Source organism: Panthera pardus, unplaced genomic scaffold (assembly GCF_024362965.1).
Source record: "Panthera pardus isolate Hobbes unplaced genomic scaffold, ASM2436296v1 HiC_scaffold_25, whole genome shotgun sequence".
Taxonomy (NCBI): Eukaryota; Metazoa; Chordata; class Mammalia; order Carnivora; family Felidae; genus Panthera; species Panthera pardus.
The window spans coordinates 10,040,068-10,112,156 of record NW_026526821.1 but is presented as its reverse complement, the minus strand read 5'-3'; the positions used below and the strand labels follow the sequence as shown (position 1 = coordinate 10,112,156).

At 47.1% G+C, this 72,089-nt stretch overlaps 1 protein-coding gene across 1 annotated transcript; it reads right to left on the bottom strand.

Moving 5' to 3' along the window:
* Positions 1–30,484: 30,484 nt before the first annotated feature.
* ZFP64 (ZFP64 zinc finger protein) lies at positions 30,485–62,706 on the bottom strand. Its single transcript, XM_019458126.2, is given in 7 exon segments — positions 30,485–31,398; positions 31,400–32,286; positions 37,953–38,204; positions 41,853–41,915; positions 42,978–43,139; positions 58,375–58,608; positions 62,123–62,706. Coding segments are annotated over 7 exon segments (2,040 nt in total). The 5' UTR covers positions 62,169–62,706; the 3' UTR covers positions 30,485–31,002.
* Between the last annotated feature and the right edge of the window lie 9,383 nt (positions 62,707–72,089).

Below are 72,089 nucleotides of genomic sequence, written 5' to 3'. Positions count from 1 at the left end.
ATCGGCTCAGGTCATGATCTCGTGGTTCGTGAGATTGACCCCATGTTGGACTCTGCACTGACAATGTGAAGCCTGCTTGGGATTCTCTCTGCCCCTCCCACGCTTGGTCTCTCTGTCTCTCAAAATAACCATTTAAAAAAAATGTTCAGAACCACTACTCGCAACCTCACATCTCTCCTTTCTGCTCCCACACCCCAGCCCCTCCCCTTCATGGATTAGAATCTGTAATGAAATGACGTACTGGAGGAGGATGCCGTGTAGGTGCCACAGTGTATCAGGGCCTTTATTTATAGGGAACACGGCCTCCAGGTCACCTGCTGATTCCTACAGGTTTGGTGGTTCCTGAACTATAAAGGAATGTTGTCTAAGAGTAAGACGTCTAAGCTTCTAGGGGCGCCTGTGTGGCTCAGTCGGTTAAGCGTCCGACTTCGGCTCGGGTCATGATCTCGCGGTCCGTGAGTTTGAGCCCCGCGTCGGGCTCTGTGCTGACAGCTCGGAGCCTGGCGCCTGCTTCGGATTCTGTGTCTCCCTCTCTCTGCCCCTTCCCCGCTCATGCTCTGTGTCTCTCTGTCTCTCAAAAATGAATAAACGTTTAAAAAAAAAATTAAAAAGAAAAGACTTCTAAGCTTCTAGATCTCGGGCAGGGTGTGGCAACATGGGTTGTCGGTTGTCTTAGCCAGTCCTGAGAAAAGTGAGTTTCCGATCCCTTTCCAGCAACATCGAAATCACCCAGACCGATCGTCACCTGCAGATTCTTTTCGTGTTTCCATGTCTTAGGCCACAGTCTCCCTGACTCTTGACGTTGTCCATTAGGGCTTGCCCCAGAGCCATTCGCTTGTTGGCCAAACATTTATGGGGTTCTCTCCGGTTTTGAGGCACTGTGCTAACCTCTAGGAATGCACCAGCAGGCCTTTGAGAAAGTCACAGATGAACGAGGATGGAAAATAAGGAAATAGGCAGTTACGAGACAGTGTGATAAAGGTTCACACAGTGGTCAGGGAACGCTTCCTGCCACAGGCCGATTCGTAACAGGGTGAGTCTGTCTTGGGCAGGTACAGAAGTGGGGTGAAGAGGGTCACAGGCACAGCAATAGCCTGTGCAAAGACCAGGAGGTAAGAGATAGACGTTTTGAGAAGCCTCAGTCTGGCCGGGACGCTGGTGATGAGGCAAAGGAGGCCAGTGGGAGGTCGACTCCATGGCCTTGTAAGGCAGACAGGATACATTCAACCGTTTCCTGCTCCCTCTTTCCCTTCTCTTCCTGTTCAGCTTTGGACACATCCAGAGGCCAATTCCAGGCTTGGTTTGACAAGGTGAAGTTACTTCACCTCTCCTCGCCCGAGAAGCAGCCATGCTGACAGTGGTAATGACTCTGACCACGAAGACCGTGAACGCTCACTGATGCTAAGGCCTAGTCTCACCAGCGCTTCGCAGATGTGTGCTTTGTACAAGCCTCTTAACCTCTTGAGCCTCAGTCTCATCTGTAAAATGGGGATAATAATTCAACCTACCTCAAAGGGGTTTCCTGAGTATTCAAAGGGAGTGTATGGAAAGGGATCGACAAGCAGTACGTCATGAAGAATGTTACTTGTCATTGTTGTCGGCAGTCACCCGCCTACTCCCCTTACACGATGCTAACTTTGAAAACTATTGCACAAGATAACCTCACACCTGTCAGAACGGCTAACGGTAACAACACAGGAAACACCAGATGTTGGCGAGGGTGCGGAGAAAGGGGAACCCTCTTGTACCGCTGGTGGGAATGCAAACTGGTGGGGCCGCTCTGGAAAACGGTATGGAGCTTCCTCAGAAAGTTACAAATAGATCTGCCCTATGACCCAGCAATTGCACTGCTAGGTAGCAATTTAGCCAAAAGATACAAAAATACAGATCCGAAGGGCAACGTGCACTCCGATGTTTACAGCAGCATTACCAACGTAGCCAAACTATGGAGAGAGCCCAAAAGTCCATCGACTGACAAATGGATAAAGATGTGGTATATATACATATACAATGGAATATTACTCAGCCATCAAAAAGAATGGAATCTTGCTGTTTGCAACGATGTGGATGGAGCTAGTGGGTATTATGATAAGTGAAATAAGTCAGCCAGAGAAAGACAAATACAATATGATCTCGCTCATATGTGAAATTTAAGAAACAAAACAGATGAACACATGGGAAGGGAAGACAAAGAAGGGGGAAGCAAACCATAAGAGACTCTTAACTATAGAAGACAAACTGAGGGTTGATACAGGGAGGGGGGATGAGGATAGGCTAGATGGGTGATGGGCACTAAGGAGGGCACTTGCTGGGCTGAGAACTGGGTGTTATATGTGATTCTACTTCTACTAAATTCTACTCCTAAAACCAATATTATACTATATATTAACTAGCTAGAACTTAAAAATTTGAAAAAGAAAAAAAAAACTGTTATAAAATATCATAACAATTATTATAAATGCTGATTTTGCTTAATACGTACATTGTGCTGGGAGTGCTGGGGATACATTGGTGAAAAAGACAGAAGGGGCTGTATCTGGAACACTTAGTGTTCAGCTGTACTATAATGCAGGCCGTGATGTGATCCTGTGTTTAGTTACGCTAGTCCTTTGAGTTTTTTTTTTTTTTTTTTTTAACAGAGACCAAATAAAAGTGATGAATGAAAATAGAAGGTTTATTTCTGGCGGATGATGCCGCAGGAGATCAGCCGGGGACCCGTGTCCTAGCATATTGCTGTACGAGCCCCTGGGGTGTTTCTCTCAAGGTGAAGATCCACACCTGTGATCCAGTCCATGGGAAGGAGCAAAAAGGGAGAGGAAGGCAAGCAGCTGTCTTTTACACAGTAACCCAGAATGTGTATCACTTCCTGGTTGTCTCCCATTGGCCAGCATTTAGTCACATGGTCGCAGGTAGCTGCAAGGGAGTCTGGGAATGTGGATTTTTAAAATTTTTTTTTTAATGTTTATTTATTTTTAAAACTTTTAAATATTTTATTTTATTTTTGAGACACAGAGAGACAGAGCATGGATGGGGGAGGGTCAGAGAGAGAGGGAGACACAGAATCTGAAGCCAGCTCCAGGCTCCAAGCTGTCAGCACACAGCCCGACGTGGGGCTCGAACTCACCGACCGTGAGGTCATGACCTGAGCCGAAGTCGGAAGCTCAACCGACCGAGCCACCCAGACGCCCCAATGTTTATTTATTTTTGAGAGACAGAGCACGAGGAGGAAAGGGAGTCACACAGTCCGAAGCAGGCCCCAGCTCTGAGCCGTCAGCGCAGAGCCCGAGGCGGGGCTTGAGCCAAAGTCAAAGTTTGACTGTGACCTGAGCCAAAGTCAGTGGCCCAACCGACGGAGCCAGCCGGGCGCCCCGGGGAATGTGGATTCTAATAGGGTGGATGTGTGCCCAACTAAAACTTGGGGAAGATTTCTGGGAATTTATCCTACTGATACAGAGGCACACGCACAAAATGACGCCTCTATGAGATCCTTCACTGCAGCGCTCTCTGAAATTGCAAAAGCCAGGAAACAACCCAAGGGTTTGTCCACAGGTGAGATGCTGAATAAACTGTGATAAAGCCCCACACGATGCGATACTCTGCAGCTGCTAAAAAAAAATAAAAAAAGAATGAGGAATCCCTGTTTTACTAATATGGTAAGATTTTCTGAATATATTAAATGAAAAAAGCAAGGGACAGAACTGTCCCTTTTTTTGTTTTGCAAAAGGGAAGGAGGTAATGGAAGAATATTTTCGTATTTGCTTATGGTCGCATACAGAAACACTGGAAGGCTGTAGAGTGTAGCAATTGCTGTTGGTGCCCCACCCACGGGCCCTCAACCTTGTCCCCTCAGTGCTTGATGGACTGACTTCCAGCTGCCGGGACCGCGTTTGTTTCAAAAAAATTAAAAAAAAAATTTTTTTAAATGTATATTTATTTTTGAGACAGAGACAGAGTAAGAGCAGGGAGGGACAGACAGAGAGGGAGACACAGAATCCAAAGCAGACTCCAGGCTCCGAGCTGTCAGCACAGAGCCCGACACGGGGCTCGAACCCATGAACCATGAGATCATGACCTGAGCCGAAGTCGGACGCTTAACCGACTGAGCCACCCAGGTGTCCCTGCACCTGCGCTTCTTTTTCTGGGGTTTTCTCTGTTTGTGAGCATTCACGTTGCCCCCCCAGTGCAGCAGCCTGAAAGGCTTGGGCTGTCAATCTCTTCCTACTACCTCAGGAGCAGCTCTCAATCAGCAAATGCGGGGAGTTGGTGGATGAATACCTCAGCAACCTTGCCCCACAAATGGATAACTCTGGATGCATCGGTTCCTTCCTGCCTCCCAGGGGTTCCAGCAGGAGTAAGTGCCAGATGCCCACAGCAGCAGCTCTGCCCATCACACACTCTGTATCAGCTCTTTCCCTCCTCTGTCTCACTCCTGCACCCACCTGACTCTGGGTGTTTCCTGGGATCACCTCCCAAATAAGCTCCTTGCTCTCTAATCCTTGTCTCAGGGTCTGCTACTGGGGAAACTGCAATAAGACAAAGAAAAGAAGAAGGAAAAGGAGGAGAAGGAGGAGGAGGAAGAAGAGGAAGGGAAGAAAAAGAAGAAAGAGAAAAGGAAAGAAAGAGAGAGAGAAAGGAAGAGAGAGAAAGAGAGAAAAAAAGAAAGAAAAAGGAAGGGAAGAAAGAAAGAAAGAGAGAGAGAGAAAAGAAAGAAAGAAAGAAAAAGGAGGGGAGGGAAGAAAGAAAGAAAGAGAGAGAGAGAGAAAAGAAAGAAAGAAAGAAAGAAAAAGGAAGGGAAGAAAGAAAGAAAGAGAGAGAGAGAGAAAAGAAAGAAAGAAAGAAAAAGGAAGGGAAGAAAGAAAGAAAGAGAGAGAGAAAAGAAAGAAAGAAAGAAAAAGGAAGGGAAGAAAGAAAAAGAGAGAGAGAAAAGAAAGAAAGAAAGAAAAAGGAAGGGAAGAAAGAAAGAGAGAGAGAGAAAAGAAAGAAAGAAAGAAAAAGGAAGGGAAGAAAGAAAGAAAGAGAGAGAGAAAATAAAGAAAGAAAAAGGAAGGGAAGAAAGAAAGAGAGAGAGAGAGAAAAGAAAGAAAGAAAGAAAGAAAAAGGAAGGGAAGAAAGAAAGAGAGAGAGAAAAGAAAGAAAGAAAGAAAAAGGAAGGGAAGAAAGAAAGAAAGAGAGAGAGAAAGAAAAGAAAGAAAAAGGAAGGGAAGAAAGAAAGAGAGAGAGAAAGAAAGAAACAGTTACCCATAAGGAGCAGGAAGGGAACACAGGATGAGAAAGAGACATCTCAACGTATACCCTCTTATGTTCTGTTTTGTGAATGTATGAATTATTCACGACAGACCTCACAAAAACATTAGTGACTGTAGTCTTACAAAGAACACATTGAGGCACCTGGGTGACTCAGTCGGTTAAGCGTCCGACTTCGGCTCAGGTCATGATCTCGCGGTTTGTGAGTTTGAGCCCCGCGTCGGGCTCTGGGCTGACGGCTCGGAGCCTGGAGCCTGCTGCGGCTTCTGTGTCTCCCTCTCTCTCTGCCCCTCCCCTGCTCGCTCTCTCTCTCTGTCAAATACAAATAAACATTAAAAAAAAAAAAAAAAAAAAAAAAAGAACACATCGGCTGATGGGGGAAAATGAACAGTTTTTGCCGGAGTACCCTACGCGTGCTATGCTCATTTCTGTTCGATGCCAAACCACTTGCCATCTTGCAAAGGTGTAAGTCCCCCCAACTCCTCTCCCTCTTGTGTTAGGGGCATGAGTCCTAGGTTACATATGGAAGGGGGAAGTTGCACGAGGGGAAGGCATGGCGAATCGTGCCGTCGCCTGTCCGGCAGCGTGCAGCGTGGGATGGCGGTGAACCCATGAGTTTTGGGTCTCCGTTCCGTCACCTAAGAAGTGGGCACAATAAATACCCACGCTATTTCCCTCTCAACGTTGTAAGGGAAACGCTGGATCTAAAAAAGTTGACCCTCAAGAGGTCTGCGTGCCTGACACGTGGCTTAATATTTCCGGGCCTTGGTTTTCTCATTTGGAAAAAGAGCATTATTGCATTGTCTCCTGTTTAGGGCTGCCATAAGGGTTGATGAAATACTAGTTGTAACACGCTTAGGGCATTACTTAGCACAGAGGGAGCAGTCGATGAACAACGCCTAGAGATACCCAAGGCTTCCTTCGACTCAGTTTCTGTAATGGAGGGTCTATTAGTCGGGATTGTATGCTTGCAAGTAACTAGACACCCTTTCCTTTTTTCTTCCCCCTTAAGAAAGAGAAGAATTTGTGCCAAAGAACTGAAGGCTGAGAGCACATTTGTATTCCAGCTCTGGCGTGATCCAGGGGCTCAAACATCACTCCGTCTTGGTTTCTCTGCTCCTCTCAGCAAAGCTTTGCTGTGTGTTGGGTTTAGTCCCAGGTGGTTCTCTCATGGGGTAGGCAGCTTCTGATGTGGCCCCTAAAGAGCCCGGCTTCCAGAAATGCTTGCTCTTGGCTAATCCCCTCCCCGTGGCCGGACCTAGAGACGCACTTCTAATAAGCTGAATCGGCAAAAGTGATGAAATGTCACTTACAGAGACCGTCTTCCTTCTCGCTCACCCTGTCTTGTTCTCTCTTGCTGGCTTGCCCTGATGGAAGCCAGCTGCCATGTTGTGAGCTGCCTTATAGAGAGGTTCATGAGGCAAGATGTTGATGATAGCATCGGGCCAACAGCCAGTGAGGTAACAAGGTCTTCAACCCAATGGACCATGAATCACTGAATCCTGTCAACAACCATGTGAACGAGCTTGGAAACAGATCTGTCCCCCTCATCTGAGCCTTCGGGGGAGACCCCAGTCCCGGCCAACAACTTGATTACAGCTTTGTGAGGAACCTTGAGACAGAAGTCCCAGTTAAGCTATGTTTGGACTCCTGACCCACAGAAACCCTGAGGTAGTAAATATTCTTTGTGTTAAGCCACTAAGTTTTGGGGTAATTTGTTATATGCAATAGATTAGTAATATATCTCTACTGGAAGATTTGGGGCAGGGCCAGCCTTATATCCTCAGAGCTCCAAGGAAAAGAAAGGTAGAGAGAGTGCCCTTTTCCTGATCATTCAAACAGAAGTCCCAGGATTTAGCCCCGGTTAGGCTTGATTGGCTTGCCTTGGGTCATCTGCCCATTCTTTAGACCAGGAAATGGCAACCTATGGTCGGTGGGCCAAATCTGGCCACTGCCTGTTTCTGTAAATGGGTTTTTTGGGAACACTGCCTCATTCATAGATGTTTATTGTCTATGGCTGCTTTTGTGCTGAAACCACAGAGTTGAGTAGCTGCGACAGGGATTAGATGACCCCCTACATCTAAAGCATTTACTTTTGGGGCATCTGGGTGGCTCAGTCGACGGGTTAAGCGTCCGAATCTTGATTTTGGTTCACATCATGATCTCACGGTTCGTGAAGTCAAGCCCCACATTGGGCTCTGCGCTGACAGAGTAGAGCCTACCTGGGATTCTCTCTCTCTCTCCCTCTCTCTCTCTGCCTTCCCCCTCCCACTCTGTCTCTCAAAATAAATAAATAAACTTAAAAAAAACTAAAAAAAAAATTTGCTATCAATTATTTCTGTTGAAATCAGCAACCATTTCTGTTGCCTTAGCAAGAATTTGCTGGTGCGCCTGGGTGGCTCAGTCGGTCGAGCATCTGACTTCGGCTCAGGTCATGATCTCACAGCTCATGGGTTCGAGCCCCACGTCAGGCCCTGTGCTGACAGCTCAGAGCCTGGAGCCTGCTTCGGATCCTGGGTCTCCCTCTCTCTCTGCTCCTTCCCCACTCATGCTCTCTCTCTGTCTCAAAAAAAAAAAAAAAAAATTAAAAAAAAAAAGAAAAAGAAATAAGTTGCCGACCCTTCCTTTAGACCAGTAACTTTGACCAAGATCACGGGGTACTTTGATTGGCCAAGCATGTGACACACCCCTTCCCCTCATGCAGGGCGTGTGTCAGCCCCACTTAGAGCATATGGACTGAAGGTGGGGGCAGGGCAGATCCCTAAGGAACATCTAGGAAATGCTCAGGGGAAGAGGTAGTTAGCAGAGGGAGCAGAGGCTTAAGGCCTCTGCAGTGAACGTTTATGGTTTTGTACAACCATGCTACCCTATTTCCTCCGGGGAGGTGGTTCTTGTCGGACTGGCAGAGTTAGGGGAGGTCACGGAGAGGATGTGACCACCGGTTGACCCATGAGCTGGACCCCAGCCATCGGAGGCTTCTTCCTCCCTCCTCTCTACTTGAAGTAGGGGTTCTGTTTGCCTTCCCCACTCCCACAAGCCGCCCCAAGGACGCAGCCTTGAGATAGTGATGTGGTGCTTAGACCGTCTGGATGGGATGGTACACGACTGAACCCAGGGCAGGCTTCCACATGAACTTTTGAGATTTGGCAGGAGGGTGTAGAGATCTCTTTGTCTTGCAGCCGCCCGAGACAAGTGTCGTGTGTATGTTCCCTTGCATATTAAAGCTACCACCCTCTAGTATGGAGTGGCTTGACTCTTCAGTCTCTCCTTACCCTCTGGTACAGAGCTGGTTTCAGATTATACCCAGGAAGCTCCCGAGGAGGTTTTGCACAGACAGCTAGTTATGGAAAAGCCACAGATGGCCAGTGGGCAGGATGGGCTCGTCCTAGCTCACTGTATCCTCCAGACCACAGAGCGGCTCTAGGATTGGGCGTGTGCCTCAGCGGAGGGCCATTCCTGGGCTATTTATATACCAAAGCAGAGAGAGAGAGAAGGACTGCCCTCTGGGTTTGCTGAATTGGGATGATGTTAAAGCTGGAGCTGCTGTGACCATATCCTTCTGCCAAGTACCAAAAAAAAAAAAAAAAACACAAAAAAAAAACCAACCCACAAAAAACCCATCTGCCGGAGGAAAGCATAAAGCCAAGCCAAGGTCAGCTGTATGGGCGTGATCATGAAAAAAGATGCCCACAAAGCCACCTCCCTGGTGTAGGTCCTAAGTTCCCTGGGGCTTAGCCCTGTGTTTCTTTCTTAGATTCTGGAAACTACCCACTGTCTGTCCAAAGTGTTCTTACTTCTGCTAGTTTTAGTATGTTTCCTGTTACGTGTAACCAAAAGAATGTTGAAAATATCTGATCAAACTGGAGACAAAGACCGGACAGGGGCTTCTGAAGTCAGGAGAAAGCAAAAACCCAAGGTGGAAGCCACGGGGTATGTGAAAGAGACAGAATAGAGGTGAGGCGCAGCACTGAAAAAAGAAATCCAAACAAACAGATCAATGGGGAATATCTGAGTCTCATCTATGGCAGAGAAAATACCCAAGAATTCCCAGAACTAATAAGCTGTACCTAGAGCCTCTGATCTCCTGAAGTCCAGTGGCCAAGCTTTCACTGTTTTGTATTACACAGACCTTCTCACATTTTTGTTACCACCTGGGTCTTACCAGCTTGTAAATGCTGGATTAAAAGTCCCTTTGGGGCTCCTGGGTGGCTCAGTCAGTTAAGTGTCTGACTTGGGCTCAGGTCGTGATCTCGTGGTTCGTGGGCTTGAGCCCTGCATCAGGCTTCATGTTGGTGGGGCAGAGTCTGCTTGGGATTCTCTCTCTCTCTCTCTCTCTCTCTCTCTCTCTCTCTGCCCTTTCCCCACTTGTGTACTTTCTCTCTCTCTCTCTCTCTCAAAATAGATAAATAAACCTAAAGGAAAAAGGAGGGCCTTTAAGAATGAACCAGTTTACAGGTGCCTGGCTGGCTCGATTGGGACTCTTGATCTCAGGGTTGTGGGTTCCAGCCCCACGTTGGGGTTAGAGATTACTTAAAAATAAAATCTGAAAACAGAATGAACTAGTTTCACATGAGCTGATACGGAATGATTTCTGAATCTTCAGCCCCAGATGGTGGTGTGAAATGATTCCACCCTGTCAGGGTGCCTGCTGGCTAGAAAAAGTGCCTGGCACCTAGTAGGTGCTGAATAAACTTTACAGAATAAATCCTGAAAGATATATTGTTAAATGGAAGAAAAAGAAAAAAAAAAGAGAAGACCCCCTACAGGACAGTATGTCAAGTAAGGGCCCACTGAAAAGAAGCAAGAAGAAAAAGAAACAAAAACTACACATACAAGCATGCGTTAGCACATGGTTGCTTTGGGGGAAGGGAGGCGAGAATCCGGTGAGGTAAGGAGAATAATTTTTCATGAGATACCACATTGAAATGTTTGAATTTTTCCAGGCTGCATGTATTACCTTTTCAATGAATAATGTACTGTAATGGAAAGATACTCCATAGAGCAAATACAGGGGCGCGTGGGTGGCTCAGTCGGTTGAGCGTCCAACTGGCTCAGGTCACGATCTTGTTATTTGTGGGTTCGAGCCCCATGTCTGGCTCCGCACTGACAGCTCAGAGCCTGGAGCCTGCTTCAGATTCTGCATCTCCCTCTCTCCCTGCTCCTTCCCCACTCGCGCTCTGTCTCTGTCTCTCTGTCTCAAAAATAAATAAACGTTAAAAAGCAAATATAGTAACATGGTGATAGAATCTTCATGCAAAGCCTATGGGTATTCACCAGAAAATTCTTTCAGTTTGCTGTACGTTTGAAACTTTTTACAAAAAAAAATTGGGGGACGGAATTACTTTAAGAAGTTCCCCTTCTGTGATGAAATCAAAGGCCGGCCGTGAAGCTGGTACCACCCAGCTCTCGGAGGGGAGGCGAGATCCCATGACAATGGTGGGGGGCAGCCTTCTGCCTCAAGGTGCCAAGGTTCACGCCTGAGCTGGCTCAGTGCCGGCAACAGAAACCATTGGCCAGTTGAACCAGAACAGGAACTTACTGGCAGCTAAGTGCCTCGATGGGCGTGGAGAGCCTGGCCGGGGTGATGAGCAGCGGGGGAGGTGGGCCAGACAGGTGTCCCCATGACATGCTCCGTGGGGACCATCTGCTTTGGATAACGCAGGGACACTTCTCTGCTACTGACGCCGAAACCCCGAAGCTGGACCCCACGCGGCCCCCATCCCGCCATCGCACCCAGTTTACATGTCCGCTGCCACTGTGAGTGAATTCCGATCCCTCCCGTCTGGGGCAGGAGCATCCGGCGGGCCAAGCCCAGGTCATGTGCTCGTCCTCCAGCTCCAAGGAAGGGGTGGGAGTGGCCGATGTGCACCGGCTGGTGCCGTGGCAGGTAGGGCACTGCCCTCCACCCAGGTGAGCGCAGGGACCGCACAGGGCGGAGGTGGCTTGCGAGCAGCCCTGACAATGACGGGTGCGAGGTCTGGGTGGCTTCACCAAGGACGCATGTGCGCTGAGCGAGGGGCTCATTAGCGCTGCTCTTGTATTCGGCTACATCAATTGACCGCCTACTGTGTGCCAGCTACTCCACGTGCATTAGTTTATTTAACCCTACTTTACGAGGCTCTAAGGTAGGTACTGTTATTATTCCCGCCATGCAGGAAAAGACACTGAGGTTCGGAGAGGTTAGGTCGCTTGCTGGGTCAAATATTTGGGAAGATGCCGAACCGGGATTTGAGCCCAATTCTTTCGGACTCCAGGGCCCCTGTTCTTTTATTTTTTTAGTTTCTAATTTTTAAGTTCTCATTGCGCCTTCGACATACCCATCTTTTATTTTTTTGATGTTTATCATTTATTTTTGAGACAGAGACAGAGTGCGAGTAGGGGGCTGAAAGAGAGGGAAGACACAGAATCGGAAGCAGGCTCCAAGCCCTGAGCTGTCAGCACAGAGCCCGACGCGGGGCTCGAACTCACGGACCGCGAGATCGTGACCTGAGCCGAAGTCAGATGCTTAACTGACTGGGCCACCCAGGAGCCCCAACATACCCATCTTTTAAACTGTTTGTCTTTCTGAAGACCCTGGTAAGTGAGAGGTAGCTTGAAACGAACAGAATCCTCTGTGGGAAGGTGTGAAGTCTCATAAAAGTGAGGCATCTCCAGCACTACGTTCCTTCTGTGCGTCTGCTCCTGGGGGGTGCTGGGTCTCAGAGCCAACCGGCAAAATGCTGCCTTGAACAAAAGATGCCCTATGGAGGCCAACAGGTCCTACGTAGACTGGGTGGGGAGTCCTATGGGCAGGTGTCCTTGCCCATGAAAGGAAAATGAAATTAAAATTAAAAAAAAGAAAAAAAAGGAAAGAAAAGGAGGCAAAACAAGATGGGAGGAGAGACCCGATATATTTATATCCAAATGGTACTTTTTCATCACACTTGTGTTGAAAGTGATTTTATTTTATTTTTTAAAAAACATTCTTGAGAGAGAGAGAGAGAGAGAGAGAGAGAGCGAGAGAGAGAGAGCAAGTGTGAGCAGGGAGGGGAAGACAGAGGGAGACAGAGGATCCCAAGCAGGCTCCATGCGGACAGCACAGAGCCTGATGTGGGGCTCGAACTCATGAACCACGAGACCATGACTTCAGCTGAAGTCTGACGCTTAACCTACTGAGCCACCCAGGTGTCCCAAAAGCTATTTTAGTCAAAGGCGAAAGATTTATTTGATCTGAAGAGAAACCAGAGTATGAAAGCTATTTTAAAGTAGTATTGTAGGGAAAACATTATTTCACTCATTCAAATAAATGCTGAATACTGGATATGGTAATTCTTATTCTATCATACATTGACGTTTTCACTCATCGTCTCCTGTATTAGTCAGTCTTTGCTGGTGTAACAAACAAAAATCTCAGTGGCTTTCCACAACAAAGATTTATTTTCTTTTTTCTAGGTCTGTGAGTTCATTGTGGCTCTGCTGGCTTTGGCTCTAGGCTGAGGGTTGGGTTGAGGTCAGTTCCATTTGTCTGCCCGTTTCTGCTTGGGCCGTCAGCCACACAGGGCACGTTCTTCTCAGGACAGGTCACTTGAGAATAAGAGGATAAGCCGAATCGTACAGGCACATTAATGAATGTGAGATTTTCCCCATCAGGTCCACCAGTACTCCATTAGCCACAGGAAATCACATGGCTTTGCCCCAGATCAGTGGGGGTGGGGAAGCACATTTCACCCACCATGATGCCGATGGGCGAGGGTGGATGCATAGAATTCTGTCCCAGGGAGGGAGTGTCGAGTTGGAACAATAACCTGATCTACCGCAGCTGTTAACATTGAAAACTGGAATACAATCACACAGCGAAGCATAAACAGACTGGTAAAGGCTGACAGAGACGTTTATACTCCTAATCAATTCATGTCTAAAGCATCAGGTCAGAGACCCCACCTTTGATCAGCTTTGGGGCATGGGACTTGTTCTTTTCTTCGGAAAACTGACCCGTGGGATGCGACACTCTAATATCTGCTTTGTGTTACATTGCTGCATCGTACTGCTAGGGCTAAGCTCTAGTCATTAGCCGACAGCTTCTGGCCGTGGCCTTCCATCAGTCGCAACGGCACGTTGGAAGCTGATTCACATCTGCTCTCCCAACATCATTCTCAACGGTGCCTCTTCACTCCCATAGGTGTCCCAGTTTGGACGGTGAACTGTACGATCGTCTTTTATTTATGGTATACGTGTGGCATTGTTTTCTCCTGCGATAAACAACCTTCCCAGGCGCCAAATGCACCACGAAGAACACCGATCTGTGTGTTCTTCCTTTTTCCCCCTTTCCCTTCTGGAAAAATGCTCCAATCGCAAAGGACCCCTCTCCCTCCAGACCTTCGTAGGTTCCCGCCCCCCCTTAGAATGCTCACTCCCCATTTCTTAGTTCCTGCTTTTCACCTGTGGCTATTACTGGGCATTTTGACCTTCCGTAGGCAGCCTCCCCTGGGCGGTCCAAACCTGGGTCACCTGGCTTCCTCGTCATGCTTTCGTGTCCCCCACGAGAGCACTTATGTGCTGTCTGCCTGATGAGACCGTGAGCTCCCAGAGGGCAAGGGTCCTGCCTGCCTCGCAGCACCAACAGCATATTTGCAGAGTGAATGCAATTGCTATTCTTGTTTTAATTTTTATCATGATATATGTCAGGCACGCGCAAGGCATAGAGAAAAATTCTCGCATCATCCTCATTGTCTACCTGCCGTTGTTCGTTTTCTCCCTTTTCCAGCCACATTTACACCGAAAAGCACTCTCATGTTTCGCTTAGGGTTTTTCCACTGGCTTTTCCCTCTGGAATTCTCCTCCCCTTGGTAACCACATGGCTTCCTCCCTCATTCCAGTCTTTGTTCTGATCTTAACTTCTCAGGGAGGACTTCCCCGACCACCCTATTTAAAACATCAACCCCTCTCCCCCTACCGAACTCCCCTCCTCCCCAGCACTCATCACCTCCTGAGACTGTTATAACACACTTTCGTATTCTGTTTGCTGTGTGTTGTCTGTTTCCCCGCCCTGGAAGGTGGACTCCATGAAGGCAAAGATCACTCTCTGCTCATTGATAACCCTCAAGTTTCCAGAACTGGATCTGGCGCATGGTAGGTGGCCAAAAAACACTTATTGTATGAATGAATGAATGAATGAATGAATGAGTTCCATGAACATTTACTGAGCGCTTTTTCCGGGGGTGCAGAGTGGTCAGGATCAGTCTCAGCCCTCCAGACCCACAGTTTTGGTAGAGGAAACAATGGTGCCCTGGACAATAAACAGCTTCAAGGCAGGGGCTCAATCATTCAACCCGGTGTCTTCGCCCCCCTGACCTGTCCCTCGTTCTGTACACGCAGCCGGAACGATTCTACCAATGAACTGCCAGTATCATAAGAGTGGATGGGATCCAGAACATTCGCTCTATAGTCTCCCTTGTTCTAAGAACTAAATAACATCTAGTTCCACCTTCAGAATCCCGTGTAGCAACTCTCAGGGCAAGGATAATACTGGAAAAACGTAGTCCAAGGTAAATGACCATCACCATTGCTCAAAACCACACCAGCATTAAAAAAGTAACTTCCTAATTCTTCTCAAATGTCATAGTTAATTTTCGAAGAAAAAAAAAAAAAAGTAAATACGATATGAGTATGGAGGGATGTTATTTCCTGGGGGCTCAGGGATGCCATTGTTGTTGCCAGAAGAAACTTCAGAGCTTTCTTCTGGTCCATTCTTGATTTCGGGGGAGTTGGTGGTAGGAGGCGGCAGTTAAATGCTTAGTAAGTACCTGGCCTGCAATGAGTGCTCAATGGACGTTAGCTTAGTAGGAGAACGGAGCACCTCCTTGGCCCGCCACCTCCACCTGTCCTACTCACCTGAGCGAGAAATGTCCCATCCCCCTGCCATGCCCTCCCATTTTCATGTTGGCCCCTGGGCTCGTATCTACTGCTCTGTCTTTGTGTTCAAGCAAGGCGGACGGATGTGCCCTGCTGTTTACTGGATTTCCGACGCGGGATTCTGGCTCCAGAAGAAGATCTGAATCACTGTGTGATTCAAATCAAATCAAATCAACTAGCCGTGGGACCCGGGGTCAGCTGCTTACCCTTTCTATCGCTCAATCTCATCAGCTCTAAGATGGGGAGGGTAATAACAGCTCCTTAAGGGGCTGCTGGGGACGTTCACTGAATTAGCGTGACTGACCCAGAGTAGTTGCACAAGACGCAGTGGGTATCATGATCAAAGTTCACAAATAATTCTAAAAATCTGAATATATGAATATCTTACAAACAAGGGCTAATAGGAAAGCAACCTAAATTTCCACCAACTGGTGAACAGATAAACAAAACGTGGCCTGTCCAGACAGTGGAATACTATTCAGCACTGATACATCCTACAACACGAACGTTGACAACGTTACGCTGAATAAGAGCCATCAGTCGCAAAAGATCCCGTATGGTATGATTCCAGGGATGTGAAATGCTCAGCAAAGGCAAAAACGTAGAGCCAGAAAGCAGATTTGTGGTTGCCAGAGGCTGGGAAGAGGGAGGAACGGAGAGTGATTCCTACGGAGCCGGGGTTTCTTCTTGGGGTATCGAAAATGTTCCGCAATTACATACTGGTAATGGTTGCACAATGTTAGTGAATATACTAAAAATTGTTAAATTATACAGTTTCAAGGGTGGGGGCACCTGGGTGGCTCGGTCGATTAAGCATCTGACTTCAGCTCAGGTCATGATCTCACGGTTTGTGAGTTCAAGCGTGTCGGGCTCTGCTTCGGATTCTGTGTCTCCCTCTCTCTCTGCTCCTCCCTGGCTCACGCTCTTCCTCTCTCTCAAAAATAAATGAACGTTAAACAAAATTTAAAATTATACAGTTTCAAGGGTGAACTGTCTGGTATATGAATATTGTCTTAATAACGCTTTTGTAAAAAAAAAAAAAATAAACTAGGGCAAAACAAATACAAGTGAGTATCTTTCCGCCCAACCCACGTCTTCTCCCTGTAGAACGAAACTTCTCTTGCATTTCTCATGTTGGTTATAATCTCCCAGCCCCGGGGCTGACTTTTCCATTAAGCTCAGTGGGCATGATGCTCAGAGTCCATGAAAGTGCTTCAGAAATCAAAAGAAAATATATTTAATATGATCCAGCCTGGCTCATCCATCTTTATACCCACACAGTTGTAAAATATAATTTTAAAAATGTGTGCGTGTGTCTGTGTGTGTGTGTGTGTGTGTGTGGGAAGGGGGCTTATGTAGGGGAAAAGTACCCACAACCCAGGACAATAGCAATGTGGCCTTGCTGGTTCTTAATAAATCAATGTTAGACTGTTACCTTTCTGGGAGCCTGTGTTCTCTGTTTTGGGGACTTTTGGGGGGGCCCTGATTTGCTCTCATAACAGGATGAAGTCAGAGGCACCAAGCGAAATTAGAAAGCTAAACCAAACAGAGTGAAAAAGGTAATCTTGGCTCTGAGCGTTAGCCACTAGCCGGGTACTCAGGGCTGGGGAAGGAAGTGATGATGTATGAAGCGGGCTGGGCTCAGGGGCCATCAGGCCAGTCACCAGCAGAGGGACCTTGGGCGAGTCACGTGACCTCTGTCTCACTCTGTTTTCCCATCTTACTGGAAGCACAGAAATAAGTAGTGAGAGACCATTTCCAAGAGTGAAGGGTCGGGGCGCCTGGGTGGCTCAGTCGGTTAAACGTCTGACTTCAGCCAGGTCATGATCTCACGGTTCGTGAGTTCGAGCCCCGTGTCGGGCTCTGTGCTGACAGCTCAGAGCCTGGAGCTTGCTTCCGATGCTGGGTCTCCCTCTCTCTCTGCCCCTCACCCCCTCACTCTCTCTCTCTCAAAAAATGAATAAACATTAAAAAAGATCAGAAAAAAAAAAGTGAAGGGTTGGCTTAAACGAGAGTTCACCCTTTGCAGCCTGTGTTGTTGAACCTGTCGTTCGTGGGCTAAGAGTGGGAGTCCCGTGGTGGGAAAGCCCTACGGGGTTGAATCTGGTTCCTCAGACCACCTCAGACAATTTCTTTTCTTTTTTTAATGTGTTCTTTATTTACTTTGAGAGAGAGACTTAGAGTATAAGCAGGGGAGGGGCAGAGAGAAAGGGAGAGACAGAGAGAGAGAGAATCCCAAACAGGCTCCATGCTGTCAGTGCAGAGCCTGACGTGGGGCTCGAACTCACGAACTGTGACATCGTGACCTGAGCCGAGACCAAGAGTCCGACGCTTAGCCAGCTGAGCCACCCAGGCGCCCCGACCTCAGATAATTTCTGACCTCCAGAAAGGACAGCAGCACAGCACTGAAGGAACCAGGAGGGGTGGAGGAGAAAACCACTGGCGCTTTTAGTCTCTACTGAAATCGTTCCCAAAGATCCAAATCTGGCTAATGGATTGAAGAGAAATTTCAGTTGCAAGCATTTCGTTTTTACTTCTCCGAGGAGAATTCTTCCGAAGCCCAAACCGGAAAGGATGAGTTACTGAAAAGAAAAAGCGTTCAGTCGCTAGGATGCACGCAGTCGCCGTGTTCCAGGACACAGCCCTCGGGTTCTTGATCTCCTCGAGAGAACTTGTGTCACAGTACAGGTGTGCATTCACCAGCTCTGCTCGGCCGGGGGGAATAAGTGCAAATCCGACACGGAGGCATTTGGGTGTGCCCAGGTTCACCGCAAAGAGGCGAACTCTGAGTTCCCCGATTCATACGGTAAACTAAGGCGCAACACAATTAGATCCGTCATTCACATCTGGGGGTGGGCTCGGCGGGCACGCCAGGAAAGCCTGCCCAGTCTCACTCAGTATCCCACGAAGGTCCCTCTGCCCATGGATTCCTGCAAACAAGCCCTGATTTGGCAAGCGGGCTGAAGGTCCTGACCAGCAAAAACACACTGATTAGAACGAGGGCAGGTCACTTGAGTGTTGGCTCTAGGTTGAAACTTCTTAGGGCTAACGGCTGTGTGACCTGGGGAAGGTCTCTTACCTTCTCTGAATCTCTGGTTCTATACCTTGATGTTTCACAACTGCCTGGATCAGAAATATCCCCAGAGGGGCTAGATTTTCTTTTTTTTATGTTTATTTACTCATTTTAACAGAGAGAGAGAAAGAGTGCAAGCACAAGCAGGGGAGGGGGAGAGAGAGAAGGAAAGAGAGAATCCCCAGGAGGCTCCGCACTGTCAGCGCAGAGCCTGATGTGGGGCTCGAACCCACAAACCACGAGCTAGATCATGACCTGAGCCGAAATCAAGAGCCAGACACTTAACCGACTGAGCCACCCAGGCGCCTCCCAGAGGTGCTAGATTTAAAATACAGATTATCAGGACCTGTCCAGAGGCACCGTATTGGAGTTTCTGCAGCTGGGCTGTGTCCGTGGGCACTTAAAGCACATTTTTTCAGCTGATTCTTACACCAGGCCCGTTGAGAAACACATCCTTCCCAGCACAATGCGAGGGATAACACTACCACCTTCATGGGTGGAGGGGAGCATTAAATGAGATTATTGGGTACAGCATTCAGCCTGGTGGTGGCACATCGTGGGTCAAGAAATCTCAGCTTTTACCACTGAAAATCATTACTGCCATTTATTTAATAAATATTTATTATGCACCTACTATGTGCAGGGTCCAGATCAAGGGTCGGCAACCTATGGCCCAGCACCTGTTTTTTGTGGGACCTGTAAGCTAAGCATGGTTTTCACAGTTTTTTTGAATGGCTGAAAAAAAAAATACAAAAGGAAAAGGGTATTTCCTGACATGTGAAAATTTTATGAGATTCAGATTTCGATGCCCATAAGTAAAGTTTTACTGGAACACAGCCACACCTACTCCTTTATGTACTGTCTACGGCTCCCAGGATACGTGGCGGAGTTGAATAGTCGTAACAAAGACCGTGTGGTCCACAGAGCTGAAAATATTTGCTGTCTGGCTCTTTACACGGAAAGTTAGAGCTGAACCACCGCTCTAGGGACAGAGACTTCAGGTAAGGTTCTTGTGTTTCAGGAGTAAACAAAGGTTTTTCAAGAGGTTTATGGGATTGATGGAGGAAATCAATTCTCAGATCCTTGATTCCTGTGTGTACTTTTTCCTAACCTTGATCATTTGAGAACTCATCATGAATAATCTGTACTGAATCAACGCACAGGGCTGTAAAATCTCTGGGATGCCAGAAAAATAAAAAGCACAAAATGTGGGCACTTACGGTGTCAGTGTTGAGAAGGTAAGTGCTCCATGCCTGGGAGAGAAATCCCAGGTGGTTTTCACCTCTTTGCTTTTACCCAAATGGACCCAATTAGTTAGGATCAATCATTATGTGGTTTTCTGGCATGTAATTCAGAAGGCATTAAAATAATTTGAGAAGCATCACTATAACAATACAATTTCTGTTTCCATATCCTTATATGAAAGAGACTTCTCAGGGTTTACACCAATTAAAAAGAGAATAACTGAAAATTACATGTATCTTATTCCAGCAGTTGGTAAAATTTTTTTTTTTTTTTTTTTTTGAGAAAGGTAACATTCATCAAGGATATATAAGCTGATTTAAAAAGTAGGCCTATCTGGGGAGTCTGGGTGGCTCAGTCGGTTGAGTGTCCGACCTTGGCTCAGGTCATGATCTCACAGTTTGTGAGTTCAAGTGTGTCGGGCTCTGTGCTGACAGCTCAGAGCCTGGAGCCTGCTCTGGATTCTGGGTCTCCCTCTCTCTCTGCGCCTCCCCCGCTCATGCTCTGTCTCTCTCAAAAATAAATAAAACATTAAAAAAAAATTAAAAAAAAAAGTAGGCCTATCTAGCTCATCAAGATATATATTACCAGTAAGATTTTGCTTATCTTTAATAGTTACTTATCAAAATGTATAATATATTTCTGTAGTTTACCACATCCCAATAGAAAAAAATTTTTTTTTAAGGTTTATTTATTTAAGTAATCTCCACACCCAATGTGGGACTCGAACTCATGACCCCGAGATCAAGAGTCACATGCTCCTCCGACTGAGCCGGCCAGGCGCCCCCCGCCTCCCCCCCCCCCCCAAGTTATTTCTAGTGATGATCTGATGTAGAAAAAAAAATGTTTAAAGCTTGGAGCTCTAGCCAAATGGGTGCGGCCACCATGGCAAACACTGTGGAGTTTCCTTAAGAAAACTGAAAATTGAGCCACCATGTGGGTATTGGTCCGAAGAAGATGAAAAAAACACTAGCTCGAAAAGATATCTGTATCCTCACGTTTATCGCAGTGTTACTGACAGCAGCCAAGTCATGGAAGCAGCCTAAGTGTCCATCAATAGATGAATGGATAAATTCATATGTGAATATTACTCAGCCATAAAAAAACGAGTGCTTCGGGGGCGCCTGGGTGGTGCAGTCGGTTAAGCGTCCGACTTCAGCCAGGTCACGATCTCGCGGTCCGTGAGTTCGAGCCCCGCGTCAGGCTCTGGGCTGATGGCTCGGAGCCTGGAGCCTGTTTCCGATTCTGTGTCTCCCTCTCTCTCTGCCCCTCCCCCGTTCATGCTCTGTCTCTCTCTGTCCCAAAAATAAATTAAAAACGTTGAAAAAAAAAACAAAACAAAAAAAAAACGAGTGTTTGCCCTTTGCGGCAACATGGATGGTTCTAGAGGGTCGTCTGCTAAGGGAGATGAGGTCAGAGAGAGAAAGACAAATACCATATGATCTCACTTACATATGAAATCTGAAAAACAAAGCAAATGAACAAACAAAACACACTCATAAATACAGAGAAGAAACTGATGGTTGCTGGATGGCAGGTGGGTGGGGAGATGGGCAAATTAGGTGAAAGGGATTAAGAGGCACATCCTTCTGGTTAGAAAATAAATAAGCAGGGGGATGTAACGTACAGCATAGGCAATACAGTCAGCAATATTGTAAAAACTTTGTCTAGTGGTGGATGGTAACTTACATTGGGGCTCATTTTGTAATATATATGTATATTACATATGTAAGGTATACGTATGTATATGTAATATATATGTAACAAATCATACTTGAAACTACTATAACATTCTGTGTCAATTATACTTCAGTTAGAAAAAAAAAAGCTAGGAGCTGCATGGTCATAGGGAATAAAAAAATGCAAATTTCAAATGAGATAACCCTACTTTTGTTGCTGAGAAGTAGGAGGGCACGTGCGACAAAAAATTTTTCTAGATCGTAACATTTGCCACGTCCAAGCCCTTCGGGTCCCCCTATTCTGGAAGCTTCAGTGACAGACTGGTTCTGTCACTCTGATTGGGCGAGGGGAGTGAGGTGAGTTTCCACGTTTTCCCCTAGCGACACTGACATTTTGTCTCAGCGTGGCTGGTCCCTGGATCTAGGGCATCTGCGAATTGGATGAGATCAGTATCAAACCTTTCATCTCCACTAGAACAGACTTTAAAGATCACTGGAGAGAAAAGAATCCTATGTCCAAAGCTATCTTTCATCTGCCAGGACCAGGGGAATGCCCACTGAGGTGCCCGTTCTGAAAAACATACTCAAGAAAGCACTCTTAACGGAATAAGGATCAGAGTAAAGATGTGAAAGAGGGGAAGAGGAAGAGTAATATAGGAAATGATGACAAACAATGACCATTGTCATCTTTGGCCAAATGTAAGTGGGTGAGAATAATGCGGGAATTGAGACAAACCACAGGACAAATCTTAACAAAAGCTTGGAAATAAACTCATGAACTGTCTCGGCAAAACTCAGGATTTGGGGAGGGGGTTTTTGGAAGACATGACGTCCAAGGGTCCCCTGTCATGGGGGAGGAGGTTTTTTGGGAGAGGATGGGGCATGGTTAATATTTATATTTGAGACAGCAATAGAGAAATGTAAATTTACGTATTTTTTAAGTTAAATATTTATTTATTTAATGGGGGGGGGGGGCGCAGAGAGAGAGAGGCAGAGAGAGGGAGAGAGAGAATCCCAAGCAGGCTCCATGCTGTCAGCACAGAGCCATTCATGGGGCTCAATCCCATGAACCACGAGATCATGACCTGAGCTGAAATTAAGAGTCAGACGCTTAACCGACTGAGCCCCCCAGGCGCCCGGAGAAATGTAAGTTTAAAAATGATCCGTAAAGCTCGGAAAGTAACTGTTAGCAGAACAGAGACGTTTGCAAGAACTTTCAAGAGAAAAGAGAAAAGCTAAAAAGGAAAAGGGAGAAAAATCACAAAGTTTAATAAACAAAATATTCAATAAGACAGTAGTGAATGTACGAATGATAATTCTCCTACCAAAGAAAAAAGGAAGCTGATAAAAGAAAGATATTAAATAACAGAGTAGGCAAAAGTAAGCCAGGCACAGGTAAATAAATATAAAATAGGACTTAGAATATTATTATGATATTATAATATAATATATAATATTATAATTTAAGGTCAAAAGCTACTGAATGGAAAGAACTGGTATAGGAAAGGAAAAAAGGTAAAATTGACAAGGAATATACAACAACCATCAACTTGTACTCTGCAAACGACATAGGGCAATGGGGCACCTGGGGGCTCAGTCGGTTGAACGACCGACTTCGGCTCAGGTCATGATCTCATGGCTCTTGGGTTCGAGCCCCGCGTCGGGCTGTGTGCTGACAGCTCGGAGCCTGGAGCCTGCTTCGGATTCTGGGTCTCCTTCTCTCTCTGCCCCTCCCCCACTCATGCTCTGTCTCTTTCTGTCTCAGAAATAAATAAACATTAAAAAAAAAAAAGTGACACAGGGCAAAGTACAATAAAGCAAAACACCCTAGTAGTTATACGAAAGGCTTGGTTAAGGGGCGCCTGGGTGGCTCTGTCAGTTAAGCCTCCAACTTCAGCTCAGGTCATGATCTCGCGGTTTGTGAGTTCGAGCCCCGAGTCAGGCTCTGTGCTGACAGCTCAGAGCCTGGAGCTTGCTTTGGATGCTGTATCTCCCTCTGTCTCTCCCCTTCCCCTGCTCACACACACTCTCTCTCTCAAAAATAAAGATTCAAAAAAATAAATAAAATTACTTCTTTCAAAATCTATCAAATAGACAAAAACTGAGAGAGGATTAGAGGAACTGAATAGCTCAGTCACCATGCTTACTTCACAGATAACCCGCCAGTCCAAGCAAAACCTGGGCACGTGCATGGCCTTAAAGAAAACTAATAAATTACAAAAAGCACGTATTTCACAGATCACACGCTCACTCTGAACATCAGAAGCTATAATCCAAAACACAGTTTCACAAATTGTAAATACTCGAAAAGTAAGAAACAAATCTCTGTATAAACCCTTGGATTCAGTTCTGACAACCCACGAAACCAAGCAACCCACCCTAAAATTGAAATGACAAAGCATCTAGAAATTTAGGAAAGAAGGATACTTCGTATAAGAATCTATAGGGGGACGCCCGGGTGGCTCAGTCGGTTGAAGCGTCCGACTCTTGGTTTTGGCTCTGGTCACGATTGCATGGTTTGTGAGTCTGAGCCCCGCATCAGGCTCTGCGCTGACAGCCTGGGGCCTGCTTGGGATTCTCCCACCTTCTCTGCCCCTCCCCCACTCGTACTCTCTCTGTCTCTCTCAAAAATAAGTAAATAAACTAAAAAAGAAAAAAAATCTACAGGGATATGGACATCACGGACATTTCTGGAAGACCCCGAAATAGGCAAAAATGATTGCTGGGTATCCTGTCTGTTCCCAGCTCTGGGTTACCGAATTCTCGACAGGTTAGTGCCTTTTGTTGGTTTTGAGATATTTGGCAACTTTGTGAGTCACAGGAACGTATGATAACGCAAATACCTCATCCACGGGAATGCAAAGGCACTTTGTCAGGTGGAATGCAGTGGCTTTTGCCCACGAGACACTGAGCAGTGGTGCCCGTGTCTGTGAATTCACTGTAACATTTCTGATCGGGTATGTGAGTGTACGTGCACCGAATTCTCCTTCGCACCTGCTGTAACCTGTGGAAACCAATGCCCTCGTTAATATTTTCGCTACGTTTCACTCATGAATATTTTATGTTTGTGTCACGTCACATGTGACTGTCATTTGTGACAGTCCTGATTTAAACCCTTTAAAAGATTATCTTTTTAACAGAGGCGAAGTCACTGTGGAAAATACATAGCTTTCGATGCTTTCATTATGAAAGGCTGAAAATAAGTGAATGCGCAGGAAATTAGAGGAACAAACTAAACGGAAAGAAAAGTAGGAAAACGAATGAATAAAGAGAAAAGAGAAAATAATAAAATGGAGGAGGGTAAGCCAAGTAAATAAAAGCAAAAGCTTTTACTCTAATATTTTTACTTTTACTTTAATACAAGTGGACAACAGACAATCCTTTTGGCAAACTGAGGAGCAGACTGAAAATACAAAAAAAAAAAAAAAAAAAAAAATCAAAACAAAAACAGAAACACCCCCTAGAAACCAGTAGCAGTAAGAAAGCTGGTGGGGTGCCTGGGAGGCTCAGTTGGTTAAGCATCCAACTCTGGCTCACGTCATGATCTTGCGGGTCCTGGGTTCAAACCCCGCATTGGGCTCTGTGCTGACAGCTCAGAGCCTGGAGCCTGCTTCGGATTCTGCGTCTCCCTCTCTCTCTGCCCCTAACCCACTCGCATTCTCTCTCTCTCTCTCTCTCTCTCTCTCTCTCTCTCTCTCTCTCTCAAAAATAAATAAACATTAAAAAAATTAAAAAAAAAGAAAGCTGATAGATCTCCCCCAAATGCCGAAGATTTAAAAATAATTTTAAGAGGATGTTGAACAGAATTATAGAGCTGGCGACTTGAAAGCTAGAGCAGAGTGAATGATTTTTCTTTTGCAAAATATAAATGACCAAAATCGAGCCACAAGGGCTATAAAACCCGCACAGACTGGTAACTGTAGAAAAAGTTGGGAAGTTTTGTTAAGGACGTGAAACAAAAAAGGGCTTGCAGCCCACACAGTAAACAGATCATTCCTGAGATAGCAAAATTATTGCTAAGTCCCTGAAAAAGAAGGAAAGAGTGCCAATTTATCTTCAGAGTAGCATCACCTACCAGAACAAGCAAAAATGAGCACAAAAAAAGAAACCCAGAGATCAATGGCGCTTATGGTTAGAGTTCTAGAACTTCCAAGGGAAACACAGTAAATGCAACCGAGCAGTGTGTTACAAGACTCAGCCAATGTGCCCGAGATGGCTCATTCCGGGACCGCAAGGCGATTCAGGACCAGGCTATACGAATTCACTACATCCACGTACTTACGTGCAAACCCCAAAAAGCTATGTCAAGACACTCCAAAGATATTTGACAACATTCAGCAAACTACCCTGATAAAAACTCTAAGTGAAAAGTGCAGAACAAAGTGACCAAAGTGCTGGAAAAACTATCGCTCAAAAGAACAGTGTACATTATATTAAATGGGGAAATTCTGAAGCCATTCACATTCCAATTGGAGACACAGGAAGATGTCAGCTGTATCACCTTTTCTTGGAGGCTCAGGCTAATTGCAGCTGGACCAGAAAACAAAGTAGCAGAAATATTACAAGATGAAAGAACTGGACAAGAAAACAAAGTAGCAGAAATATTACAAGATGAAAGAACTGGACAAGAAAACAAAGTAGCAGAAATATTACAAGATGAAAGAACTGGACAAGAAAACAAAGTAGCAGAAATATTACAAGATGAAAGAACTGGACAAGAAAACAAAGTAGCAGAAATATTACAAGATGAAAGAACCTAGAAATGAGATGACTGTATTATGACCATCATAAATTATATATATGGGAGACCCAGAGTTTCTAATACTGTCAATTAATACGATTTTTTAAAAGATTTTATTTTTACTTATTATTATTATTTTTTTAATGTTGACTTTTGAGAGAGAGACAGCATGAGCGGGAAAGGGGCAGAGAGAGAGAGAGAGGGACAGAGGATCCGAAGCGGGTCCTGTGCTGACAGCAGAGAGCCCGATGTGGGGCTCGAATTCACAAATCCTGAGATCATGACCTGAGCCCAAGTCGACGCTTAACTGGCTGAGCCACCATATGATTTTATTGAATAACGGTTACCACAGGATTTGAATAAAGGTTTTTGGGTGTGAGAGTTAACATGTTTTAAAAAGTCATTCTGTTTTTAGATGCAATATCACATTGACACATTTCTTTTTTTTTTTTTTTAATTTTTTTAACGTTTATTTATTTTTGAGAAGAGAGAGACAGAGCATGAGCAGGGGAGGAGAGAGAAAGAGGGAGACACAGAATCTGAAACAGGCTCCAGGCTCTGAGCTGTCAGCACAGAGCCCGACACGGGGCTCGAACTCACAGACCGTGAGATCAGGACGTGAGCTGAAGTCAGACGCTTAACCGACTGAGCCACCCAGGCGCCCCAACACATTTCTTATAAAAATTCTCAAAAGGTTTCTTTCCTGGGGAGGGGAGCTGAGAAATACTGTATAGTACAAACAAACAACAGCTCATTTGGAAGAAAGAATATCTAAGAATCGCTAAGAAAATCTTGGAACAGAATAGCTGAGGGAGGCTTTGTGATTCTAAAAGACAGTAAGGCTTATCTTAGAGCTAATATAATAAAGTCTGTGCTGCCGGCAAACCAGAAAAGACATTAAAGATCAGTGAGACAAATCAGAGTTTCCAGAAACAGATCCAAGTGTATTCGAGAACTTGGTCTACAGGTGAAATTAGGATTTCTGTTCCGAGGAAAAGAATATCTTATTTAACAAATGGTCCTGCACGTGTGAGCCACCAAATTCCCATGTCCTATGGGCATAGCTAGGAATTTTTGCTGCAGTAAATTGCTAACTAAAAACACACCACAAAAATATTAAAGGAAAAAAACCCTTTTTTCATCTCAGGGGAAGAGAGGACTTGTCCTAGATAAAACAGTAGCCACAAGTGAAGCATAGAAGATTCTGACTATAGAAAAAGATAGGTTTTTTTTTGTATGGTGATGGCATTGCAAGAACAGTCCCCAGACAGAGGACAGGAGGGAAGGAAACTCAGCAATATGTGACAGACATGGGGTTCGTGTCTCCAGTGCCCAACAATCCAAGGAGGAAAGTGAGGGAGGATGCGTTTAAGGTTCACAGACAAGAGAAATGCAAATCACCAACAAGTCTATATAGAGGCGCCACAGAAAGGCAGATGAAAACACCAGCTGGCGAAACGCACACAGACCAGATGGCTCACTTCCCTCGCCAGCTTGACAAAACTTGGAAAGATTGCTAACACCCAGGATTGGTGATGGTGGGGATGCACACCACATGTGAGACTACCGTGTCGAAAAAGTAATCTCAAACTATGCAAGTAGCAGCCACGGCCACTTGCTGAAACTCAGAAGGCACAACTGAACGTGAGCGATCAGTAGGACGTTTACCGCTGCTGTTTGTGACGGCAAACGAAAACGGAGCAACCTGCACGCCCACGAGTAGGGAGATGGTCGAATAATGTGTGGTATGTTCATCCTACTACCTTTGGCTTAAGCAGAAAGTTAGAGATAGCTGTATTCACCTGCAGCACTGTTAACACACAGCATCGCAAGAGCAACTTACAGAGAAATATACATAGTGTGATACAATTACGAGAAAAATAGGAAAAAAAACTTCTCTATGTTAGTTTTTGAGCCTATGTATGTTAGTATGAACGCAGAGAAAACTTAACATTACTAACCTTGGGTAGGATGAGAATAGGAAGGGGGCTGGAGATGATTGGCTTGGTTTTTGTACCTTTCTATAGATAGTTTGTTGCAAGGAACACATTTTGCTGTTGCGGTTTGTTACAAAAAAATCCAAATATGCACGTGTGTGTGTGTGTGTGTGTGTGTGTGTGTGTGGTGCGCGTGCGCGCGTAGGCATGTATATGTGTATATAGAGGGCAGCAGCCAGGCAAGGTGCAAAGATTTAAAAAGAAATAGAGCATATAAACAGAAAACAGCATGTTCAGTTCAAACCCAACTCTATAACTGGAGTGGAAGGCATACCATACATAAACATAGAAACAAAGGAAGTCCATCAAAAAAGAAAATCCATCAAAATGGTCACAATTTTTATGTCTGGGTGCTAAGAACACTAGTAACTTTTATTTTTTAAAAAAATGTTTATTTATTTTGAGAGAGAGAGAGAGAGGGAGAGAGAGAGCACACAAGTGAACGAGCAGGGGAGGGGCAGAGAGGGCGAGAGAGAGAATCCCAAGCATGCGGGGCTTGATCCCATGAACTGGGAGACCATGACCTAAGCCCAAATCAAGAGTCGGACATTTAACCGACTGAGCCACCCAGATGCCCCTGGCAACTTTAATTTTTAAAAATAATATGTGTTTCACATCTTTTCTACCTTGCATGTACACTGCATTTCTAATCAGGGGAAAAAAAAAAAACTCTTTAATAAAAAGTTGAAAAAGAAAAGGGGGCATTCTGGGAAAAAAAAGAAAGAGATAGAAAACAAGTTCGTGGTACTAGAAGTTTCCCGGATAAAACTGAATAGCTACATAGTTATTTATTTTTTTTAAGTTTACTTATTTTGAGAGAGAGAGGGAGAAAAAGGATGAGTGGGGGAGGGGCAGAAAGAGAGGCTCCCAAGCAGGCTCCCTACTGTCAGTGCAGAGCCCGATGCGGGGCTCGAACCCACGAACCGTGAGATCGTGACCTGAGCTGAAGTTAGATGCTCAACCAACTGAGCCACTCAGGTGCCCCTAGCTAAATAGTAGGCTAAAGAGCTGTAAGCAAGAATTCTAAAGCAGTGAAATTATTAAAATATTAACATAGTATGCTGGAAACTTTTTCAATTTCTTACCAAATCATGGTTAGTGGCTCACTATATCCATTGCTAATAGGAAAATAAATTGTGGCAACCCCACCATCCCAGAACCTTCAGAATTATGTTCAAATATTAAGGATCAAAGAAAGCTCAAACTCTATAGCTATTTCCTAAGGGAAGCTGACTTTCCTATTTCCAACAGGCAAACCCTGAAGGTTTCTGCATCACCATTGTGTGTATTTCCTAAGTTTGTTATTGGCAGAGAAAAAGGGGGGGAGGGTAATATCTTTATACAAAAGTGAGCTGATCCGCATGAGAACTTTGTGCGCCGGGAAAGTCAAAGTAATGAGGACTCTGGAAAAAATGTGTTTTGGGGGCACCTGGGTGGCTCAGTCGGTTGAGTATCCGACTCTTGATTTTGGCTCAGGCCGTGGTTTCATGGTTCATGGGTCTGAGCCCCACACAGGACTCCACACTGGGAGTGCAGAGCCTGCTTGGGATTCTCTGTCTCCCTCTCTCTCTGCCCCTCCCCTGCTCTCTCTCTCTCTCTCTCTCTCCCAAAATAAATAAATAAACATTACCTAAAAAAAAAAAAAAAAAAAAAAAAAGTTAGGGCACCTGGGTGGTTCAGTTGGTTAAGCATTCAATTTGGGCTTGGGTCATCATCTCAGTTCGTGAGTTCGAGCCCCATGTGGAGCTAGTTGCTGTAGTCACAGCCTGCTTCGGATCTTCTGTCCCCCTCTCTCTGCCCCTTCCCTGCTTGTACTCTCTTTCTCAAAAATAAATAAGTCTTCAAATAAATAAATATATCTTAAATAAAGTTAAAAAATGTGTTTTCTCTAACATTGTAAATGTGTTTCTCTCACAAGAGAACCCTCCTCTCCTCCCCAATCCTTGCTGACACTCTGTGAGAGCATGTTTCATTCGTTCAGTATATACTAAGAGCCCAACATGAGCTGAAGATCATGCTAAAGGCTGGAAATTAGAGGTAACCACCCTGAAGTTCATGTCTTTGGGTGGAAGCCTGAGTGATTCTAGCTTGCTCTCTGGTGCCACCTACTGATCGAACAGCATTTCAATCCAAAACAATAACCTTTAAATTTCCCTTTCCATCGTAGAGCCTGCGCTTTCGAAAACCCTAGGTACTTTCCCAGTCCCACTCATCTGGTCCCTGGGACTGCACGTATGTTGATATTTAAAACAATCGCATCCAAGAAAACTATCCTACACGTAAGTAGGAACTCACATCACATTTGCATCTAAACAGAAACGTCAGGTTCATCAATCTCAGGTTTCGAAATGCTATACAGTTGGGTCACTTTGGACACCATGCATACTTAAGTTGACTGGTATGTTTGTGTAATATTTATCAGGGGTCTAAAAACATTTGCTTCTTCAAATTCTCTTTAGTCATAGGATAATTCACACCCATCATGCCCCAGTCATACTGTGGCTCTAAAGAATCATTAACATTCAGTATATTTTACTCACATATCAATTTATTAGGAAACCATTCCTTTTTTTTCTGATTAGCACTAAACATTTTTTTTTTTTTTGGTGGAGGGCGGGGGGGGGGGGGGGGGGGTCCAGTATCCATGTAACATTATGTAGAAAATGGTCCTGACGCCAATAGATTGGTATCCACGTACTAAAACACTAATGGCCCAAACTCGAAGGAGAATCTCAGAACCGTAACTTAGGAGAGGTCGGGAAGTCCCATCTCGTACACAAATTTAATGAGATTGGAAAAAACCCTTCTCAGAACTGGGAAATCAAGCTGGACAAAACAAATGTACTCACGACTCACTGCATTTAATTCCAACCCCTAACTGGAATCATCTTGGGAACATTTAAGAATCCTACAACAGCTAAATAACACGGCGATTCAGAGGTGACCTCAAAGTTATTATTACAGCATTAAAAAATTATAGTTAAGCAGTATAAAATTACAATTTATTACGAGGGGGGGGGGTTTCACAACAATCCTTAAAAACATTAAGAGCAAACCTCTCACAGAATTCTATTTACGACTTCCTGTTTTGTCACTCCTCTTTCCTCTTTTCCCCTTTCTTTTGGCTTTTCAGTTCTAATCTGGTATGGAATCCGCCGGACAGAGCAAGGCTGGGTGGGCTCCCCCCTGAATGATGGAGTAAGTCTGCTTGGGTAATTCTTGCTGGGAAGAGGAGGAGAATATAGGCGGGGCCGTGGTGGCCACGGCGATGTTCTGACCTCCGTCGCTTACCACGGTCACTTCGGTTGTCCCCTCCTGAATCAGAGCGTTAAGGCCTTCAAAGTCAGTGCATGTAATCCCCGAACTGGTGATAAAAGTCTGGTTGCCGGAGCCTTCCTGGGGGCTGCCTGGGGTCGCGGGGATGAGAGTCTGGTGCAGCGTGGCTCCGTCGGCCTGGTCGTGAGCGGTGAGCAGCACAGCCGGCTGCGTCATGGCGCCCGCCTCGCTCGGACACCCCGAGGGCTGGGGGGGGGGCGATCAGATTGACCTGGCGCAAAATCTGCAGCCGGCTGTTCCCCGGGAGCTCCTCCGGGTTCTGCGCCACCAGGGTGGGGGGCACGATGTTCACCGCGGCGGCCGCGGCCTGGATGATGGTGTTGGCCTGCGGCACCTGATGACCAACGATGATTTTGACTCGCCCCTCGCTGAACGGGGGCACTTGGCTGGGCTGCAGGGGCACCTGCAGGTGGCCCACGGCGAGGGGCGCGGCCGGCTGCTTGCTGGGGTCGATCTGGAACTGCAGGACGGTCACATCCGAGTTCTTGTTCTCGTGGTACTCGCTGTGCTGCCTCTTGTGGCTGCGGAGCGAGTCCTCGCGCATGAACGAGGCTTCGCACATATCACAGTGGAAAGTCTTCTTGGCGTCCAGCTTGGCCACCTGCCGGCTGCTCTGCCGGCCCGAGTCCTTCCTGTCCAAGGCCTCGGTCTTGACCACGTCCGCGTGGAATTTCTTCACGTGCTTGCTCAGGTTGCTGGGCTGCTTGCTGTCGAAGCTGCAGTACTGACACTTGAAGGGCCGGTCGGTGCAGTGGATGCGCTCGTGGACGCGCAGCGCCGCCTTGCTGGGGCACGAGTAACTGCACTCCGAGCACTTCTCGGGATGCTCAGACTGGTGCACCCGGCCGTGCTTGCGCAGGGTGGCCTTGCTGTCACCCAGGAAGTCGCAATGCGGACACTTGAAGTTATTCCCGCTGTGCTTGATGCGGATGTGCGACTTGAGGTTGCCCTTCATGGTGCAGCGGACATTGCAGAACTCGCACTTGAAAGGCTTCTCCCCCGAGTGCACGCGCATGTGCCTTTTCAAGTCCGAGCTGATTTTGAACTTGGCGCTACAGAGCCAGCACTGGAAGGGGGCGTCCCCTGTCAACACAAGGTGAGTTTCGATAAGAACAGGCAGGCAACAACCACAGCGGATCCCCCCGAAGCACACACCAGAAAATCGCTTATACCAAGGCGGGCGGTGGAGACCTTCTAACCGCAGCTGCTAGTTTCTGACCCTGGGAGAAAAAAAAAAGTGGGGGCGGGGGGGGGGGGGGGAGGGGGACGGGGGCTTCTTTTCTTTCCCCAAACCTGAACCCCCAGGATCGTGACCAACCCCACGGGAAACACGGGAGATGGAAAAGAGCTATTCAACTGCCCCAAATAAGAGGGTATTTGTGAATATAACTTCTGTTCTTTAAAGCAATCAAGCTAGCGTTCATTTTGCTCAGGTGCCCACTCTGCTAGTTAATGGTTCGCACTTGCGGAAACTTTGCACAATCCGTGGATTTCGACTGAGTTACGTGGCGTAACGGGTTCGAGGCCACATTTTGGAATCAGCTCCGCACTCAATTAGAATAGTCTTTTACAAAGTGATCGAAACGCCCAGCTTACACTTCGTGCAGAGTTTTATGAACAAAGACGTGTTTATCGCGCAAAATTTATTTATCCCGCATTGCCAGCTGCGTTCTTTGCTTGTGAAGTTACGGCATCCAGCTGCCCGATTTTTGTTTTGTTTTGTTTTGAATTCATGTTCGCGGAAAGATGAGCAGGGGAAAGTGAAATTGCAAACATCTGAGTGCACGTGATATTCCAAATGTATTTCCTCAATGAATGGCACGTCCAAATCATCTAAGGCACTGACAACTCACGCGAATGGGTGACCCCTGCCCATTTTACGGGTTAAGCAAGCAAAGTAGCAGCTGACATTCTTCCGTTGCTTCCAGGATGGCAGGCCCTCTGCTGAGCACTCCACAAGAATGGCCTCGTTTGATGCTCCCAAACATTCCCATGAGGTGGGGGCTATTACCACTATTATTCCCAACACTACCGTACGGATGAGGCCCAGGCAGACTACGTAACTTGTTCGTAGCAGGGCCTGGATTCGAACCCAGGCTGCCTCCAAGGCTGGTATTCTTAGATGCCGGGCAATTATCTGTGCATAGGACTGATGTGCGCCTTCTCAGGCCATAAACTCAGAGAAGGAATCGTGTTCCGGCTTTTTGGTATAAGGCCTAAAACGTCACCATAAGCGGCTTATTCATAAGTACAAATGAGTGAAGATGGCCGGGGGCAAATTTAACAAGCTTCTCTAAAAGCGAGAGGCTCGAGCCTCAACGATGCTTTGTAGGACTACACGCCCCCAAGATCGTGCACGCTAAGCTCTAGGACCAGGAGTGGTAAGCTACAGCCTGTGGGCCAAAGCCAGCCCACGGCCTGCTTTTATAAATAAAGTTTTATTGGAATCTAGCCATGCACAGTTGTGCGTATGTTGCTTCTGGCTGCTTTATGCTCCAAAGGCAGAGCTGAACAATTGCGACAGCAATCGTGCTGATACAGTTTCAGCAACTGTATGGCCTGAAAAGCCTAAAACATGTACTGTTGGGCCTTTTACGGAAAGCTTGCTGACTCCCGCCTCGGAATTTTATGCTGAACCTCTCTGATGCTATCAACTCTTTTCTGGCAGGTGAGTGAAACCCCCGGACCCTTTCTTAGGACACTGCTTAAATACACAAAGTAAACTAAAATAAAAATCAACAGGAATCCAAAAGAAACCAAGTATTTTGAAATAGCTACTTAAGAAATGAAAAGGAAAAATTCACGCTATGGCAATGTCGTGTGCTTTATTAAAATCTTTTTTTTAAAGTGATCTCTGCACCCAACATGGGGCTCGAACTCATGACCCCAAGATCGAGGGTCGCACGCTCCACCGACTGAGTCAGCCGGGTGCCCCTATGCCTGTGCTTTATTAATGCATTGAATAAGATGTAGCGGCGGGTCTAGAACTATAATAATTTCTAAACAGAGAAGAGCGGAAGTGATATTTCGATCTATCTACAACAAGCGTCCTGAAAAGATCTGTGATCTCTCCTGGCGACAAGTCATAGGCACTATTCTGATACCAGTTGCCTTTTTCGTAATTGAAGGACACGGCAAATTTCGGTACAGTTAGTGACAGGGAAGGTGGACTTTTTTCCCCCATCCAAGTTCACGGACCACCGAAATTCTACTCATGCATCACCGAGTGGAGGCATCTGTGGACCCAGAGTAAGACTCTCTACTTCAGAAAAGTCTCCTAGGTTTTCCAGTCGTATCCCTGCCCTAATGACTGACAGTCTTTTTGCCTTTTTTTTTTTTTTTTAAAGCCATCAGCGCGGGGTGAAATCCAGAAACACCGGATAACCAAATCTCACAGCTGAGTTGCAGAGTTTAACAGCACTTGTTGATATGAAGGCAAAGGTCCTAAATCCCTTTGTCATCTTTCTTCCTTTTTTTTTTTTCTTTAACCACAGATTTCTTAACTGAGGCATCCTGGTTAGTAATAGATGCGCGGGGCCATACACTCTCCAAAGCTAATGACTACATTTATTTCTGCCCACTATGGGACCCTCACGGTGTCTAGGACCTAGCAGGGACTTCATGAATGTTGCCGAATGAATGAGCAACTGACCTTAGCCGGCAGATCTTTTCTCAAGTTTATGTTGCTGCTCAAGCCACTGATGATGGAGCCAATCTAAGTGACGACAGGGTAAAAACCAAATCCTATTAATCTTACTCTCTGTAAAATCTCGTAAGTGCCGCAGATTTATGAAAGGGAAATGAACCTTCTAGGGAGACCTCGCATACACGGCACACGTTTAAACTCTTGGAGACTCCACCTTTTCTACACCAATTTGAAGATGCTGCTATCAACGGTAAGTTTATCTTTCTAAGTGAAAATGATTCTGAACCCTTTCACGTGTGAACCCTTCGGCTCTTGTCACTTAGGCTGGGGGGAATTCTGAAGACACCCACTGACCACCAGTTATGCCGATGTCTTAAGCTGCTGTAACGGGTTACAAAAACGGTCCCAAATCTTGCCACCTCTCCTCCCTCCCTGTAGCTGCGACCTTTGCCGCGTGTGGAATCACGCATGGTCTCTCGACAGGGGCAGCACGACCTGCCGTGACCCTCGACACCACGTCACTAGATTTTGGCTGAGGGTAGGTTAACTGGGCTTGATCCGCGTAATGGCTCGAAATGCGCTTGTGCGTTGGGATTTGCTCGCTTGTACCTCCGTCAGCCGTCGCCGTGGGAGGATCAAGGCTGGCTCAGCCCTGGTCCCAGGAGGAGGATGACAGAAATGTGGAGCAGTGCTGGATTCCAGCAACCAAGACCAGTGGACGGACAGCCCGCAGCGAGCAGATGCTCAGACACGTTAAGTGAATCCTGCCAAGATCAGAGTTGCTGAGGTGACACCCAGCTGATCCCCAGCACGTGGACAGAAATGGCGTGTTGTCACATCTGCTGAGGTTTTGTTAATGCCGCATTACTGTGACGACAGATAGCTGAGACGGATATCGGTATCTAGAAACAAAATGCTGCCGTAACAGAAAACTAAAATCTGTAGCATTGGCCTTGGGACCGGGCAGCAAGTAGAGACCGGAGGCCTGGCAGTTGCACACTGTTTAATGGCAAACATTTGGTAAAACTGTCACCTGTAGCCACTCAGAAGACAGAGAATGCACCTACTGAACTGTGGACTCGAGCAAAGAGATCAATTCTGGGCAGAACCGTGAAAGCGTCTTCCAAGCTGCATAGGATGAGGTCCGATAAGGAAGAGACAAACTCAAAAAAGAACCGGCCATTTCCTAAATGGAATTCAGAGAGAATACAGAAAACCAAAGATGGGCTGGGTTAGATAAGATTTCTCATCTCCAGTCAGTAAAAGGTTTTCAGAGTAAGACAGAAACTCGGGGATTGAAGATCAGATCCAGGAAAGTGATCTCAGGGGGAAGACCGGATGACAAACGAGGGGTGTCGATGTAAAGTAAGGCTCTTCGTTAAGACCTCCGAAAGAACGAAGTTGGCATAAGTAGGTTCTCCCGCTGGCCGCGAGTCCTGGGAATCTCCAGGGATTCAACAGCAGAAGGTTTTAAGCCCAAAGTGCCTAGAATTGGGTTCGGAGAAAGGAGAGCCTCCGAGAGAATTGTGGGTGTGGCTTTTGGCACAAAGACACACAGGAAACTCACAAAGTCTTGCTGATGGCTCTGCTAGCAAACTTGTCACCACCCTAGAGTCAAAGAGCCGTACCTTTGGGTGGGCAGGAAGCAGGCTGAGAAAGTTCCTCAAAGGAACATTTTCCACCGCTTTTCAGAAGGGGCTCAGGCAGGTGATAGGAAGGATGCTGTGGTGGGGAGGGTCGGGAACCGGGGAGCCGAGCCAAGGAAGGCCTAACCAGGAAACATTCCCTGGCCCCAGAGTGAGGGCACCCGGGGACATTTGCCCAGAGGGATCTTGGAAATCTGTGGAGCAGGGACTGCCAAGGGCTTCCCATTCTTCCCCTTTTGAACAGCAGGGTTACTGGAATTATTCCGGCTCTGTGTCACCACTGCACATTGGGAACGTAGGAACACACGGCTTGTCTTTTCATTTCCAAGGCCTCTAGGTTAAGAGAAGCCATATTCGAACCTGGTGGAGATCACGGTATCCCGGCCTTTAATCTTGATCCTATGACTGGGTGTGATTTATGTGGGTCTTGGGAAGGTATGACTCTATCTTCACGTCAGAGATGTGAGTGATGGCGAGCTGGACTACAGTTGTTTGCAAAAATGGCCCCGATTCTTTACCCTTCCTCCTATCTCTGGCCTCTGCCGTGTAACCTGGCGGTGACCTCCCACCGTGGGTGAGCCCAGTCCCACCTGTGACACCAGGCCCAACCATACAGCCTGCTTCAGCCAGTGGGATGAAGGCAGAGGCTTGACTGGGGCCTCCCCACTGGGGGGTGCCTGCTTGTACCCTGCCACGGCCATGAGAAGGACAAACCTGGGGTAGCCCACTGGCCCCAGGAAGAGGATGAGAGGCATGTGGAGCAGAGCCAGACTGCCGCAGCTAAGGCAAGTGTACAGACAGCTAACCCACAGGCAGCAGAACCCCAGCCAAGGTCAGTGGACAGATACCCAGCCTTTCCCCACACATGCGACTGAGCCCTGCCGAGATCAACACAGTGTCCAGCCCACCGGCTAGACCTGAAGTCCGTAAGCAATGAACGCTTATTACAATACGCCACTGAGGTTTTGTAGCGGTTGTTACACAGCATCATTGTATCGATAGCTGACTGATACACTCGCCCAAAGGAAAACGCACACGCTTGGGTAAGTTACCTACTCTGCTGGGTTCTTCCATGAACCCGTGCCCATGCTGAGCGAATCCGAGCATACTTCAAAAAGGATGGAAGTAATACGGAAGCTATGCAGAAATGGATGAAAAGTGCATTGTTTATATTTGTATCTCTATTTCATTTAGCTCACCTCCTCAACCAAATACCTTAGAAGTGAAGAAGGTAGAAAGCCACACAAAGATATACACGAGGTTATAAACTCCACCTTCTTCCCTGCTGGACTGAGCAGAGGCGTTTCTGGGTAGATGAAAAGCAAACCCACGAACGGTGCAATGACCACCCGTCCCCAGGTCGCTTACTGCGCTTGTGACTCGAGGCTCTGGGGTGCTTCTGACTCAGGTCACAGGCAGTTACGAGTGCAGCGTGAGAGGCAGCGGGAGGGACCTACCTGTGTGGGACCGCAGGTGCACGGTGAGCTGGCTGGAGTTGCGGCTGGCGTAGGGGCAGATCTGGCATTTGAAGGGCCGCTCGTCCGAGTGTATCCGCAGGTGCTTGTTGAGGCTGCTGCTGTCGGCTGCAGCGTAGTCACACGTCTTACACTTGTAGGGCTTCACGCCCGTGTGGCAGCGCATGTGGGTCTTCAGCTTATCCTTCCGGCTAAAGCACTTGCCGCAGACTTCACACTTGTGGGGCTTGTCTCCTTCAGACACACACACACACACACACACACACACACACACACACACACACACACAGATGGCATCAGAAAACGATACTGAAAAGGAAACAGGCTTATTTCCCACTGCCTTACGAGAAGAGGAATACGCAATCAGCGAAGAACATTCAGGAAAGCCCCAGAGCTACGCGGAACACGGGCAAAAGAGCTGCCCAACACGTCAGGAGAGGGGGAGTTCCTTCGGGTTTGCCTACTGGCATTTTCTAATTTCTCCTACGTCGAAAAGAGTTCCTTGTTAGTTAAGCACAGAAGGCGACTCAAGTTGTTAAAGTACGGCTCAGTAAAACAAGACGCTGTTCTCACGGAGGTCTCGCTCCATTCCGTCCTGTTCCCTTTTCTTCACGGACACGCCCCAGCACGCAGAGGCTCACGTTTTAGGGGCGCTCCTGGCCAAGCAGCTCAAGGCTGCATTTCTCAGCCTCGCCCGCAGCGAGGCGTGATTCGGCAGCAGAGTCCCCCTCGCTGATGTCGCAGAGGAGGTAAAGGCGTCCCTTTTGTAAAAGGACACTGCTTGCCTTTTACTGTTTGCTTTCCGCCCTTCCTGCCGGCTATTTCCAAGACTGGGGGGGCGGGGGGGGTGGTGAACGGCAGGTGCGGTCAGCAGGTGTGTGGATGGTGTCATGGGACACGACGCACCATAACGGTGTAGAAGGAAGCGAGGTCCTCGGATGATCGTAGGACAGAGCCGCCTGCCTGCCCTAGACCACCTGCCTTACCTCCGGACAGTTATGTGACAGACCCACAAACCCCCACCGCGTACGAGCCGCTGTTTGGGTTTCTCTGTGACAGCAGCCTAACCTGTCCTCACTAAGCACAGGCCAACTTACCACCCATGAACAGCTGCTAACTTTTCGATGGAGGTCTCTGCAACTATCTACGTGCGTCTGTGTGCGTATCAGGCACAAAACACTTCTCGGCTGACGTCAACTCGAATACTGTTTCCGAGGCACCGGGCCTCTCAGTGACTTTCCTCAATCCTGTCAACAACCGGGATTAGAACCCACGACGGTCTTGCTTTCTGAGCCAAATGCAATAGTGCCTCCCCACTGACTACTTTCTGGCACTGGAAATAATTTCGAACGTCTCGTCACATCATTAAATAGCCACAACACAATTTTGAAAGCTGACGTAGTTGACTGTATGGATGGAGCGTAAATTATTGAACCAATTCCCTACCTGGCCACTGAAACCAGTGAGGTAGGCATCTACTACTTTTATGGACAGATGACCACTATTGAATGGTGTTTTCCACTGCAATTTGCAGTGATGGTTTGGATGATATTAACTTCATAAAGGATGCGAAAAGTAGATTTGGTGTGTTTTTAGCCCCCGTACAGGGATGCCAAAATTTAAGAATACGACACAGGAGACTATTAAGACTGGTGACTTTGGGTCTATATGGGATAAGGAAGTGGGTGGTGAAGTCAGGATCTCCCCTTTTTACTTTATGTATTAAATGTGACTTTTGGCCAAATTCTAAGTAGCCAACTGTTAAAATCAATCATCGGCCAGAGCCGATCACTGTTGTCTTACAGCAAACATCTGGGGTTTAAGAATACATCTAAAAGGGTATGAAAGAGGGGTACCTGGGTGGCTCAGTCGGTTAAGCCTCTGACTTCGGCTCAGGTCATGATCTCGCGGTTCGTGGGTTCGAGCCCCACGTTTGGGCTCTGTGCTAACAGCTCACAGCCGGGAGCCTGCTTCGGATGCTGGGTCTCCCTCTCTCTCTGCCCCTCCCCTACTCGCACTCTCTCTCTCTCTCTCTCTCTCTCTCAAAAATAAACATTAAAACAAATTTTTTAAAAAGGATGTGAAAGATTATAATTTTATGATTGCAAGTGCTAGCCATCAAATTTAAAAGTCCATGAACAGTAATTTCTCATGGTTGTCAGCTGCTGATTAGCTCCTGTGGTCGCCATCGTCCGTATCTGCCACACCGAGCAGGTGCCTGAAGCTGGGGAAGAAGGATGGTTTCCGGCCAGAGAACAGCCTGCTGTCCTTGCTCCTGGCCACGCCCTCCTCTCTCAAAGTGCCTGAGGTGAGGACGCCTTCTCGTCAACTCTCCGACTTGAAGATGCGATTGGAGATGTTGCAGTCACCTAGAAACTATCCTACAAACCTAGGCTTAGCTAACCGCGTGCCTCAGGTTTTCCCTACGGACCTGCAGAAGACTCAAGGTCATTGCTTCACGTAAGTATTTATAGTGCTTCCTCAATCATCATTAATGATGACAGCACTTCACTCTGGCGATGATGAATAGGCTTGACTGATGACGTTCACATCAAACCCACACGGAGAGATCCACTGTTTGTTACTTCGAGAAGGCTTACCAATTCTTGAGACTTAATAGCTTAACATTTCCCTAATTGGAATAAATCCAAATGATGTGGGGCGCCTGGGTGGCTCGGTCGGTTAAGCGTCCGACTTCAGCTCAGGTCACGATCTCGCGGTCCGTGGGTTCGAGCCCCGCGTCGGGCTCTGGGCTGACGGCTCCGAGCCTGGAACCTGCTTCTGATTCTGTGTCTCCCTCTCTCTCTGCCCCTCCCCCGTTCATGCTCTGTCTCTCTCTGTCTCAAAAATAAATAAACGTTAAAAAAAAAAAATCCAAATGATGTGACACCGTGAGGTTGGGGAGAACATGACGATGACCCCACTGCAACAAGGCAATCATTGGCCGTGGCCAACAAATTTCAGAAATAACTGCTGGATATTTCATCTTCCAAAGGCTGAGGCTAAATGGCAGACTTGGGGCAATCAGGGACGCCCCAGCTACATTTCAGCGTATCCCTGTCTTACACACATTGACACTTTCCGTGTTCATACTGTATCATTTGAATTATGAGTATCTAATACTTTGTTAAAAATAGTCTAAATGCAGTTCCTTCTCCATCCAGAAAAACTGGGAGACATAAAAATGTATATTAAAGAAAATTAAAATCACCAGAAATAATCACGTTTTTCTTTTTCCGTGCATCACTCTTTTCCTCTCCTTTTGCTTTGTTTTTAAAGTAATCTCTACGCCAACGTGGGGCTCGAACCCACGACCTCAAGATCAAGAGTCACAAGTCACATGCTCCACCGACTGAGCCAGCTAGGTGCCCCATCAATCTTTCCTTCCCTCTTTTTTTAAAAAAAGTATTTATGAATTCAATTTCACCTTCAAAATGGCAAAAATAGCACACATACACCCTGTGTCCAGTGATATGACGTAAACATAAAAATATTTACTATCCTTCCCTCTCTATCAGTCGTTATGCACGCACACACACACACACACACACACACGCAGATTTATAGGATCATCTCAAAATGAGAAGAATATGTACATTTAAATTTTAATTAATTCTGGCTGATTAATCATCAAAAATGCAGTTCACATTTCCACTAGCTAAGCTTGCTCATATCTGTTCCAGCACTGGATTTTATTGCTTCAAACATTTTCTGCCAAAACCATGGGCGGAAATAGCATCTTATTTTTATTTAATTTGTATTTGTATCCCTGTGATGACCAGTGAGGTTCTGTGTCCTATCACATGTCTGACTCGTCTGGATCCCCGGCTCCTGGCACACAATACACGTCCCGGGCGTACGAGCCGAAGAAATGTTACTTACCAGTGTGAATTTTTAAATGACGTTCCATGTCCTTCATGCCGTAGGCAGTCTTGAATTGGCAACCTTATAAAGGCAAGAAAAGATTAATTACAAAGGGGAACATAGTAACTTAAGGGTGGAGAAGGCTGGCAGAAACTTCCTTAACCAGGTGATGAAAGTTAACCCCACAGTACACAGGACAAACAGGTATCACGTGCCTCCTGATACGACGCACCGAGAAGGACATGTATCACTTCTGTGCTTCCTGTCCGAACTGCAGAGCTCCAATCTGATCGTGAAGAAATATCAGGCAAACCCACACCGAGGAGCATTTTACAAAATAACCGTACTTGGCAAAATATCAAGGCCACGGAAGACAAAACTTTAGGATTAAAGGAAACTAAAGACGGACAAAAACGCAAATCAATGGGGGATCATGATCTGGATTCTAAACCAGGGGAAAATGTTTTTCTTCTCATTTCTCACGTTACTGAGAAACTGGTAAGATCTTAATAAGGTCAGTAGTTTGATAATAGTGTGTGCGAATGTTAATTTCCTGATTTTGATGATTGTACTGTGGTTATATAAAAGAATTTCCTTGGTTCTAGGAAACATAAATTGTGGTCATTTAGGGGTAAAGGGACATCATGTCTGTAACTTAGTCTAAAATGGTTTTGGGGGAAAATATTTATATACAGAAAGAATGCAGAGCAAAGACAATATGTTAACATTTGGGAAATCCAGATGAAGGGCATACGTACATTTTTTTGTACTATTTGTGCAACTTTTCTGTAAGTCTGAAATTATTCCCAAATACAAAGTTTCGCTTTATTTTTAAAGGAAACAACCATCTTTCTGGGTGTCTTTGTAAGCTACAGCACAGGGAGAAAAATTCACAGTTCCCTGGATACTCACGAGTTTCATTTCAAAGCCCATGGCTGTAAAAGTTTAGAGTCCACATGCACAGTAACCAGGGACAGCGAGAGAGAGGTCCTATGCGATGATGTAAATGCTATGGGGCTCTGATTTTTAAGCCAAGCACTTTGGAGCACGTCTATGTCCACTTGTCAGGGATTCACCACCGAGGGCCCTGGAATCCGTGAATGTCACATCCTTTACACAAGCGGGACCCAAGGCTGCCTTTACCTGGATAGCAACAGTTAAGCCTTTTCTGAGCAGGTGGGGCTGTGGGCTTTTTGGCACGTGACTTGGCAGGGAGAGAGATGACAGTGGCTGTCTGGTTTTCATTGCTTTCCGTGGGCAGATAAGTTTGATAGCCATGTTCAAACACAAATTCTGGAGCTGAAACTGAAAGATACGATGGATGTTAGCTCTCATCATATGAATACCCGACAGCTCTTCCCTTTGCCTACCCTCCTCCACAGAGAATGAACAGGTTAAATTGCTTTCCCAGTTTCCTTTGCTGTTTAGGACTGATCCTGTGACCCTTTTCTAGCCAGTGAGGCACCAGAGAACATCTGTTGAGGGGCTTCTGGAAGAGATTTTCTTCCTGATTTAAAAATAAAAAAAAGAGGCAGTCGAGGAAAGCTCATTCTTACTGTCCTGGTTGTCCCATTTTCTGTCTTGGGATGTGCTGGAGTAAGGATGTGATGCCTGGATCTGTGGCAGCCATGCTATGACCATGAGGAAAGAGCAAGGAAATCTGATGTTGAGCCAGAACTCTGAGACTATCCAAATCTAGACTTATTAAATAAACAAGAAATGTGCCTATCATTTATACCAGGCAAGCTTTCTATTATCTCTGGCCAAATGCACTTGGTACCTTCATAAGTTTTTATCACAAAATCCTAACAAGCAATTGGAGAGGAACTGATCAAAGGAATTCTGACCCAAACTACAAATACTCTCTAAAAACTCAAGTATTCCAAAAACAGACAGACAAAAAAAAAAAAAAAAAAAAAAAAAAAAAAAAAAAAAAAAAAAAAAAAAACAACAACCCCAAAAAACAAAACAAAAATCAAAAACTCCTTGTATTCTTACTGAAGTTTTCAAGGGAAAAAAAGAAACCAAACATCTTCATCATCTTGATCTTTGTTTTTATTATTATAAAGAATAAAACAGGCAGTCTCAAATTTCTTTTCCTGCTTATAAAAACTTTTGTGACTACTTCATTAACTACAGTTATGGTTTTGGGTTTGGAAATATTTTCTTCCTTTATGACACATAATTTGTTACATGGAGACTTGGTTTCACAGGAAGAGTCAATATGACCAGTGGCAGGTCTGTTCGTTGGGTGTATTTTTCAGGCTGAGAGGTCCTAACGATGGCGAAACCGTGAACGTATGGAATGAATTATTTTCGATTTCTTTGGACGTTTGAGGAAACCCAGGCTTCTTATCTCCACCTCTTAAGGACCTTTGGCAATGACAGCATGAAGCCCAAGAACGCCTGGGTTCCAGCAGCACTTGCTATGCAAGTAAATGGTTTCACGGTTTCAACTGCAATATGCACGGGGGAGTTGAGTGGCTTTTTAAAAAATTTTTACTATTTATTTTTGAGAGACAGAGAGAGACAGAGCATGAGCGGAAGAGGAGCAGACACACACCCACACACACACACACACACACACAGAATCCCAAGCAGGCTCCAGGCTCCGAGCTGTCGGCACAGAGCCTGACGCGGGGCTCGAACCCACGAACCGCGAGATCGTGACCTGAGCCGAAGTCGGAGGCCACCCAGGTGCCCCGGAAGTTGAGTGGCTTTTGTTTAAAGTTGGCCAAAAGATTCTGACAAACCGATATCCTGTCTGCACGCCGAGTCCCTTGGATGCAGGTACCAACCACACTTGCCTCTTGTTGGAACGTTTCATTTACGCCATGGGATTTTGCTTCCAGCGCTCTGCTCAGTTCTCAAAGCGTGGTCCTCGGCCAGCAGCCCTGGGCCCACGGCGGAGCTTGCTACCAAGGCCGATCCTCCGGTCCCGCCCCAGCCCACGGACTCAGAAACCCAGCAACCTGTGTCCTAACAAGCCACCCAGGTCGTTCTGATGCGTGGTCGACTTTGAGAACACCCTCCATGCGCCTCAGTAACACTTAACGCAGCTTTGTCTAACTGAGGGAGTTCATCTCTCCTGGTTGTTGCTTTGCAAGAACGGCAAGAACTGTGTTGTTCCTCCAACGACACTTGCGTCATTAATATCGAATTGACCCCCTGCTACTCTTTGCGGGTATTTCTACGTACACGGTTACTTTTCATCTTCAACCCGATTCATCATGCGACATCTTGGGAGATGTGTAAACAATGAAGCTCGATATACGTCGTCCTCCCAAAATGCACACCCTTCTGCTGAGTGACAACAAGGTGTTCAACGGTGCTCAAGTTTGTCTGCAGGCTCGCAAAGACATTTGGGGTTTAAAAAAACTTTTTTTTTTTAATATTTGTCTTGAGAGAGAGCGTGAGTGGGGGGAGGGGTAGAGAGAGAGAGAGAGAGAGGGAGACACAGAACCTGAAGCAGGCTCCAGGCTCCTAGCTGTCAGCACAGAGCTGGACGCGGGGCTCGAACCCACGAGCTGTGAGATCATGACCTGAGCCGAAGTTGGACGCTTAACCAACTGAGCCACCCAGGAGCCCCTTGGTTGCCTTTTTAAAAAAACATGTTTATTTATTTATTTTGAGGGGGGGCAAGGGGCAGCAAGAGAAGGAGAGAGAAAATCCCAAGCAGGCTCTGCACGGTCAGCGCAGAGCCCGATGTGGGGCTCGATCTCATGAATCACGCGTGAGATCGTGACCTGAGCCGAAATCAAGAGTCAGTTGCTTAACGGACTGAGCCACCCAGGCACCTCAAGGTTGTCTTTTCAGCCTTGTTTCATCTGATGCACAGAAGTTTGATGGATTTCCATTTGTCTATTTCCGCCTTTAGGCAAAATAGACAAATTGCCTGTGCTTTTGGTGTCCTGGGGGAGGCAGCAGGAAACAAAGGGAGCCAGGCACCCAGCTGCAGGGGTCATTTTGGGGTGGGTCTAATGACACATAATGAGTGAGTCATCCCAAAGTAGCTGGGTCCAAGACCAGAAGGGGTTTGCTCAAGAGCTTGGGCTCTTAAGTCTTATCTCCTTGAGCCTCAGTTTCCTCACCTGGAGAATGGGTACAATTTCTATTCCTACCTCCTAGAGCTATTGTGAAGAGTAGAAATCACGCATGGAAAACTGCTACCGCTGTTGTCATTTTTCGTGGACTTATTCAGCAAATATTAAAAAAAATTTTTTTAATGTTTATTAATTTTTGAGAGACAGAGACAGCATGAGTGGGGGAGGAGCAGAGAGAGAGGGAGACCCAGAATCCGAAGCAGGCTCCAGGCCCCGAGCTGTGAGCCCAGAGCCCGACGCGGGGCTTGAACTCAACAGCTGCGAGATCGTGACCTGAGCTGAAGTCCGACGCTTAACCGACTGGGCCACCCAGGCGCCCCAGAGCAAATATTTCTTTAAATGTTTGTTTATTTTGAGAGAGAGTGAGAGTTGTTTAACTGAGCCACCGAGGCGTCCCTCGTTTATTAAGCACCTACTGCAGGCCAGACACCGTTCTAGGCACTAGAAACACATCAGTGAGCCAAAGGGACAAAAGTCCCTGCCTTCGTGCCTGGGTGGCTCAGTCAGCCGAGCGTCCGACTCTTGATTTTGGCATAGGTCCTCACCTCCCAGTTCGTGAGATCAAGCCGCGTGTCGGGCTCTGCGCGGATAGCATAGAGCCTGCTTGGGATTTTCTCTCTCCTTCTTTCTCCGCCCCTCCCCGCACTCAGAAAAAAATCCCTGCCTTCATGGAGCCCACACTCTAGTTGGTGCAGGCAGTAACTTACCCACACGCCATACAGCTAATACAGATATATAGCTAAACGCTATGGAGGAAGATACACAGAGAAGGGGTCCAGGGAGTGCTGGGGGGCCGTGCAGTCTCAAGTAGGGGGATCTGTGAGGGCTTCGGGGAGAAGGTGACATTTCAGAACACGGAAGCACGTAACTGTTCATAGTGCCTGTTGCAGGTGCCTGGAATTCAACACGCGAGAAAGGAGCACTGGGGTCTCTCGTTACCAATCTTGCTGGAGCCTCTGGGCTGGCTTTAGAAAGGGTCCCCCGTCCCCGCCGTCCCCTCTGGCTTCTTTCTAGGAGGCCCTGGGAATAGCAGGGCCTACAGATACCCAGGGGAAGGCTTCAAGTGGCCTTGGTCACTGGGGGGGGCGGCCTCAGGCCCCTTTAGGTGTCTGTGTGTGATGTGACCCAGGCGTTGAGGGGGTGTGAACAGTCCCACTGACCCGAGGCTTTCGCAAGCGGTTCAGGGCCTCGCCGCCTCCTCCTCTGGCTTGGCTATGAAAGTCAAGTCCCACGTTCAGTGAGATCCGCCCCCTGTCCCCACACCCTGCGGCAGCTCACGGCCTCACACACCTGCTTTGGGCTTTCGGTCTTGTTTCTTGTCCCTGGGGGATTTCCCCGGCTTTCTGGGTGTCCAGGCGTGCACCCGAGAGCCCGTCTGTTGTAGTTAAGTCCCGGTTTGTGGCCAGAGCACCGTGGGTGTTGGGTTACTCGGTTATGAGGCTGCTTAAAATATAAGACTGTTAGACGAGTGTTACAGAAGCCAAATGTCTCGGAGGTCACGCCCCTCAGTGTCTTAACCCGCTGGGCTCACGTGGACCAGCGGGAGCTCCTTTTCCGCAAAACGGCCCTTCGGCCCTTCGGATATCTGACGGCATCGTTCACATCCTCCAGCGCTTCTGGCTTCTCCCGTCTCTCCTTCAATTTTTATTAAAAAAAAAATTTTTTAACGTTTATTTATTTTTGAGACAGGGAGAGACAGAGAGGGGGGAGGGTCAGAGAGAGAGGGAGACACAGACTCTGAAACAGGCTCCAGGCTCTGAGCTGTCAGCACAGAGCCCGACGCGGGGCTTGAACTCACGAACCAGGAGATCATGACCTGAGCCAAAGTCGGACGCCCAACCGACTGAGCCACCCAGGTGCGCCTCTCCTTCAATTTTTAAAGACTCCCCTTTTTTATCTCTTTTATTTTTATTAAATTTTTTTAAATGTTTATTTATTTTTGAGAGACAGAGCGCAAGCAGGGGAGGGGCAGAGAGAGAGGAAGACCCAGAATCCGAAGCAGGCTCCAGGCTCCGAGCTGTCAGCACCGAGCCCGACGCGGGGCTCGAACTCACGAACTGTGAGATCATGACCTGAGCCGAAGTCGGACGCTTAACCGACTGAGCCACCCAGGAGCCCCTGCATTTTTAAAAATTAATTACTTTTGAGAGAGAGAGAGACAGAGAAAGAGAGAGAGACTGCAAGTGGGGAAGGGAAAGAGAGAGAGGGAGACAGAAAATCTCAAGCAGGCTCTGCACTATCAGCACAGAGCCCGACGTGGGGCTTGAACTCACAAACTGTGAGATCAGGACCTGAGACAAAGTCAAACACTTAAGCCACTGAGCCACCCAGGCACCCCTGTTTTTTTTTTTTTTTTTCTTTTTAAATAAAAGTAAACATTAACTGTAGAAAATCTAGGGATACAGAAAAAGCACAGAGAAGAAAATAAAAACTGCCCAAGGCCGTCAACATGGCAATATACACGCGTGCATTATGTGCTCATTACATTCTGTATTTTTTTCTCTAAAGCACTAATCTCTACTGTGATAAAATAATTACTTGGGGGGCGCCTGGGTGGCTCGGTCGGTTAAGCGTCCGACTTCGGCTCAGGTCATGATCTCACGGTCCGTGAGTTCGAGCCCCACGTTGGGTTCTGTGCTGACAGCTCGGAGCCTGGAGCCTGTTTCGGATTCTGTGTCTCCCTCTCTCTCTGCCCCTCCCCTGCTCGTGCTCTGTGTCTCTCTCTGTCTCAAAAATAAATAAACGTTAAAAAAAAAATTACTTGGGAAATTATCCAATCGTGGTCCTCCCCTCCCTCTGGTTGGATGAGACACCCGAGGTCACGCTTGTCCTCTCCATCTCTGTCTCCCAGCAACTAACACAGAACTTGGCAAAGGGCAGGGGCTCAAAAAATATTTGTGAATTAATGATACCTAATGGCTAACACATTCTTTGTATGTAGATTTCAAAAGTGTAAAACTGGGATCATGGCTTGAATCATTTACAGTCCCCTTTTGTTAAAAAACGTCACCATTTGAAGCTGTTGGCCAGGCTATCATTCACCTAAATCACAATTTCAAATGGCTACATTCTATTCCTTCATTTTGGTTGAGCTATATCATCCATTCCCCTGTTTTTAACACTGAGTTGGCTTCTGGGTATTTATTTGTATAAATAACACCTACCCCAAATTAAAAAAAATTTTTTTTCATGTTTATTTACTTTTGAGAGACAGAGCACGAGCAGGGGAAGGGCAGAGAGAGAGAGGGAGACACAGAATCTGAAGCAGGTTCCAGGCTCTGAGCTGTCAGCACAGAGCCCGACGCGGGGCTCGAACCCACGGACTGTGGTATCACCGCCTAAACCAAAGTCAGTCGCCCAACGGACTACGCCACCTAGGCACCCCCACCCCAGATTTTTAACTGATCTCTGGATACTTTGGATACATTCCTCTAAGTTGCAGGATTGGTCAGAGTGGTATGGTCACCGTGTTCCTTGGTGATACATGATTATAAGATCCTTTCTGCAAATCTAAATCAATTTACATTCTCCCTTTCACTTTTGCTAGCACATCAGCTATTTGACAGAACAAAATGAGATCATTTTAGTTAACCCACATTTTTTTCAAACAACTGGTGAGGATGAATTCCTTTTGACATTTTTTTTTTTTTTAATCCATCCCTGTACCTTCTGTAGTGAGCTCCCTGTTCATGCTATTTTTTCTTTTGTTTTTTTTTTCTATTGAATTTCACTTTTTTCTTATTGACATGTACATGAGCTTTACAGATTAAGGATATCGTTACATTGTCATATATTCAAATCGCTTGTACTTTTCTGTTTCTTCCAATGTTGTCCACGCGTACGATTGACATTTAGGGTTCTGGAACCAAATGCAAACTCAGAATTCATCTCCTAAGAAAAAAGGCCACTCATGCCCCTCCAAAGGGTTTTCACGCATGTCCGACGAGAGGTCCCAGCCTGACACCGCCCCGTCTCCTCTGCCGCAGCTGATTGGTCCAGCAGCAGATACCTCCAGGAGCTGAGCCAATCAGACCCGCTCGCCCGGAAGGTAGGAACTGGGACTAAGATTCCGCAGTCTGGTGTGAACTTTCCTTTTGTGGGGGAAAAAAAGGCATAAAACCTGGGGGCAGTCATGCAGATAGCTTCTTGGGATCTTGGGATCTATCTGGGGATAGACAGATCTGGGGGATCTCTGTAAAACGCAGGTGCAATTCAGTAGTTCTTTAAAACAAGACTTCGGGGCGCCTGGGTGGCTCAGTCGGTTAAGCGTCCGACTTCGGCTCAGGTCACGATCTCGCGGTCCGTGGGTTCCAGCCCCACGTCGGGCTCTGTGCTGACAGCTCAGAGCCTGGAGCCTGTTTCAGATTCTGTGTCTCCCTGTCTCTCTGACCCTCCCCCGTTCATGCTCTGTCTCTCTCTGTCTCAAAAATAAATAAACGTTAAAAAAAATTTTTTTTTAAAACAAGCCTTCATCGGCTGGTTCAAATTCCCAGGGCCCTTTCAGAGCCACGGAGATGTTACCGCCAGGGGAAGGGGATCTGGATATTTCCACGTTTCACCGAAGTTTCAGGGGCTTCTGAGGCACAGACACGTTTGAGAAACACTGTCATGAGGGTGTTCTAAGGGCTGGTGTGTAAGTGGTCAAGTGCACAGATTCTCTAGCCAGGTGGCTTGGATTTGCTACTTTCTGGCTCTGTCAACTTGGACAGCTATTTAACCCCTTTGTGCCTTAGCTGGTTATTGGTAACATGGGGATTAATCATTCTTCGCATCTAATTTATGGCTCATATGCAGTGCTTAGAAAAGACATGGTGAATAAGCACTCACATAAGAATTGGCTCTATTATTGTCGGATTCTTCCAGCAAATCATTATATAGTTTATCTTACTAAACCGCTCACCTGCTCAACAACCTTCAATGGCTCCCCGGTTCCTTCGGAATAAAGGCCAGAGCCGAAGCATGGTTCCTTGCACATACACTCTTTGTCCCTCCAGCCACTGTTACCAGATACTGCCTGGAGCTTCTCGACATCTAAAGCACCATTAGGAAATACCCCCTTCCCACCATCTTCCTCCCAAAGGCCAGTGAGTCTTTCAAGGACTATTATACATTTGATCTCATCTCCCCCCCCTTGGCTTTCCCCACTGGGACCAATCTACTCCATTAACTCTTTGCACAAGGCCAGACTTGTCACCGACGGCTGGTTTTGTATGTCTTGCAACTAAATTCTCCTCCCCCGTGGGCTTGGAATTCTCCAGGGGCAGGCATCTCCATTATCTCGGCTCCCGTGTCTGCTGCACAACAGTCTCACGGGACTGCCCTCCCTGGACCCTCAGGATGGGGCAGACACCAAGTCACATGCTACACGCACATTAATCTAATCCTACAGCTGCCCTTTCCCGTGTCCCTTCCAGAACTGTTTTATTGAGGGTCTCCGGTGTGCCAGGTCTGGTGCTGAGGGGGCAGGAAAGCAAGACGATTAGGTCCCTGCGGGCAGGGAGATCTACAATCCAGTAAACAAGAAATTAAACCACTGATTGGGGGCCCACGGGCCAAACTGAGCCTTCGGATTCTCTTTCAAGGCTTCCAAAACCAGCTAGGTGGGCTGGACCTTCCCTGTATCAATGTCCTCTGGCCAGAGACACTAGGGACATGCCTGTGGCTGAATAAGTCTGTCACTCATTGCGGCAGGAAAGCGTCATTCCACGAGAGCCACGGGGCATCTCAGTAACCGGTGGCTACAAAGGACTTCTTACTGGTTTGGGGCTCACGTTAAGCGAGGTTTGGGGAGGCCTGAGGAAGCCGGCCTGCAAGCCGTCAGAAAGTGGGGAAAAGCCTAGGATTTGGTATCTTAGTTAAGACTGAGGAGGAGAAAAGGCTCACCTGTAATAGGCAGAGAAGCAGCTGTCACCCCCATGCGTGGGGGAGGGGATGTCGGGTATCTGGCGTCTCAGGAGGGAGCGGTCTAGTTGTGGTCCTGTCCCACCATGGTCCCAGAGCGGCCCAGCTCATGCTGGCCTTCTGGGAACTGTTTCCCAGGAGAACAGAGGGCAGGGGACCAGCACAGCCTGCCTGGTAGAGCCAGCCCACCTCCTAGTCATACCAAGAGGAAGCTGGTGCCGGTTGCTGGCTATCAGGAAGCTTTCCTTTCCCAGCTGGTGGTCCCCAGGCCCTCCCACTCCCCATCGTGGCATATCTGCTCCTGCATTCACCGTCTCCGCCTGCCCTCTGACAGCATCTGAACCCACTTCTCCAGCTAACTAAAGACTGCTTATCCCCAAACTGCTAGTGAATCACAAGCGAGATAAATAAGTGCCGGGTGGGGAAGCGGTAAAACACGTAACCTCGGGGGTGTGGGGAGAGTGAGAAATCACGGAGAGCTTCTAGGTGGAGGTGACCTTTAGCGTGGGACCCAAAGGGTAGGAATTAACTAGAAGGGGAGAGAAAGAAAGATCCTTCTGGGTCAAGAGATCGATTCAACTACTCTTGGCTGGGGGCTTGTCATGGGCCGGGCCCTGCAGCCGCATTTTCTGTGCTGTTTCATTGCGTTTTCACAGCCCTCGGATGTGGTTAAGTACGAGGGGCTAACACTGATAGCTCTAAGCGTCTTCCATGGGGGAGGCCTGGCTAGAACCCTCTGAGGTGAGTACCGGCATGTTATATAGCTGGGGAAACAGACACTGAGATCCTGTTACCTGCCCAGGGTTACCTGACCGCAGGTGGGGGCGGCTGGGAATCGAACTCAAGGCAATCGGACCCAGACTCTTTAACCATCAAACCCCGTGGCCTTTCTATCTATTCTTATCCCCACTTCGAAAACAAGACACCAGGAGCTCCTATAATTTGCCATGGTCACGGCCGGGATTCCAACTCAGGAGCCTAACTCCTAAGCCCCGTGATTTTTAGAATCTTAGAAAATGTATGTGGGCTGCTCACTATTTTTTTCACCAGCATCAATATCTACTATTACTGCACCTGTAGAAAAGTTCTTTAGCCAAACGCCAGACAAAAGGCAGCTTTCGAAGCAGGCAGAGAATCAAGTTTACTTTACATCCACCTACTACTAGGATTCTCTTTTAGATTCAACTATATTATTGGACAGAGAAGGGACGGAGATGAGTTGAGCGATCCGGCAAGGTTTGGCTTTAGTCAACGACTGGGAGGCACAAACAAGTTTGGACAGTGTCTGCGTGAGAATATCTGGAGAAATCTGCCTGCCGGGGGTCAGACCGTGGCCTCGAGCAGCGAGGGACTCTCCAACTTGGCCGAGACGTGGAATCCCTTAGGAGCTTGTTAAAAATACAGATGCCTGAGCCTCGGCCCCAGAGACTCGGCTGCAGGAGGTGGGGCCCGGGCATCGGTATCTTTAACAAGCTCCCCAGAGACTCTGGTCCACGGGAGGGTCTCGGAACTGCCACTAAATGGAACAGGGAAGCCCAAGCTTTCGGGGAGTCAGGCCCAGAAGACCAAACGAAACAGTGTGGAAGAAGGGGGGAGAAGGCAGGCTTCCAGTTGTTGTGCGGCACAGAAGCAGGAATGATTAACAGACTGCAGATCTCACGTCCATTCGCCACCTGTTCATAACGGCGGTGGTTTACTGAGCCCAATGACTCCGTCCCAGACCCTGTATGTGGATTATCACAGAGTCCTCCAATAACACAATGATTACTAGGTATTAGGCACCTAATTCTATTACCTAACAGCATTAGGTGTCACCGTAACCTCTTTTTGCACACGAGGAATATTAAGCAGAGAGCAGAGAGTAGCTTGCCCGCGGTCTAGGGCTGGTGGGTGGCAGACAGGGGTGCAAGCCTGGCAGTCTGTCTCTGGAGCTCGGAGCTCCCTGCAGCACCGTGAGCTGGGCACACAGGGGTCTCCAGGCCCAGCCTGAACGTACGGGGCGGCCGGCACAACCCAGGCATGGCCAGCGTGAGGGATGGCAGGGTAGTAGAAATGCCAAGGAAGGGTAAGCGTCCTTGAGCAAAGACACAGGACGCAAGAAGGAGCAGGTTTGTGGGTGCGGGATCAGCCTCACGACGGACGGGAGACTGGGGCAGCTGGTCATTCCCTGAGCAAAGGCTGCTGCTGGGGATCCGGTGGTGGACGGGAGGGGTGCTGCCCTTGACCTCACGGTGCCCATGGCTCAGTGATGGGACAGACCTGAAGTTTGTTCCCCAGATATTCATTTAATTACAGGGACCTGGCCTGGCTCGGGGGAACAGCGTGTGTGTGTGATGTTCGAGACGGGATCTCCGAGGAGATGCCTTTAAGCTCTGCTCTGACGTCTGCGTAAGAAGGAGTCCCACGCAGAGGGAACAACACGGTACGAAGCCGCCAAGGCAAGGAAACGGGGTTCATTGGAAAACAGAGGACTTCGGCTGGGCTGCCGCCAGAGTGAAGGGGGTGTCCTGAGATGAAACCAGATCCTCTGTGTGGACGGTCATGCCAGGTAAAGGCAGGAAAAGTATTTCAGGCCCGGGGAACAGCCCAAGGAAAGGCTCAGAACCCAGAAAGGGGCAATGGCCACAAGTAAAAGCCTCCTGAACCCGAGGCATTGTTCTACAGGCTTCGTACCCAGTGTGTGGGGTGATGGGAGTTTGACTGCGAGGACAGTGAACAGGGACAGGGCCGCTGGGGTAAAGGCCAAAATGTGTAAGTCCTGGGACTGTCCCGAACTTGTGGTGGCCGCTGGCCGTGTCTCCTCCCCACTTACAGCTTCCCTTGGACCAGCAGTAAAATCAGAAGGTTGCCCCCTTAAGGCTTGTGAGTGATCAGATCATTATATTTCAGCGTTTTAAAAACTCGGCAGAGGGGCACCTGGGTGGCTCAGTCAGTTAAGCGTTGGCCTTCGGCTCAGGTCATGATCTTGCAGGTGACAAGTTCAAGCCCCGCATCCGGGTCTCTGCTGTCCGCGTAGAACCCACTTCAGATCCTCTGTTGCCCTCTCTCTCCCCCTCCCCGACTCGTGCTCACTCTCTCTCACTCAAAAACAAATACACTTTGGGAAAAAAAAAACTCAGCAGAAACATTCTTCTGGATGCGTTAAGAAGACAACCACAAAACTTTGCTTATTGCCAAAAAAATGGAAACACCAACACAGGACAGAATCAGCAAGGTGCAGGTTGGTGGCCCGCCCCCGGTCAGACGTTCTCTCCACTCCTCAGCTCCAGGCTAACCACCTGCTGAACAGTGTCGGAGAAAGGCTAGAAGCCTGCAGACTCCGTCAAGCTTATAGATGTATTTTGTTTGGCCAACAAAGTTTGAAAATGTAGGACATTTTATACTTTTCAGCCTCTCTGAAGAACCCAAATATCTAAGTGACCGGATCCAAAGGGCAGCTGTACCTTTGGATGAGTCGCACATGGTTTTTCTCTATGCTTGTTCTCTACCACAGTCCCCCCTCCCACCCCAGCAGTGCCCGTCACCTGACGTACAGCTTCTATCATTAACATTACCTACCTCATTCCTCTTCTAGAAGCCTGCCTTGAATACGATGCATGTATGCATATGTATGTGTATTTTTTTTTTTTTACACTTACCCTGGGAATCTATGTCCGTACAAAGATCTAGCTCCCCTTTTCAAGGCTAAGTCATACTTTATTGTCCAGTTGTCCAAATCTCTGATGCCTACTTATCTCATCATCTCTTGATGTATACATGTATATATACAAAGTTTCCACTTTCTTTCTTTTAATGTTTATTTCTTTATTTAGAGAGACATGGGAAGGGCAGGGAGAGAGAGGATCCCAAGCAGGCTGCATGGTCGGTGTAGAGCCCGACTCGGGGCTTGAACTCACGAACCTCGAGATCGTGACCTGGGCCGAAATCCACAGTCAGACGTTCAACCGACTGAGCCACCCAGGCACCCCTAAAGGTTCCACTTTCTTGACCGTATATACCGTAAATGAATAAAATTTTACAGGATACATAGGTTTATAAAATTTTACGGGATAAATACCGCGAAGTGGACTTACTGGGTAAATGTGTTAATGCACATTTTAAAATTTGAAAGATTTTAAGTTTAAAAGATATCACAAAATTGCCCAGGTTATATGAGTTTACATCCCCGGAAAATGGAAGCCGTTTCCTGTCCGAAGTCTTTTCACTTACATTTCTTTAATGACTAAGGTGACAGAGCATCCTTTCATGTTTGGTGGCCCTTCGTATATCATCTGTTGCCCTTTGCTGACTTTTCCATTTGGTTCTTTTTCTCTATTTTTATTGATTTTAGGAGTTCTGTCTACGGCCATACCACCCTGAACGCGCCCGATCTCGTCTGATTTTAGGAGTTCTTTGTATACGAAGGACATTAGGCCTTGGCCATCGATGCTGCAGTTTCCCCCCCACCCCACCCCCAATTGTGGGTCTTTAATTTTATACATTGTTTTTACTTTGGAAAAATTGTAACTTTATTTGTAGCCACACACACGATTCTTTTCCTTTTGCTAGAGGATTTAAGTGTATTTATTTTGAGAGAGAGAGGCAGAGAGAGAATCCCAAGCAGGCTACACACTATGAGCACAGAGCCCAAAACGGGGCTCGAACTCTTGGAGTCATGAGATCATGACCTGAGCCGAAACCAAGAATCGGGCACTTCACCGAATAAGCCACTCAGGCACCCCTATGTATATATACATATATACATATACATACATATATATACATATACACATATATATGTATATGTGTATATACACATACACACATATATATACATATATACACATATATATGTATATGTGTATATGTATATATATGTGTGTATATGTATATATGTATATATGTACATGTATACATATACACACATATACATATACATACATATATACATATACATACATATACATATATATGTGTATATATGTATATATGTATGTATATACATATACATACATATATATACATATACATATGTATATACATATACATGTATGTGTATGTATGTATATGTATATGTTTTGTTTATATATATATATAGTATTTTTCAAGTCTTTATTTTTAAGTAATTTCTATACCCAATGTGGGGCTCAAATTCACAGCCCCGAGATCAAGAGTTGCATGTTATACCAACTGAGCCAGCCAGGCGCCTCACAGATTTGAATTTAAAAACCTGAATGCTTTTAACTAAGGAATTACATTCTTTATTTCCCCACAGGATCCAGCAGTGTTTGTACTGTGTCCTCATAAATGGGTGACTTCATGTTTTTAAAGTTGTCTGTCTAGTCCCTTGAGACAGATTATAGAGGTATAAGTAGAGATATATGTTTGTGCACGAGTGTTTTTATGTGAGTGTGTATGTGTGTGTATATATTTACTCTAGAACTTTGATGGTTTCGTTGTGAAATGAAACCATTTCAATTTTGGATCCATCTGCAATTTTTTCGAAGCGGGCTTCAAGCTCAGCGTGGAGCCCAGTGCGGGGCTTGAACTCACGACCCTGAGATCAAGACCTGAGCTGCGACCAAGAGTCGGTTGCTTAACTGACTGAGCCCCCGGGGGGGGGGGGGGGGGCCTCTGCAATTTATTTTTGGTGGAGTAAATGAACACAACCAAGAACTAGGACGAACTTTTCTATCTTTCTGGCAGGCAGCACAGGGGAGGGTGGACGTCAATGCCTGCTGGTAGATTCAAAACAAACCTATGTTGCTTGTCCCTTTATAAAAATGAAGCAAATTCTGGGATGACACACATAGTCCCACCACCCAAAACAACTGCCTTTTTCCCATGCAACGTATTTCCTGCAAGTATTTTTGTTTCCTTAGTATGTACAGGTTTTTGTTTCTGAAATCTGTTTTTTGCCTGTTTCAACATGTGACAGCATCTCTAACTGCTAACGCTTGACGTTTTCACCCAGCAGTTCCCAAACCTGGCTGGGCAGCTGGCTTCCCAGTGGAGCTTGTTTAAAAAGAGTGAATCCGTGGGGCGCCTGGGTGGCGCAGTCGGTTAAGCGTCCGACTTCGGCTCAGGTCACGATCTCGCGGTCCGTGAGTTCGAGCCCCGCGTCAGGCTCTGGGCTGATGGCTCGGAGCCTGGAGCCTGTTTCCGATTCTGTGTCTCCCTCTCTCTCTGCCCCTCCCCCGTTCATGCTCTGTCTCTCTCTGTCCCAAAAATAAATAAAAAACGTTGAAAAAAAAAATTAAAAAAAAAAAAAAAAAAAAAGAGTGAATCCGTGGGGTGCCCGGGTGGCTCGGTCGGTTAAGCGTCCAACTGTGGCTCGGGTCATGAGTTCGAGCCCCGCGTCGGGTTCTGTGTCTCCCCGTCTCTGTGCTCCTCTCATGCTCTCCCTCTCTCAAAATTAAAAATAAATAAACATTAAAGAAAAAAGAAAACGAATCCACAACCCCACGGGGTGGACCCCGGGAAGCCACGTTTTCAATGGGTTCCACGGAGGTGCCTGGGACATAAGCGGGACGCCTCTCCCGTCCCCCCGGCCGTACCTGTGATCGTCTGGGTCTCGGAGGTGATGGTCCTGGTGGTGGCCTGAGTCTGGGCGGCAGGCACGGTTTCTTCAGACACAAACTGGACCGTGCTGGGGGCGGCCCCGGACGAGCCGGTCAGCGGGCAGCCGCTCTGCTTATGAGCCACAAAGGCATCCAGGTTGTTAAACTGCTGCTTGCAGATGCCGCAGATGTGGATGTCCGGAGTAAGTTCCACCAGCACCGTTGTGCCACCTGGAACTCCATGGGACAAAGGGAAAGTCACAGATTAGTTAAGCGGTCAATTCCAAACAGCTTCAAATCGCGACACCGACCAGACTCGCGGCAGCGAGGGCCAGTTGTTGGCGCAATGTCCGTTCTGCTCCCTTCTTTTGTCCCAGCCAGCAGCAGCGTTCCCAGACCCAACTTCCGGCTCCTGACACCTTTGGGCCGTTGCCCGTGGGGACACCGGTGGCATTTTACGCAAGAAACTTCTTTGGTGTGCAGGGCTGCTTGCACTCTGAAGGACCAGGAGCTAGTCCTATCCCAACAAAAGGTAGTTGTACTTCCCAGTCGTTAGGAAAACCAACCCCTCCGCTTGGACAATCCTCCCGCTCCCATCCAGGAGAACTACTAGTCTAAATAATCTTGGTCCCTTACATACTCGGGAACTTCTGGGAAAATCTGGCTTTCGTGATAAAAAGGGATTAGACATGGTTGGCACTGGTCCCCTGCTCTTCTGGCCTTGCATGCGGATGTGACGCCAGGAGCTTCTGCAGCCATGTTGTTACTATAAGGGAAATGCTAAAGTCCCTACAGATGCTCATCCTTACTTCACTGATCCCCTGAATCAACCAATCCCAGACTTTTCATTAGGCTGGGATAGTTCAGTTTGTTACCTGTAGCCAAAATTCACTCCTAACTGATAGGGGTACTGTTTCTCAACAGTCCATAATGATACCAAAAGTTAACCATAATGATACCAAAAGTTAACACCGTGTTAACATTTGCAAAGCACTTCCCACAATATCTGGCACTGTATAAGAAAGTGCTATGTAAATGTTTGCTAAATAAATACAATCAGGTACCTGCCTGGCTCAGACAGTTAAGCGTCAGACTTCGGCTTGGGTCATGATCTCACAGGTTCGTGGGTTCAAGCCCTGTGTCTGACTCTGTGCTGATGGGGTGAAGCCGGCTCGGGATCCTCTCTCCACCCCTCCCCTGCTTGTGTGAGCACACACGCATGCACACTCTCTCTCTCTCTCTCTCTCAGAATAAATAAAAGTTAAAAACATATAAAAAAGATACACAATCAATGAATGAGTCTCTAATAGGACTACCTTTATTTTTATTTTTCAAATTTTCTTTGCCTCATCATAAGGAAACTCATGTTAATCACAGAAAATTGGGAAGAGAAGAAGCAGAAGGAAAATCACTCACAATCTTTCCACCTCTGGGTACCATGAACATTACAAAACATTTTCTTCCATTCATTAACGCTTAAAAATTAAGATCATAATGTACTGTTAAATCCGTCTTTTCCCCACATAACATCACGTAAGCGTTATGGCTAGATCACTAAAGTTTTTATAAATCTTATTATTTAATAGCACACGATCATATGTTATCCATGCATCATAACCTCTGTACTTATAAGGTCTTTATATTATTTCTAATTTTCCTCCAGTCTAAATCCTATGAAAACTACCTTTGTGCATATGTGGTTGGTATATGTGCATCATAACTTTCTGAAAATTTATAAATATTTCCATTAGGTTCCCTTTTCCCCCAAGTTGAGCAAAGGCAAGTAACCTCTGTGTGGAAATACAATTTGGCCGACTTGCTAAAGACACCGGTGCTGGGCTGTGCTGTCACTTTTTTAATTTTATTTTACTTTTTTTAGGTTTATTTATTTATTTTGAAAGAGAGAGAAAGAGAGCACATAAACGGCAGAGGGGAAGAGAGAGTGGGAGAGCAGAGAATCCCAAGCAGGCTCCACGCTGTCCGTGCAGAGCCCGATGTGGGGCTCGAACTCACAAATCGTGAGATCAAGACCTGAGCTGAAGTCGAGATCTGGACCCCCAGCCGACTGAGCCACCCAGGCACCCCTGTGTTGCCACGTTGTACAAGCCGTCTTGCAGAGTGCCGTGTGCACTTGAGTACATCAAAGTCGATGGATGGAAGAAACGAAGCCTTTTCTATTCCTCTGGAACACTGCCTCCCTGTCGCTGAGGTGCCCATGAGACTAACAGGGAAACAGGAACCAGGAAATGAAGTGATTTGCATCGATGAGGATTCCTTAATGACCGAACAAGACTGATACCCAGTATGGAAGGGTCTTAATAACAATGGCTCCAGGATGTGGCCAAGTGTACAGGTCATGACCGAGACTTCCTTAGAATTCAGACACAACGATTTACAGTGACTCGGGCTTCGTCTCTCTCGTCTGTAAAATGGGAAGTTTCTGTTGCAGAGGAAGGTGCCAAGGATTAACCGAGATCGTGCTTGTAAAAGGCCAGCACAGGGTCTCCGTCCCCCGGCAGGAGTCTGGTGGTGCACTAAGCTACCCCATTTGAATGGGAGGGTATCCCCCTCTGAAAACTTGGGACTGATAAAATATACCTAACCTCCTGCATTTGTAGTGAGAATTAACAGACCAGATAAAAAACACTGGGCACGGGCACAAGCTTTTAACAGCAACCAGAAAGAATCCCTTTATCTTCATTCCGTACTCCAAATCTGTCTCCTATCAGAAAAATCTGGGGGTGTGTGTGGGGGGGGGTGTTGAACATGGACACATCTGAGCCCCACTTTGGAGATACTGAGTCATAATGGAGGTGGGCGCAGAAGGGGCTGGTGTTTAGAGAAATCTGGGCTTTTCACAAGTTATGCAAGGAATACCCAGCCAAGTTTGGGAGGCAATGTCTTCAAAACAGCTAAGAGAAGCGCTTACTATGCGCCTGGTATCTGCAACCCCCTGTGCCAGAGGTGGGTTCTCTAGGCTGTGTGCGTCCGAATCGTTCGGGGTAAGGCCAAGGATCCCCTCCCCCACGTCCCCCATCTCATGGGTGGGGCCCAGGGAGCTTTTTTTTCTTTTCTCTTTTTTTTTAAAATAAGCGCTCGCGCTCCCAGGTGGCTGGTTGGCGCTCAGGCCCCGGACCCCACTTTGGGAAACAATGCAGCGGGAGAAATGAGGGACGTGAATCAGGCTGCTGTCCTCGTCAGGCAAATTCAAATGAATCCCAAACTCAAAGAAAGCGACCACCGCCCCACTCCCCATTCAGATCTCCACCTTTCATGCGTAAAAGGCTTTGCAGTGCCGCGGCCAGCCCAGCCCGCCAGACCTCATGCAACCCTCGGATCCCCAGACTTCAATGATTTTTGAGCCGCCAAGGCAGAAGTTTTCCCATCAGCGTAATCGCAGTTACCCCCCAAACCCCCCAAACTCCGCCCGGAGGGGGGCGGGGAATACCCCGAGGGGGTGGCGATTGTCTGAACGGCGTGCCCTCCCCCACCGTCCCTTCGCAAGGGGTCTCGCCAGGCTGGAGAGCGCCCCCCGCCTTCCCCTGGCTTGGGTGCCCCCATCCCAAGCCCACTCCGGCGCCCCCTGCCCGGCGCGCCCGCCGCGGTGCCCGAGACGCCGGCTCCGGGCCGTCACCCCGATTTCGGGGCCCCGGGCCTGCTCGCTGCGTCGCAGACGTGCTTGGGCCCGGGCCCCGGAGCGCGCACTGGGCCCCGGAGCGCGCACTGCGCCCGGAAAAGCACTTACTTTGCACCGAGCCCGGGAAGCTCTCGCCCTCGCTGGTCGCGTTCATGGCCGCAGACTGGGAGGTACCCGGCCGGCCGGGGTGCCAGGGTGGGGGGCGCTGATCTACATGGTGCAAGCACTTTTCCTTTTATTTTTCCACACCCCCCAGCCTTCCTTCTCCCAACTCCGCCAGGCGGGGAGGACGGATGTAAAGCAAGCTCCACTTCCGCTGCCTAGAGGGCGCTGGCCGGGCCCGGCCGCCCCAGCCTGGCTTTGCATCAGCGGCTCCCGGGGGAAGCTGCGGGCCAATCCCGACGCCCGGGCCGCGCGGCCTGGGAGCGCGGAATCCCCCGGGATCTGGACCGCGCACCAGCGTCCCGGCGGGTTGGGCGACCGCGGGCGGCGAGGGACGCGCCCCCACCCCCGGCCGCCGCCGCCCGGCCCGAACCCCTGCGGTCTTGGCCGAGGAGTCTGGCCTCCCCGGCTCGGTCGCTTTTGCACCTGCCGCCCTGGGCGTCGCTCCCGGATCACGGGGGGCGCTTTGCAGAGGGGACCGCGTCAGGCTGCGGTTGGGGGGTGGGTGCGCGGGGCGCGGCGGGCTGGGGAGAAACCCCAGCTGAGCGTCAGCGCCCGGCAAATCAGCGAAGCGCTGGGCGGGTCCCCTGCCCAGCTAGTGAAATACCGAGGACCGTGATCACGTGGATCGTAAGAGTAACTACTGGGCTCGAACGCCCACCCCGCGGGTTCTGCGCACTTTATCGCGCACTGTCACCTGGAGGGCCCCTCCTAGAACGCCGGCTGCGGGGTCCACCCCAGAGTTTCTGATTCAGTGAAGTCTGGTGGGAGGTCCGAGAACAAGCATTTCCAAGTTTCCAAGTGAAGTCCCAGTCGTTGGTGGACGCAGCCCTCCCTGACCGGTGCCCGCTCGGTGGACCTCGTCCCCCACTTCCCTCGGGCTTCAGCGGCAAACCGCTCACCAGCCTCAAGTCTCCTGTGCTACCGGTCTCTCCTTATCCACCTGCCACTCCCTACTCTCTTCGGGTCTTGATTCAAATTCACGTTCTTGGGGAGGCCAGTCTTGGCTAACCCATTCTATTGAAAAATGTTTTAATGTTTATTTACTTTTTGAAAGAGAGTGTGTGTGGGTGGGGGAGGGGCAGAGGGAGAGGGAGACACAGAATCGGAAGCAGGCTCCAGGCTCTGAGCTGTCAGGATAGAACCCCATGCGGGGCTCGAACTCAGGAGCTGTGAGATCACGACCTGAGCAGAAGTCGGACGCTCAATCCACTGAGCCACCCAGGCACCCCATTGGCTAGCCCATTCTAATATTGAAGCTTCCTCTTCCCTCACCCGACTGCTCCCTGTCTCTCTCTGGTCTGCCTTTTCTTTCTTCTCAGAACTTATTACAGTTGGCGTTATGTATCTGTAGTGTATCTATCCATCCATGGATCCGTGGATCTAGGAGATAGATAATTTACTTGTGTATTACCTGTTCCCCCTTACACATTCAGAAGCTCCCAAGAAAGTGGGATTAAAAAAAAAATCTCTTTGCTTCACTGCTATATTTATCCCCAGCGACTTGGCCTAGGGCCTGGCACATAGTAGCTTCTCAGTAAATATGACTGTATAACTAAATGGAACTTTCCCTGCTGCTTCCTTTAAGGATTTGTTCATTCCTCCAATTCTTTCTGTGTGTTGCGATGTGCCAGGCACTGTGCTCACCCCTGGAGGTACGAGGGTGATCCAGATGATTTGGTACCTCTCTAATGGAACTTGGCGAGTGGCTAGTGATTGAGCCAACACTAAATATAGTCCTATCAGCAGTGTGATTTCGTAACAGCGATAAAGTCTCAGGAGACATAAAACAAGGCTGCGATAATGGCTGCAGGAATGGTCAAGGAAGGCCTCTCTGAGTAGCTAATAATCACACTGAGAGCAGGGAAGATCTGCAGGTGGTAGGTGGTGGAGGGGAGCAAGAGCCCTGAGGCAGGAATGAGCTGGATGCGAATTGGCCACTCCCCGCCCCCTGCGTGCCTTACCACTCCCCTCTTGCTTTGCTCAGGCCAGTGCCTTCTGCCATCCTGCTGTTGCCCCAGGGCCTCTGCATCTGTACCACCCTCTGTCTGGAATCTTTTCCCAGGACTGAATGCTTTCTGTCATCCAGGGCCAAAAGGAATGTCCCCTTCCTAGGGCGATTTTTCCTGCCTCCTATCTAAAGCATCTGCCCCTCTCGGCACTCTGCCACACCACCTTCACTATACCTATCCCCAGCTGACAGGATCTAGAAAGGCCCTCCCGCTTAGGGCAATGTTTATTTTCGAATGCTTGATTACTGTGCGCCCAGGTGCACACCTCAATCAGCCCCACCCGGATCAAGATGCAGACGATTTCCAGCCTCGCCACCCTTCCCGGTCAATGATGCCCCAGCTCCCCAAGCCCGGAGAGGTAAGCGCCCCTCCGCGTCTGTTGCCACAGATTCCTTTTGTTGGGACCAGAATTCTTCCTATTTGCCTGCAGAGAAGAAACGCCTGGAGAGACCAAATTCTCAAGTCCCAGTCTGGACCTACTGCAGCTTTTCCTAGGGCAAGACCTGGTAATTTGCACGTATTTCACAAGTGCTGCAGGTAATTCTTATTGAGATAAAAGCCTGGGCTTTGCCAACTGGTGGTGAAGTCTGTAGGATCTGGAGGCAGACCGCCTGTTCCATGGCCACGTAAATCCGGGAGCTGCTTCGCGGTGACTAGTTGGGTGACCTTGGGCAACTGCTCTGTGTCTCAATTTTCTGCAAGTGGAGATAATAGGAGTAGCTACTTCATTAACTTGTTTTTCAGAGGAAGCCGGTCCATACGTATAATGTTGTCGGGCTTACAACAGTGCATGGCTCGTATAACTGGGCAACACATCCCAGCTCTCATTACTTTTTTTTCTTTTTAATTTTGAAATGCTTATTTATTTTTTGAGAGAGAGAGCGTGAGCGGGGGGAGAGGCAGAGAGAGAGAGGGAGTCACAGAATCCGAAGCGGGCTCCAGGCTCCGAGCTGTCAGCACAGAGCCCGACGCGGGGCTCGAACTCACGAACCGTGAGATCGTGACCTGAGCCGAAGTCGGTCGCTTAACCGACTGAGCCACCCGGGGGCCCCTATGTATTTTTCATTTTTAGTTGGTTATTACCTATCTCCCCACTGGCTATAAGCTCCAAGAGGGCATAGACCTGACTTACTTTATTAACCTTGCATTCTCAGAGCCTAGGACAGGACCTGGTTCACAGGTGGCCTCAATACATTTTTTTGTTGTTGAATGAACTTGTGTATGTTTCCATCAGCTCGAATTTAACCATTTGCTACTATGCCCAGCCATATTTACCCTTGTACGTGTAGATCACTGCAGTGGTGTTTTTTCTGGTCTTAAAATTCCCTCTTTTCTTGTTTTTTCTTTTTTTTCTTTTTTCTTTCCATGCTTGTTTTTCTTATTGTAGGAGTATTACAGGGTCAGTGTTAGAAATTTGGGGAAAAAAACCCAGGAAAACATAAGGAAGAAAATAAAACACATTTATAATATAGTACCCAGAAATAGCATTTCTTTAAAAGTGAGCTCTACCTTCCTTGTGGGGCTTGAACTCACAACCCTAAGATCAAGAATCACATGCTCCACTGACTGAGCCACACAGGCACCCCCAAGAAATAATATCTGATTGATAAATATACCTAAAGTCTTTTTTTCTTTGTGTCTATGTACATCTGTGTATATGTATATATGCATAAACACACACGTTGTATTCATATATTTTATAAAAATGTGATTTTCACTTACATGGCATTTTAAGCTCCCTTTTTGGGGTATGTATTATGATCATTATTTTTAAAAGTTATACAAATAATGTATGGCTACCAGAGATCCCACCATCCAGAGATAACCAGTATTCACTTATGTACTATATATCTTTTTAGATTTTTCCATAGAAATACAATAGAATGAATCAAATGAACTGCTGATGTTTGTCTAATTTTAACTTAAAAATGTTAATTTCATACGGTTCAAATCGATACGAGTCACCATATTAATATTAGACTTCTGGTAGGGAATGCTGTTTATGTACACTGATTGTCTCAAATTCGTAGTTGCAGAATGTTTGATTTGCAGCTGAGTGCATGGCCTCCCGGAAAAAGACTTTTTCCAGCCTCCTTTGTTGCCAGACATGGATCCATGACTGCATTCTCACAATGTAAATGAAATGTTGTGATGGAACTTCCCAGAAATCTCCTAAACATGACAGTGGACGTAGCCATTTGCCCCTTCTTCTTTTTCACTCCCTCCCGTCCTTGCTTGGAAAGAAGATGTGATGGCTGGAGCTTTAGCTGCCACTTTGGACTATGAGAAGGAAGTTATACTCTAGGTATGGCTGGTTAGGTCCCTAACTTCTTTGTGGAGCTGTCAGCTGGACTGCCGACTTCTGGGCTTCGTTTACAGGAGAAATGCACTTTTATTTTGTTTCAGCCACTGTTACTTGTGTGTGTGTGTGTTTGTGTGTGTGTGTGTGTGTGTTTCTTTCACATGCAGTGGAATCAAATCCTCATCAAACTCAATACTTTGCAGACTGTTTCATAACTGGCTTTGATGTAGAAGGGTTTTCCCAGTTTGGTTGGTGCATTAGAATCACCTGGGAAGTTGCGAAATATGCAGATTCCCCCCACTCCATTTGTGGAGACCCTGGTACAGGCGGCCTGGCAGGAAGCTTGGGCGTCTTTACGCTCGATGAGCTCCTTGGGTGATGGTGATGTTCTTGGTGTGTGCAAGCTTGTGCTTCTCACTGTTAGTTTTAATGGTTGCATGATATTTTATTATAGGATTGCATCATAATTTATTTGATGTGCTATTGGATGTTGTTAATTACTTTTTAAATGTCACAAGTCATATGCTCAGTGGCTTTTTTATTGGCCCAGGCGAACCCATTGCCTCTCTCTGCCAGCCGTCCTGAACAGAGCGGCTATGAGAACTTGTTTCAACACCATTTGGAAGGGTTTTTCCTCCCCTTTTCTTTTCAGATCATTTTCTCAATATGGTTTCCTTCCAGATGAATTTCTGGGTTAAGGATTACATTTCTTAGGGGCACCTGGGTGGCTCAGTCAGCTAAGCATCCGACTTTGGCTCAGGTCATGATCTCGCGGTCTGTGAGTTCAAGCCCCGCATCGGGCTCTGTGCTGACAGCTCAGAGCCTGGAGCCTGCTTCGGATTCTGTGTCTCCCTCTCTCTCTGCCCCTACCCCACTTGCACTCTGTCTCTCTCTCTCTCTCTCTCTCTCTCTCTCTCTCTCTCTCTCTCAAAAATAAATAAACTTAAAAAAAAAAAAGAATTACATTTCTTAAAAAGGCTTGGCCTGACTAGAATGCTCATGGTCTCTTCTGTTCTTACGGTTTTGACTACTTCTCATTTAAACAGATAAGATACAACCAAGCAATGGCAAACTTCCTGTAGGTTTTAGATATAATCCTGCTACATGTTGGAAATCTAGACTCTAGAATAAATTTAAATCTGGTGTCAATCCCGGGGCGCCTGGGTGGCTTGGTCGTTAAGTATCTGACTCTTGGTTTCAGCTCAGGTCATGATCTCACAGTTCATGGGATCGAGTCCCATGTCAGGCTCTTCACTGACTGTTTGGAGCCTGCTTGCGATTTTCTCTCTCCCTCTCTCTCTGCCCCTCCCCTGCTCACCCTCTGTCTCAAAATAAATAAATGAACTTTAAATCTATTGCCAATCCTTAAAAGATGACAAATTTCTCAGAAAAATAGGGATTTATAGCATTCTTTTTTTTTTTTTTTTAGTCCCCTAGATCATTGCCCTTGTGCTGCATGTATTTGAATTTACCCAAAATTTCCAATATGTTTCTGATAGAAAAAGGGATTTGTCCTTTCCTATGGTTTAAATATTTCTTTTGACTAAAAATCTCTGCCAAGGAATTACCTACGTTACCTGTGTTTGTCATTTAACCCTCAGAACAATAGAGGGGTAGACACTATTGTCATGATTTTATTGATGTAGAAACTGAGTCTCATAAAGGGTAAATAGATTTCCTCCAGTCAGAAGGCCAATAAAGGATGATTTTAGGTAAGAATCTTTGAGGGCAGGTAACATAAACTGCAGAAGAACCGAGATTTGCACAGTGTTTCAAAATCAATCTATGAGAATTATTTTCTTAATTTCTGGAAGGAGATTTTCAGATACTTTCTTAACTTATTAAGAGAATATACATTTTTAAATCCTGGTAATGTTAATAATAACCAGAATAACAAGGTCATAATCACTGGATTAATTGTCATAAGTTTTTTGAGCAAAGATAACCTTCTCTTAGCAAGATAGTTCATTGTTCATTGATTCAAGTAACCGATTTTTTTCTCCCATTGTAAACATTTTTCTTCTTCTTTTTTTAATGTTTATTTATTTTTGAGAGACAGAGAGAGAGAGAGAGAGAGAGAGCGCGAGAGAGAGCATGAGCAAGGGAGGGAGGGCAGAGAGAGAGAGAGAGAGACATACACACAGAACCTGAAACAGGCTCCAGGGTCTGAGCTGTCAGCACGGAGCCCGACGTGGGGCTCGAACTCACAAACTGTGAGATCATGACCAAAGCCAAAGTCGGACATTTACCTGACTGAGCCACCCAGGTGCCCCTCCCGTTGTAAACATTTTAACAAAAACAGTTTGCTATAGCGATGGTGCACAATCCACTAAAATGTAAGTTCTCAGGACAGCAACTTTTGTTTATTTTCTTCCTTACTTCATCATCTACAATAGGGCCTGGTACGTAAAAAGTGACGGACGGATAGATAGTATTCAAGTTCCTTTGGAAGATCACTATTAGAGCAAACCTTTGGCCATCAGAAGAAAGCATTTTTCCCTTTTTAGTGAAACATACAGACAAAAGTGTGATACGATGACTGAGTCTAGAAGAATTTCCACTGAAAAATTTTCCAGTGAAAATTGAAACATTTCAATTTCCATTGAAACTGTATGGTAACTGGTATGCAAATATTTTTAAACCTCCCTTATTTTTCCAGACAAAGGCTAACAAGAATGGCCAACCCAGGGCTTTGTACTTTCAAAAGCACTTGTATGAACCACGTCTCCGCCCAGAGTTTGTCACAATTGCACAGAAAATCATGGCGCAAGGCATCGGCTATATATTTAATCAAAGGAGGGGGGCCCCGCCCTGGGTCTGTTGTCCTCTGATCCATTGTCTGCTTCCCCTGCTCAGCTCTCCCTGCCAGGGCAGCTGACCCCCCTTTGTATTTTCCAGGCTTTTAGGACTTCCGGCTTCCCGCTGGGTTTGGTTAATGGACAGAAGGGAGAAGCCAGAGGATGCCTTCCCGAACCTCTCTACCTTGGTGGCTGTGGCTGCGTCCGCTCTGTGGCCCCAGATCCCAGACAGGCCACTGTGGTCTCATCTTCTGCCAGGTGACACTACTCCCTTGTCTCTGAAAACACCCCTTCTCCCTTTGTCCCCAGCCGCATCCCTGGGGAGGAGGGGTAGTGGCTTCCAGTCATTATTAATCTCTTGGTTGCCTAACTGCCCCCGTTTGGCTTTTCGGCTCCATTATCCCGAGTGTATCAAATTCCCTGCTTTAAATTTACACCTAAATCCTCAGAGTTTGCTTCTCTGTTTCTGGTTGGGCCCTGACTGGAGTAGCTGTAATAAGGCTTGTAGGGCTTGCAACTTTGTTGCTTTCTGGATCCTATGGCGGATTCCTAACTGGAGAGCGCCTCCGACTCTCCACGGGAGCTTGCTGGGAACTCACAGGCTCAGGCACCACCCAAAGGCGCTGGAACAGAATCTCAGGGCGTATGGTCCAGGCACGCAATGTGGAGTCACAACTTGGGTGACTCTAACCAGCACCCCCTGACCGCATCACTGAAAGCCCATCTGAAATCTTTGAAGGGGCCCAGGGCAAAATGTATTCCAAAATTGATTCACTAGCGATATTCAGCCACGGCCCTTACATAAACATAAAAGTCCACGAAGAAAAAGAGGACAGTTAAACGAAGCGCTAAAACCCTCTGTGATGGGGTCCGCTCAAGACTCAACCCGTTGTGCATTAAGTGGTGATTACACAACCAATTATTTTGATGAGAGTTGGCTTTGAGTCTTGCCTGGCCCCTAACCAAGGGTGGCACACCTGTGTTTTAATAGTTATATTGACTTAGATAATTTCAGAGGAGCAAGCATACACAGGCCTTGCTTTTTCTTCCCGCCACTCCTGTATATAGTTAATGCATCAACATGAAAATACTCCAACAGCATAAAAGAGTATACAGGGAAAAGTGGGTTGCCTTCAACCTCCCTCAGGCCCCCAAGTTTCCTTTCTTAGGAAGCAACTGCTATGATCAGTTTCTTGGGCATTCTTCAGAAGTTTCCTACCTATGTACAAAAAAGTTTATGTATACTCATCCATTTCTGTTTTCCAAATGACACCATAATGCAAACAACATTCTATATCCCCTTTTTTGCATGCCAATGTATCTTGGGAAACACTGGTTCGTAGGGCTCCAGATCTGCCTTATTGCTTTAGGAAGAGTTCACTTGTCCATTGTACACGTACGTATGGTAAAGTGTATTCAAACCATTTCTGTTAATGGACATTTAGTTTGTTGTCAGTTTCTTTGTTACTGCAAAGCTGCAACAAATATCTGTGTCTGTTTTTATATCGGTACAGGAGAGAGTATATCTGTAGAATACTTTCCTAGACTAAAACGGCTGGGTCCGACGCCATTTAAAATTTTGATGCGATTCCGACGGGGTTGTGCCACGTAGAGCTCCTACCAGTAACTTGTCAGGGCACCAGTCTCCCACCTGCTCACACGATATTATCACATCTCTGATCTTTGTCAATCTGATGGGTAAAAAAAATGCTAAGTTGTAGATTTCATTTGCATGTCTTTAATTATGATACAGGCCTGAATTTAAGCAAAATGAAAGCAATTTTTTTTAATGTTTATTTATTTTTAAGAGAGAGAGACAGAGTGTGAGTGGGGGAGGAGCAGAGGGAGCGGAGACCCAGAATCCAAAGCAGGCTCCAGGCTCCGCGCTGTCAGCACAGAGTCGGGCACAGGGCTCGAACTCACAAACCCAATGAGATCCTGGCCTGAGCGGAAGTGGGACGCTTAACCCACTGAGCCACCCGGGTGCCCCGAAGGCAAATTCTCAATGCTGCTCTCCAACAAAACCAAACCCTGTCGTTACATTCTGTGTAATTATTGACTTATAAGAGGTTCAAATATAATGCATATATGACGGGAGAGACACTTTGTTCCAAAGTTTGAACTCCAAAGACGGAATCTGAAAGCGGACCTCCTGGGGGTCCTCAGTGTGTTAAAAGTTAGCATGTAACACATCTGGGTGTGCCGTTTTCAAGTGGTGTTAATTATACATTAAAGATGAAATTCAAATCAGGTATTTGCTGAGCTGTTGGAACACCCTTTGTGACACTAAGGTTTGAAAACTACTGATCTAGTTCTTATTTTGCAGAGACGGAAACTGAGTCCCTCCCATTCTTGTGGGAATCCAAAACTATTTGAAAAAAAATTTTTTAAACCTTTTTGGGAGATGTTTTTATGCCCTCCTTTTGTCATGATATAGTTTGAGCCCCCAAAAGTTGTGAAACTTTCATACCCTCGTACCCTTCACCCAGCTCCTGCCAAAGATGTTTTCATAGTCTTGATATCTGTCAGCACAGAGCCCGACATGGGGCTTGAACTCATGAATAGCCGTGAGATCATGACCTGAGCCAAAGCCGGACGGTTAACCGACTGAGCCACCCAGGCGTCCCCATATGGTGATCCCGTTTATCTGGCATTTTCTAAAAGACAGTGACAGTGACGGGAAGTACATCAGTGCTTACCAGGGTTTAACAGGAGGGGGAGGGTTTGACTACACGGAGGTGACATGAGCCAATATGGTGGGGTGCTGGAAACATTCTGTGTCCTGATTGGGGTGATGGTCA